This window comes from Gossypium hirsutum, chromosome A12 (genome assembly GCF_007990345.1).
Source record: "Gossypium hirsutum isolate 1008001.06 chromosome A12, Gossypium_hirsutum_v2.1, whole genome shotgun sequence".
NCBI lineage: Eukaryota > Viridiplantae > Streptophyta > Magnoliopsida > Malvales > Malvaceae > Gossypium > Gossypium hirsutum.
The window spans coordinates 88024737-88096825 of record NC_053435.1 but is presented as its reverse complement, the minus strand read 5'-3'; the positions used below and the strand labels follow the sequence as shown (position 1 = coordinate 88096825).

The 72089-nt window shown below is 34.5% G+C and overlaps 2 protein-coding genes, 1 non-coding gene and 1 pseudogene across 13 annotated transcripts; 2 read left to right on the top strand and 2 right to left on the bottom strand.

The window, feature by feature from the left end:
- Positions 1–23656: 23656 nt before the first annotated feature.
- Positions 23657–42096, top strand: LOC107934716 (homeobox-DDT domain protein RLT2). Of its 11 annotated transcripts, none has more exons than XM_041082994.1 (19): positions 23657–23806; positions 24303–24541; positions 24636–25079; positions 25713–25798; positions 26284–26754; positions 26838–26927; positions 27006–27170; positions 27256–27478; positions 27914–28014; positions 34075–34161; positions 34297–34449; positions 34542–34697; positions 36329–36535; positions 36647–37315; positions 37402–37956; positions 38088–38753; positions 39058–39162; positions 39731–39994; positions 41028–42096. In XM_041082994.1, exons 2-19 carry the CDS (start codon positions 24403–24405, stop codon positions 41769–41771), a joined length of 5325 nt encoding a protein of 1774 aa, XP_040938928.1. In that variant the 5' UTR covers positions 23657–23806; positions 24303–24402; the 3' UTR covers positions 41772–42096. The 11 variants fall into 11 exon arrangements, 6 of the variants coding, with proteins under 6 accessions (XP_040938928.1, XP_040938930.1, XP_040938927.1 ...); XR_005906257.1 differs by lacking the exon at positions 41028–42096 and adding an exon at positions 39313–39543 and having other exon boundaries at positions 23703–23806; positions 24409–24541; positions 39644–39903; XR_005906259.1 differs by lacking the exon at positions 41028–42096 and adding an exon at positions 39313–39543 and having other exon boundaries at positions 23704–23806; positions 24409–24541; positions 38088–38708; positions 39644–39903.
- A 1010-nt stretch (positions 42097–43106) lies between these two features.
- On the bottom strand, positions 43107–47960 carry LOC107934701 (transcription activator GLK1-like; annotated as a pseudogene).
- An 847-nt stretch (positions 47961–48807) lies between these two features.
- Positions 48808–51498, top strand: LOC107934705 (uncharacterized mitochondrial protein AtMg00860-like). The gene is made up of 2 exons (XM_016867193.1): positions 48808–48891; positions 51025–51498. The coding sequence occupies exons 1-2, from the start codon at positions 48808–48810 to the stop codon at positions 51496–51498; spliced, it is 558 nt and encodes a 185-aa protein (XP_016722682.1).
- Positions 51499–53467: 1969 nt separating this feature from the next.
- On the bottom strand, positions 53468–53574 carry LOC121212041 (small nucleolar RNA R71). Its single transcript, XR_005907252.1, has one exon. It is a non-coding gene; the product is annotated as a small nucleolar RNA R71 (small nucleolar RNA).
- Positions 53575–72089: the final 18515 nt, after the last annotated feature.

The following is a 72089-nucleotide window of genomic DNA, read 5'->3' as shown; positions in this document are numbered from 1 at the left end:
ATAGCTTTCCGTAATTTACTCACAATTCAATATCATTAAACTATATTCAACTATACACTTATCAATCATATTCCATTTTAATTCATTTCAATAACAGTCAATTTCATTTATATCATATCAACTTACTATCCCTGATAGCTTTCAGTATATACATACGATTCATATATCTCAAATCACATTTCAATTCATCAAGTGGCATCATATATCATCAATTCGAACTCCAATCATTTCATGAACCTTTGGTTCATATTTTCAATTTCATATCTAAATTTTCAATTCTCAATTCAATTTCTCGTTTCATTTCAATAGCTTGATCAATCAAATTTAATCGATTTATCTTTCACTTATTTACCCATATTAACAAACCCAGACTTTGACGAATACACGGATTCCAACCCAAACACACCAGTACGGCACATTGTGCCTAAAACGGTACATAGTACCTGATCAGTATGCGACACATAAAGTGCCTAAAACGACACACGAGGTGCCTGATACGACACACGAGGTGCCTGATACGACACACGAGGTGCCTGATACACGACACATAAAGTGCCTGATCGATAAAGCCGGCAAATCCCGTACACTTCCAGATCCTATGGCATGCCAATTATATTCGACTCAGCCCGACTAGTTAATAGGGTATTTCATTCACTTTCTCAATTGAATAATTCTTTCATCAATATACCATTCTGATAATCACATATATTCACCCATTTTCACAATCCATACAATTTCATTCAATTCAACAATATATTTCAATTATTCACGTTAATTCATAATTCAATACAATTCAATTTACTTTTCAATATCAAATATTCAAATATCACAATCTCATATATTCATATCAATTTCCTCATATTTCCAATCAATATATTTTTCAATATAATATTCATTCAATATTCAAATTTCTACATAAATCATATATATTATATAATTCAATCAATATAAATTCAATCAAAATAATTTCAATCAATATAAATTCAATAAATTCATCGCATACCAAAATCAATCCGTTCCAATTGTAAAACATCATAATTCTAACACTAAAAATTGCCATATGTATATAAATATAACAAATAATAACTAAGTTCGGATTATAGAAATACAAACTGTAATTTTCGAGCTAACTCCTGTTGACTTTGTCTTGTCCTTTCTTAGCCGAGATTTCCGGTACCACATTGACTACGAAATTAATACAATTCATAATCATTAATATATTACTAATTCATATCTTGAGTTACAGAATTCTAAATTAAGATCCGCTAATTTTTCCTAAAACTAGACTCATAAATCTTCTTATAATAAAATTTTCAGAATTTTTGGTTTAGCCATTAAGTACAGTTTATTCTTTAAATTCACCCATATTCTGCTGTCTGACAGTTTCGTCCCTTCTTCACTAAAAATTAATTATCTCACAGTACAGAACTTGGATAATATTCCCATTGATTTCTCTTGAAAATAGACTCATTAGGGATTCTAAACATATAACTTTAAGCCTCTAATTATTTTTCTTTAATTTCTGGTGATTTTCCAAATTCAGAACAGGGGAGCCCGAATTCATTCTGACCTTGTCTCACAAAATTCATTATATCTCATAATTTACAATCCAATTGCTTATATCGTTTCTTCTATAAGAAACTAGACTCAATAATATTTAATTCCATATTTTATTCATCCTCTAATTCAATTTTTACAATTTTTGGTGATTTTTCAAACTTAGACTACTGCTGTTGTCCAAAATAGTCTTAGTACAAAATGTTGATTTACTTTAATTTCAATTTAATTCTAACTAAATTCACTTACTTTTCTATCTTAATTCATACTTTATTTTTACTCAATTTTTAACCAAACTTAGACATAATTATCTATTTTTCATCATAAAACCATAATTTCGAAATTCTTTCAATTTAGTCCTTAAAGCATAAAACTTATGAATCACTTTACAATTCAATCCTTGTATCATTTTTAACTTGAATTTCTATCAATTTAGCCCTTAATTCATCATTTTATTTAACATGGACAATATCTAGAAATCTAATAACTATCAAAATATCAACTTAATTTCATCAAAACTTTGTTCTAAAACTTCTAAAACATCAAAATTAAGTAAAAAAGGCTTGATTGACTTACCTATTAAAGCTTAAAGCTTCAAACCTTCAATTTTCCCTTTTCTCCCCTTCTTTCTTTCTTTTTCTCCCCTGCTCTCTGTTTCGTTTCATTCTGTTTCTGTTTCTATTTCCTTTCATTTGCTTCTTTAGTTTATATATATAATATAATATAATATAATATAATATAATATAATTAAAACATAAAGTATCTTTATTATAGAATAATATAATAATATAGTAATATACTAAACATAAAAAAAATCTTAGATTTTCTTCACGATAAACTGCCTCAATTTATACTTTTTGTATAATTGCCCTTTTAGTCCTTTTATTTTCTTTTAATATATAATTCAACTTTCACACTTTATTCAATTTGGTCATTTTACTTAATTACTCTTAATTAAATTAAATTCACTTAATTAAACTCTAATTAACCACTCATTTTACTTCGTAAATATTTTTAATAAATATTTATGAATCCATTTTTCAGAAACGGAGACCCGAAAATACACTTTTTCGGTAACGGTAAAATTCGAGTCATTACATATTGCCTATGCCTTTGCTGTTTCCTTTCTTTTCTTCTGCTCTGTTTTCTCCTTTTGTTCCGTTGTATTGCTTTGTTTCCCTTTCTTGCTTTCTTTTGCAGGTGCACAAGGGGTCAACGAGGCTGGAGCTGCCATTTTAGTGCAAGCAGTACCAGGGGTGGTGGTTTTCGGGTGACGAGCGCGCTGATCCAGCATGAGGAAGCAGCGGCACACAAGGAAACCCTAGAATTAGAGTTTGGGTTAATTTTGGGTCACTGGGCCTTTAGTTTATTTTATTATTTTTTCTGGGCTGTATTTTTAGTTGGTCTTCTTTTGTTTTTGTGTCTGATTTGAGCTTGTTGGGCCTGGGTAAATTTGAGTTCTTACAACTTGTTTTAACTTAATTATGATAAATATATATTTTTATGATGAATAACAACATTCTAACAAGAATTCATTAAATGAACGATTGATAGAGTTTTTTATGATACTTCGTATTTGAGCGAGTATTTACAAATTTAACTTCACCAAAAGTTTATAAATTATTAACCCAAAACTTTAACTTTGACAAAAAAAAAAGAGTTTTCTTAAACGAATTTTTGTTAAGAAAATCGGGCTGTCACAAAGTTAATTCTTTCTGCTCTTATTGTGTTTTTATTTTCCTTATATTTCAATCCATTCTTTCCTTTCTTTAGATTTATAAACTTTGATAAATTAGAATAGAAGGGGAAGAAGGAAAAGGAGATTTGAGCTAAGGGGTATTGAGCCGCCGACGCCTCCTCCTTAGGGCTAGTTTAGCAATGTTTTTAAAAAATGCTTTTAAAAAGTTTGGTTTAAAATTGGAGTGTTTAGTCAAAAAGTGCTTTTGAGAAATAAAATATTCATTTTAGACATGTTATTATCAAGTATGTTAATATTTTGATATATGAAATATAAATTTTAAATATTTTTAAGTAATAAATATTAATTATTTATAAAATTTAATTAGAATATATAAATTATATTTTAAATATTTAAATATAACTATTAAATATTTGTAACTATTATTTTAAAAAATATTTTTTATTTTTAATTAATGATTTTAACATGTTTTTAATTAAACATTAAGAAAAAAAATAGAAAGTACTATGTTATTGAAGGGGTGAAAAAGTAATTAAACATTAAAAGTATTTTTAGGAGAGGAAAAGCTAAAAATTTTAGCTTCTCCTTCGCCAAAAATTTCAACCAAAAATAGTTTGTTTAGCACAACTTTTCTTCCAAAAGTGCTTTTGGAGCCAGAAAGGCCTTAGTGACATTGAAGATAAGTTCCCCTTAATTTTTTGTTTTAAATTTAATTACAATATTGGGTATTTGCTGAATACCGAAAACAGATTTAGTTGTTATAATTACTTGAAAATTTGATTTTCTTTACAAAGAAGAAACCTTTGCTAGAGATTCTGAATGTCTTTAAATTTGGTGTTTTTAGTTGAATTAAATCATTTGATTTTTTTTATGTAGCAACTAACTTATTATTTTTGTGTAATGTGTACTAAATCCATTACTTGTTGAATTCATATTCTATACATTAATGGTAGAATTTTGTAAATTTTGAATCTGATTCTTAATGTCATAGCAGAAAATAAAAGTGAAAGCAACAACGCATCTAACCATTTTTTAGTTTTTCTTTACATATGTTTTGAATTTTGAGAATTTTGAGAATTTATATACAAAATATTCTTCGTCGAAATCTTTTTTTAAATTGACTTATGTTTTGAAAATGAAAATGGGAATCGCCACCAATCTTTTTTTATGACATGTGGTCAGATCACATCATAATTTGACCATTTTAATAAAAAGTTTGATTTACTAAAACAACAATTTCTAGTCTACAAAATTCAAAAAATGGGTTCGGAAGTCAGTTACGCATGAGGAAGGATTAGCACCTTCGTGATGCCCAAAATTGATACATAGTTGATTACTTAATGTCTTTAGTGTCGAAAATTGAAGATTTGAAAAGAATTTAAAATATGATCCCTTATTAATTTTCACGAAAAAGGCTTATTTCAAGCTAATCGAGATGGAAGGATCATGTCCCGTAAATTAGGACACAATGCTTTAAATCCTCGAGAACGAGAATAAACACCGATTGATCATTACTTAAATCTCATTTTTTATTTTAAAGTAAATATTTGACTATCTCGGTTTTAGAAGGAAACCGTATTCCGTAAGTTAGGAACACGACTTTTTTTATTTCAAAATAATGAACATTTGCCTCGGTTTAAAAATTTTCCTTTTTAATGCGTCGCGCGAAAAAAAGAACATAACACGTAAGATGACATGCATTTAATTTATTCAGGCATGGTATAAAAACGAAAAAATATGTTTAAATATAGCGTATGATATAATGATAATGAAGTAATGTGAAGTAGCTACATGGGTAGAACACTAGAATGATAAATAATAAATAAAGGAATGTTATAATAAAATCAATATAATTATAACAATAATAAGAATATTAATTCATGGCATTAGTAATAAAATACATAAAGTAATAAAAATAAAAGAAATAAAAATGTAGTAAAAATAAGATAAAAATAATATAATAACAATAATAATAAATGAGTAAAAATGTACAAATAGAAAAATGTAACAATCTTATTTTTAAATATAAAAAAGAAAATAATAAATAAATGGATAAATAAATAAATAATAATAATAAGAATGATGATAAGAATAAAAATAATACAAACAATAAGTGCGTAAATAAAGAAAATATAAACATTATAATCTTTAAATATATAAAAAGGGTAAAAGATAATAAATATATATAAATAAATAAAATAATATATATAAGATCTATAAAAGGTTAAAATTAAATAAATAAGGGTTAAGTCGCAATTTAGATAAAATTAAGGGATAGGTTATAAAATAGAAAAAAGAAAGGGCAGAATGAAAGGCTAAAATAAAATAAGCGAAAAAGGACGGGGAATACATGGGAAATTATTCCCTGTCCTACAAACACACCTTTTCATGATGGGCTGAAACGAAACAAAATCCAAATCATAGGGTAAAAATTAAAAAAGGAAAAAAAAAAGAAACAAGACTAAATTGAAACAGGCCATAAAAGTAGAAGGACTAAAGGCACAAATAGACCCCCTTTAAAAAATACGCGGATCCTAAGGCAAGTCAGGTTGGTTTCCGGGTCATGCTTTAAAATGACGTCGTTTTGGTATATGATACTTAAGCCCAAAACGACGTTGTATAAGCTGTTATATAAATAAAATAAAAGAAAAAAACACTTCTAATCCAATTTTTTTTTTAAAAAATTCTTTCTCTTATTTTTTTCTCTGAAGGGTTCTTCAGATCCGGCCATAGGGTCGCCGTGGACCGCCGCAGCCACCGGTCACTGTCGCCGATGGCCGAAAATCACCCAAAAAATATTTTAAAACCCTTTTTTTACATAGAACTCCGATTTGGAGTCAAAAACACTGCACTAAAGCCAAAAACCCCCCAAAACAGGAAAACCCTTTGGTTTTCGACACCCTCCACCGCGGCTTTGGCCGAAATCCCGAGGACTCGACGGCCTTTGGGACCGAAAAAGACACCAACGGTGGCGCGGAGATGAAACGACAGGTATGATTTGTTTTTCTTTTTTCTTTTTTTTTTACTTCGAGAATAAAAATAAAAAACTAAAAATAAAAAGGTTACCTTTTTAAACTTGATCTTTATTTTTTCGTTCGATTTCTATTTTTTTTTAAAAAACTCCTCCCCTTACAATCTGTTCTTTTTAGGCTTTTATAACCGATTTTACATATATATATTTTTATTTTTTCTACTGTTTTATACTGTTGTTGCGTGTTGTTTCTTCTTTGCAGGGGTGGCAGAAGAGCAGCGATGGCAGGCTTTGAGGTGCAAGCGTGCTGACGTGGCACGATGAGCGGCGGAAAAGGGCTAGGGTTTCTATTTATTTTCTGAAACAGTTTAGGCTATTGGGTTTGAGGCTTTTAGGGTTTTCATTGTTTTTGGGCCATATGGGCTTGATGTAATTTGGGTCTGATATGGCCTCTGGACCATATTTGTTTTTTTATTTATTTATTTTGGTTTGGTTTCTGTTTAGTTGGGCCCAAACAAAATTGGGTTTCTACAGCTGCCCTCTTTACTCGTTATCGTGTAACAAGAATGGAGCAATGACTTTAAGAAGGACCAATATTATCTGGTCTTGCCGAATCTCGTCTTTTTTGTGCTTCTATTTTTCAAGTGGTTTCATCCTATCCCACCGCAACTTCAAGGGTGTAGGAATTATAGTTTCAATTTACTCTACTGCAACTTCAAGGAGATAAGATCCGTATCTTCAACCTACTCCGCTGCAACTTCAAGAAGATAAAGTTTGTAGCTTGTAGCTTTAGTATATTCCACTGTAACTTCAGGGAGATAAGACTTGCTATAGTAGATCTAATCCGACCCACTACAACTTTAGAGGTATAAGATTTGTCTCTTTAATCTACTCTACTGTAACTTCAAGAAGATAAGATTTGTAACTCGTAGCTTTAATCTATTTCACTGCAACTTTAGAGAAATAAGATTTGCTATCTTCAATCTGCTCCACTACAATATCAGGGAGATAAGATTTGTAACTTGTAGCTTTAATCTGTTCCACTGCAACTTCAGAGGAATAAGATTCATTATCTTCAATCTGTTCCACTGCAACTTCAGAAAAATAAGATTCACTATCTTTAATCTGCTCCACTGCAACTTCAAGAAGATAAGAATTGTAACTTGTAGCTTTAATCTGTTCTACTGCAACTTCAGGGAAATAAGATTTGCTATCTTCAATATGCTTCACTGCAACTTCAGAGAGATAAGATTTACTATTTTCAATCTGCTCCACTGCAACTTCAGGGAGATAAGATTTGTTATCTTCAATCTGCTCCACCGCAACTTTAGGAAGATAACATTTGTAGCTTGTAGCTTTAGTCTATTCCACTGCAACTTCAGGGAGATAAGACTTGTTATGGTAGATTTAATCCAACCTACTGCAACTTCAGAAGTATAGGACTTATCGTTTCATTCTACTTCGCTGTAACTTTAGGGAGAAAAAATTTGTAATTTGTAGCTTTAATCTGTTCCGCTACAACTTTGGGGAAATAAGATTTGCTATTTTCAATCTGCTCCATTACAACTTCACGGAGATAAGATTTGTATCTTCAATCTACTCCACTGCAACTTCAGAGAGATCAGATTTGTAAGTTTAATCTGCTCCACTGCAACTTCAGAGAGATCAGATTTGTAATTTTAATCTGCTCTACTGCAACTTCAGAGAGATCAGATTTGTAATTTTAATCTGCTCCACTGCAACTTCAGAGAGATAAGATTTGTAACTCCAATCTATTACACTATAACTTCAGGGAGATAATATTTGTAACTTGTAGTTTTAATTTGTTCCATTATAACTTTAGGGAAATAATATTCGTATATTCAATCTGCTCCACTTTGTAACTTGTAGCTTTAATCTATTCCACTGCATTTCAGGGAAATAAAATTTGGTATCTTCAATCTGCTCCACTACAACTTCAGGGAGATAAGATTTATAACTTGTAGCTTAAATCTATTCCACTATAACTTTAGGGAAATAAAATTAATTCTTTAATCTGCTCCACTGCAACTTCAGGGAGATAAGATTTATAACTTGTAGCTTTAATCTATTCCACTGTAACTTTAGGGAAATAAAATTAATTCTTTAATCTGCTCCATTGCAACTTCAGGGAGATAAGATTTGCTATCTTCAATCTGCTCTCTTTTCCACTATAACTTTAGGGAGATAAAATTCGTCTCGGTAACCTCAATCTATCCCACTGTAATTTCAGGGGTATAGGATTTAAGGTTTCTCTGATCTATTACACAATTTTCTAGAGAACATAATCTGTAAAATCCATTTCATGGGTCTATTTATGCCTAATGATTAGGATGTAATGATCAGAATGAATCAAATACTACTAATTAGATGTGTATGCATGATATTTGCATGAATGCATAATCTTATTTTTCGAGAATGATCCCTTTTTAATGCTTAGGTTGACATTTCATCAAGGTTTTACCCTGCCTTCTTGCCCAGCTGGTCACAATTTAAGCTATTCTTTCCCAAACGTTTCCAACTCCTAAATTTGGTTAGTTCTGATTAATGGTCCTATTTCAGGTCCTCGTACTATTTAGAAAACCTTTCAGAGTAATATGCAGAACTCCTTTTACTTAAATATTATTAGTCCATTAATCGTTATTTCAATGTAAAAATGCTTAAAAAAGATTGTAACAATAGAAAAAATTGAAATTTATTAGGAGTAAAGCTTGAAATGAATAATTAATCAAAATAGCAAATGTTGCAAAAATATAAAATAAGTAAAATAAAATTAAGTGCCCCAAATATCGCAGCATAAGCTTCTTTGCACAAACTTTATAAGGACTATTTTGAGCCTGATATGTGTTTAGGAGATCTAGAGTACTTCGTTGATGCCCCAAGATGTAACGTTCTTTCTTCTGAGAAGACCTTACCATCACATGTTCAATTTTCAATCAAAATTTGAGCTACCTTTTTCCGGGTTTTCAACTCAAAACCCATTTGGTCTCAAGGCGCCATTTGCGGGTTTTCACCTTGGCATTTTCTTTTTTTTTTTTAGATGAAGTATTTCTTGATTGAGTCTAAATTCAAAGGATTAGGCAGATTTTTAACATTCATCTCAGTCAAAATCAGTGCTCCTCTAGAAAAGACCTTCTTTGCCACATAAGATCCTTTCCAGTTTAGAATCCACTTTCCTCTGAAGTCCTTTTGTATGAGAAGGATCTTTTTTAATACCAGGTCTCCTTATCGAATTCTTTGGGGCGAACATTTTTGTCATAAGCTCGCATCATTGGTTTTTGGTACATCTGACCATGGCAGATAGTTTTCAACCTCTTTTCTTCAATCAAGTTCAACTGATTATATTGAGATTAGATTCATTCTGTTTTATCTAACTTCAACTCTGACAAAACTCGAAGGGAAGGAATCTCGACTTCAATGAGCAAAATCGCATCCATTTTATAGACCAATAAGAAAGGCGTTGCCCCGGTGAAAGTCTTGACAGATGTTCGATAAGCATAGAGGGCAGATGGTAACTTCTCATGCCAATTTTTATAAGTCTCAGTCATTTTTCTTACGATTTTCTTAATGTTATTATTGGTTGCCTCCACTGCACAATTTATTTTTGGGCAATATCGTCCTGTTGTTAAGTTCAATGCGTTGTCAGATATAATCCTTTCTGATATTCCATACCGACATATGATCTCTTTCTTTAAGAATTTTTCGACTGTCGACTTCGTGACATTGGCGTAAGAAGTGGCCTCTACCAACTTGGTGAAGTAGGGGTGAGCGTTCGATCGAATCGAATCGAATCGAATGAAAAAAAATTTGAGTTAATCGAGTTGACGAATCATATTTTATCGTCCTAATTTGATTTAAAATTTTCTCGAATCGAGTCAAATGAGATGAAATCTGAATCGAATCGAATCGAATATATTTGTTCGAGTTAAATTTTAAAAAATAATTTTGGGTCCTTGTAATCACTGCCACCCATCGTAAAAAAATTTGTCCACCTTAATCAAAATTTTTATTAACTTTCATCACCTCATAATTTATTTATTAAACTTTTATATACGGGTTAGCTTCTTTGCTTGCTTAGTTGTTTCAATTATTTTTAAATTCCTGTCATTATATATTTTGGAATTAAAAATATATTAAATGTAAAAATGTGATTTTTTAATAAAAGTTATTTTAAAGATAAAATGTGAAATTAATACCAATTTAAAATTTTAACATGAATATTTAATGGCATAATTAATAATTCAATTTTAATATAAATATTCAATATGACTAAACAATTCAATAATATAAATAACATAAAATGTGAAATTTAATTTAATAATATAAATAAAGATATAAATAAAATTACTACTATTTATGTTTAGTGATTTTTTTGGATAATTTTTATTTTTTATTTGAGAGAAAAGGGTGAGAAGTAAAAGTTTAAGGGGAAAATAAAAAGTTTTGGGGATTAAAAGTTTGAGGGGAAGTAAGTAAATAGGGGGAGTAAAATTTTGGAGGGAAAATATTTAAAAAAATTAAGGGTGTGGGTTTGGGCAGATGGGATGAGAAGGAAGTAAAAATTTTAGGGGGAAAGTGGGAGGAAGTAAAAATTTTGGGGGAAAATAAAAAGTTTTGAGGGTTTTTGGGAGTAAAATTTTGAGAAAAAGTAAATGGGATAGTAAAATTTTGGTGGGAAATGGATTATGGGTAAATTGGGGGGTTAGGATGGAAGGGGAGTAAAAGTTTTGGGAGAAAGTGGGAATGAGTAAAAGTTTTGAGGGAAAAGTAAAAAGGTTTGGAAGTTTGGGGTAAAAATGTAAAATATTATAGTTTGATATTCGAATTATTCGAATTATTCGAATTATTTGAGTTATTCTAATTCGAAAACTCAACTCGATTCGAACTTGAAATTCGAAAAAAAATTAGAGTTGACTCGAATAACTCGATTAACTCGATTCGTTTAACTCAAAATTCGAATTTTTTTTCGATTTTTTTCGAGTCGAATCGAGTTTTACTCACCCCTATGGTGAAGTAAATAATAACTAGAAAGATGAATCGATGCCCATTGGAAGCTTTTGGTGAGATCGGCCCAATGACATCCATGCCCCACATAGAGAAAGGCTATGGAGAAGTTATAACATGAGGAGGTGAATGAGGCACTCGAATTTTGTCCCCATAAATTTGGCACTTATGGCATCTCTTGGCATAACTGATATAGTCCCCTTCAATGATGGACTAATAATATCTGAATACCATGATTTGTCTGGCCATTGTAAAACCATTAGCATGTGTTCCGCAAACACCCTTATGGACCTCTTCTAAGATTTTATTGGCCTCAACAGCGTCCACACATCTTAGTAGCACCTGATCTTTTCCTCTTTTATATAGGATCTCCCCGTCTAAGATATAGTCATTGGCCAATCTTCTTAGTGGCCTTTTATCATTCTCGGTTGCTTGGTCAGGGTATTCATAATTCTTCACATATCACAATATATCGTGGTAACAAGGGTGATCATCCTTTTCTTTTTTCTCAATGTTGTAACAATGAGCCGTAGCCTCATAAATACTTATCTCAATAGGTTTTACATCATCTTGTTTATTCACTTTGATCATGGAAGCTAAAGTAGCAAAGGCATCAGTTATCTAATTTTTAACTCCTCAATTAACTCAAGAACCAACCTTCAATAATTGATCAATTTGGGGTTTCTCGTCTCCAATTCACCTTTGAGTTGATAGATTACTAACGCAGAATCCTAATATACCTTTACTACTTTGATCTTTCGTTCTATGGCTTCACGGATACTTATTATGCCTGCTTCCTATTCTGCCATATTGTTCGTGCAATTAATCTAATTTACTAGTAAAGAGATAATGATATCCTTTTGGGGATACCAAGACAGCCCCGATTCTGTTACCCACGACATTTTAGCTCCGTCAAAATTTAGTTTCCAAGAATGTTTTTCTTGAGTGCTTTCTTCAGTAGTCGTAACATACATTAGATCATTGTTTAGGAAATAGAAATTTAAAGGTTCATAATCTTCTGGAGCTTTGCTGGCTAGAAAATCTATTATTGCACTCCGTTTTACTACCTTCTGGTTTACACAGACTATATCAAATTCAGAAAGCAGAATTTGCTATCGGGTCATCCTTCCATTCAAAGCAGTCGACTCCATCATATGTTTGAGAGGGTATATTTTTTAGATAAGCCAAGTTGTGTGGTACAACATGTACCATCTGAATATTCGGATTGTCTAGATCAATGCGCAACACTACTTCTCGATTGGCGAATATTTTATCTCACATTCAGTGAATTTCTTACTAAGATAATATCTTGCTCTTTTTTTTCTTCCTGACTCATCAAGTTGAAGCACACATCCTATGGAATTCCTTAATACTGCCAAGTACAGTATCAACAACTTATCTGGACTAGGAGGCATCAATACTGGGACGTTGGACTCGTAATGTTTAACCTTGTCAAAAAAATTTTAGCACTCCTCTTCCCATACACCTGAATTTTGTTTTTTGGGGAGACAGAATATGGGGTCGCATTTCTCGGTTAATTGAGAAATGAACATGGCGGTGTAATTTAATTTCCCTAAGAAAACCCAGACCTCTTTTTGAGAGCAGGGCGGAGGCAACTCCTGTGTAGCTTTGACTTCATCCAGGTCAATCTGGATCCTATTTTCACTGACTATAAATCCTAGCAATTTCCCCGACCTAACCCCGAAGGTATATTTTGTTGGATTAAGCTTTAGCTGAAATTTTCTTAACCTCAAAAACAATTTCCTTAGAACTTGTATATGCTCATTTTCTATTGGAGACTTTGCAATCATATTGTCGACATAAAATGTTATTTCTTTGTGCATTATATCATGAAATAAAGTCGCCATTGCTCTTTGATACGTCGCTTCCGCATTTTTAAGTCCGTATGGCATCACTTTATAGCAAAATGTTCCCCACATGGTTACGAATGTCATCTTTTCCATATCTTTAGGATGCATCTTAATCTGGTTGTATCTGAATAAATGATCCATGAAGGAGAATAATGAATAACCTGCCGTGTTGCCCACTAAGGTGTCAATGTAAGGCAATAGGAAATTGTCTTTTAGGCTCGAATGTCATCTTTTCCATATCTTTAGGATGCATTTTAATCTGGTTGTATCTGAATAAATGATCCATGAAGGAGAATAATGAATAACCTGCCGTGTTGCCCACTAAGGTGTCAATGTAAGGCAATAGGAAATTGTCTTTTAGGCTGGCTTTGTATAAATCTCTATAATTTACACACATTCGTACTTTTCCATCTTTTTTAAGGACAGAGACAATATTGGCTACCTATTATAAATATTTAACCATTTGTAGGAAACTAGCATCAAATTGCTTCTTGATATCTTCTTTTATTTTTAACAGGACGTCAGGCCTTATCTTTCGGAGTTTCTGTTGAACTGGCTTGCATTCTTATTTTATGAGGAGTTAGTGCACCACGATATCAGTACTTAACCAAAGTATATCTTGATACAACCATGCGAAGACATTTTTAAATTCTTGGAGTAACTCAATGAGGTCTCGCTTTGTCTCTACGGTGATGTAAACTCTGATATTTGCCTCTTTATTTTCTTGTTCGCCTCCTAAGTTCACAATTTCTACTGACTCTTTTTGAGGTAGAATCTGTTTCTCATCTTTCTTTATCATCCTTAGAAAATTAGGAGACAATTTACAATCTCGCTCATCTTCAAAGTCCTTAGGTTCCTCTAGACATATATCTTGCTTAAAAGGGAATTCTAAGTCAGTAGCAGCGTCACTCATATCATTGATATTTGAAAATCTGTTATAGGAACGAAGGAAGATCCAAAGAACAAATAGATTTAAAAATAATTATTTGTGTGGTATGAGTGTGAATGAAATAGAAAAATAGAAGAATATTTGCTAGTGGGACACAAAGATGCATTGTTTTTATTGAAATAAAAATAGTGGACATGTGCCTTTTTCAGAAAAGGATTATTATTGCTCACAGGCTTAGAGCAATAGGTGTGTTCTGAATATTAATCTGAAATGGTCCTAAAAACTACAGGAATCTCCTCCACAGTCCAGTTGTTCAGAACACTTCCGAGGATGTAGGAACAAATTCCTAATAGGTTTTGTTTTTAGTTCCCTTTTCAACTCTTTGTTATCCATCAAGCTCTGTACTAGAGTTCTAAACTCGACGCACTTTTGGATTTTATGAAACTTATTGTATGCAATGAAATGCAATGTTAATGAATGGAAAAGATGCATGCAAAAAGGCATTGATTCTAGTTCAATTCCATTAAAACAACTTTACTAGAAGATAAATTTCTTTACATAAAGCGGATACATATACGACCTCGCCTTCACACTCAAAACCTTAACTTTCCAAAGAAACAAAGTTAATTCTCGGCCTTAATTCAACTCCGATTCATATTTTAGGCTTTGGCCAAAATCCCGGGGACTCGACAGCCTTTGGGACCAGAGGAGGCACCAACGGTGGCGCGGAGATGAAATGATAGGTATGATTTTCTTTATTATTTATTATTTATTTTTTTACTTCGAAAATAAAAAAATAAAAAATACTAAAAAATAAAAAAAATACTACCTTTTTAAACTTGATCTTTATTTTTTCGTTCGATTTCTGTTTTTTTTAAAAAACTCATCCCTTTACAATCTGTTCTTTTTAGGCTTTTATAACTTATTTTACATATATATTTTTTGTTTTTTCTACTATTTTGTACTGTTATTTCTTCTTTGCAGGGATGGCAGAGGGTGACGATGGCAGAGAAGCAGCAATGGCAGACCTTGGGGCGCAAGCGTGCTGACATGGACTTTGGACCATTTTTTTATTTATTTTTTATTTTTATTTTGGTTTGGTTTCTGTTTGGTTATGCCTGAACAAAATTGGGCTTCTACATTCTTAATTTTTAATTTTTTTTAAAGATATATTTTAGGAAATTTTGGATGATAATGTTATTTTATAATTTTTTTGTCCAAATTAACGGTTCTAAATGGGAAGTCAAAAGAAGTTGATTAAGATCTGTGTCTTATACATTTATTATAGAAATTTCAACTTCAAATATGTTAAGCAATATGACCTAAACACAAAAATGCGTCAAAACTAGCCATCAATGTGAAACTTGTAACTTTCTCTTTATTTTTGAATTTATTCCTGAGTATTTTTAGTTGCTATTAGATAAGAGTTGATAAGATACTCAATAAGACGTGATTAAGAAAAAAAATATTCTTTAACATGCAAGTGCAAGGACCAAAAACTTAAGCTCATAAGAGATAGGTGCATTGATACCATGAAGAGAAAAGGTAAAGAAGAGGAAAAGATTTGCTGTGAATAATTTTCCATAACTTTTTCTATTAATGACCACGGTTTTTTTTTATACAAAGTATATCCTACAGAATTTGCTCTGTTACATCAAATATAATTAACTTAGATTGATTCAAAACAAAACAACTACTAAAATCTAGGAACAACAAAACAAAGTAACATAAAAATAAAGTATGGATTATGTAATTTGGTATGCATTCTTACCACTTGGATCAACTTTAGGTTTAGTCCATTCAATCTTATAGTTGCATGTATTGACATTTTTTTCTCAAATTTGTTTTACATGCAAATGCCATATTAAATATTTTATTGAAACTAAATACGCGAAAAACATTAAAGATAATTATAAACGTACAGCCCAAATTCTGCCCGGGCCCAATAAAATAAAATCAACCTAACTACCTACCCAAAACCAAAAACCATTAACCCAAACAAATCAAACCCAAACCCAATTTCAGCCTAACCCTAGCCCAATACTTATCAGAAAACAAAAAAGAAAAAACCCTAGCCTAGCTAGTCACCCCCCCTATGGCCGACTGCCCTCTGTCACCACCTACTCCACTGCCACAGTCGCATCACCACTGCCCACGCCACTTGCACCTGCAAAGTAGATGAAGAAAGGACAGTAATAATAAAAAAAATCATGTAAAATGGCTTTAAAAAGCCAAGCAAAAATCAATTTGTGGAGTCGGCAAGTTGAAAAATAAAAAATCATTCGTTTTTAAAACACAAAGCAAAGCAGAGATCCTAGTAATACCAAAAGCAGGAAAATAGCCCAAATCGGGAAATCGAAATCTAAAAGTCAAAGGTGATTTATTATTATTATTATTATTATTATTTCTATTTATTTTTTTCTTTTCTATTTTCGAATCTATTTACCCACATGTATACATATATTATAAACACATAAAAAATACAAAAAAATAAAAAAAAACATACCTTTTTGATTTTTCAGCCACCGTGTGCGGTGGCCGGCACTGCGGCGACTGGTCGGAACCCTCATTGGCCTAAGGTTTCTATAGAGAAAAAATAAAGAGATGAAAGTTTTTTTTAAAAAAAACAAATGCTGAAATGAATTTTTTTTTTTAGAAAATTTGCTTAAATAGAGGGCTAAAACGACGTCGTTTTGGCCTGGGTCCTTAAACCGCAAAACGGCGTCGTTTTGATCCGACCCGCTCCACTCAGGATCTGCGCGTTTTTTATTGGAAGGGCTAATTGCGCTTTTAGCCCTTCCGCTTTTCTGCTACTTCGCAATTAAGTTTTTATGGATTTTTAATTTTGCCCCGAATTTATGCTTGGATTTCAATCGGGTCCCTTGTCATGCTGCGCGTTTTGGAGGGAGAGTTTATTGCCCGATCTAGTCCTTCTTTCTTGTTTGCGCATGCAATTTAGTCCTTTTCTCTTTTATTTACTCCGGATTTGCCCCAAAACTTTTGTTTCAAGTTCGATTTAATCCCTTTTAGTCATTTTTGCTATTTTATTATCCAAATTATTATTATTATTATTATTACCATTATATTTGCTGCTATTATTAGTATTATTATTTTTATTACTACCATTATTATCATTACATTTTTCATGTCTTATTCCTTTTCTATTATTATTTATTACATTGTATATTATTATTATTAGATTATCATGTTATTATTTCTTTCTCTTTTATTGTGATCTTATTATTATTACCGCTATTACTATTTTTATTTTTATTTATTTTACTACTAGTGTCGTTATTGTACTATTCTTATTGCCATTTTTTATATTTCTCATTTTTTACTACATTATTATTATTATTATTATTTTTACTATCTAATATATTATTATTACCTTTTATTATTATTACTATTGTATTATTACTATTATTATTATATTTTCCTTTTTACCGTCACTATATTATTTTTATCTTTACTACTATTATTATTATCAATATTATCATTATTACAATCGTTGTCGTTATCATTGTATTTTTTTTATTTTGTCATGTTTTATATATATATTTTATATACTTATGTATTTGCTTATTTCATTTTCTTTATGCATTTGTTTTATATTTTTTTATTACTAGCCTTGCTTTTATTTCATATTTTTATAATTGCTCATATTATTGTTATTGATATTGTCGCACCTATTATCATGCTATTATACGTATTAGTACCATAATTTGCTTTTATATTTCACTATAAATCACGTCGTATTTTTTCTCGATACATTAAAATAATTCTTTCATAAAAGCAATATTCCATATTTAGAAACTCGAGAAAATCGTGCCCTAACTTACTGGGTTTCGATTTTTCTCGTTTAATCTAAATAATGGAATATTCTTTTAAAATTGTAATACGAATTTTAAATAAAATGCTTACTCTCGGAAATACGAGGTGTTGTGTCCTAACTTACTGGATATAACATCTTGTTATCTCGAGATGAGAATTTTTGCAAATAAAGGCAATATTCGGTATTTGGAAATTCGAGAAAACGTGCCCTAACTTACTGAGTTTCGACTTTTCTCGTATACTCTAAACAATCGAATACCCTTTTAATACGTTAAAATACACAAATTTTAAATAAAAGGCAAGCTCATTCTCAAAAGGCTCAAGATGTAGTGCCCTAACTTACTGGGTATGACATTTTATTACTTTGAGATGAGAAGGTCTTTAACATCCGTTTCAATTTATTCAATCATTTTTTAAATTAGCATTAATACAAAGAGGGATCGTATTTCAAATTCTTTTAAGTTTTCAAATCTTCGACAGTAAGACACTAATTAATTAACTAGGTACCAATTTTGGGCGTATCGAGGGTGCTAATCGTTCCTCTTGCGTAACCGACTCCCGAACCTATTTTCTTGATTTGCGTGGACCAAAATTGTTGTTTAAATAAATCAAACCATTTATTAAAAACAACCACTTTTACGAGGTGAACCGATCACACCTCATCAAAAAAGATTGGTGGCGACTCTCATTTTTTCATTTTCATTTTCAAAATCCAAGTTGATTCTCATTTCTCAAAAATGGTTTCGATAATAAGAACACAGTATTTACAATGCAAAAATACAAAAGATCAAATCAACTAAAATGAATCTAAAACATATCAAAATAGTGAGCAAACTAATCAAATATATCTATTTTCCCTAAGGGAGTTTGGCTCTCAGGCATATTTCCATAGCATTCTCTGTACATACTTTCTTCCAACTCATACGGGCTATTTTGCGCGCATCAGCGAACCCTCCCCATAAGAAGTTTCTTCGATTAAATCTATCTTATACACCACTCCTTTAGGAATTTTAAAAATAGACATAAAATACATAGGAAGAGGAGAGACAAGTCGAGCAGCAAAAGAAAGGTGCCAACTTTCGACAACATTTAGCAATAATAGGCTCCCAAACCTCCTCCTTCTTTGGATTTATACCCAACGGAATACCAAGATAACAAACCAGGAACGTACCGATTTCATAGCCCCATAACTCAGCCACTTCCCTTATAAAACTCTCCTCCATACCAATAGCAAACAGCTTGGATTTCTTGTAGTTTATATGAAGACCTGAAAAGATCTCAAAATGATGTAATATGTTTTTCATGACAGTCCACTCACCGTTTAAGAAGAGGATGGCATCGGTGTGTCAACTCAAGACCGTCAAAATTAACATCAAGCTCGACAGATTTGCTGATTAATAGATTAAGAACTTCCGCTACAATAGTGAAAGAGGTTCATATCAAAACAGAAACACTAGTAGTCAAACACTCCGATATCCATCCTCTCTAATTTGATCCAAATCCCACCGCAACCATAACACTATCTATGAAGCCCTCGAATTCTTTTTCGAATTCGAGCTTCATAATACTACCTCCAACGTTCTTTTTTTCACCAATGAATGAATGATTTCATTTGTTAAAAGCACTCCATCCAAGATATAACGAATGTCGATTGAGTGTCCCCAACCACCTGGAGCCTCTTCATAAGCTTAATTTTCTAAAGAGAGTTAATAACACCGATTGGTCTAAAATCCCCAAGCGCCAGCGGACTCTCAACTTCTCCTTCATATACAAATCCTTAAAAAGGCTTCAATCTCACCTTTGAGAACAAGACCAACCTTGAGAATAATACTCGAAACTTAAATAATGGTGTCAAATAATAATAAAGGTAAAACTATCTAATTAGTCATTAAACTATGAACATTTTCAATTTGATCACTAAACTATACCATCGTGCTATTAAGTTGGAAATGGTTGGATGACATGGCTGTTATAAACTCCATAAATGATCACTCAACTATGAGAGGATTTCTGTTTTAGTCACCCAACTATAATGTTTTTTAGCTTTGTCACTAAAGTTCTTGAAATTAGATTTTTGTCATCCTATTATTAAGTTGATAACAAAAGTTTGACGTGACCTTTTTATTGGTCTAATAAAAAAATTTGCCTTTCAATAATATACTTTCTATTAATTTAGTCTTAATTCTAAAGAAATCTAATAAATTTAGTCATCAATATTTACAAAATTTATGAACTTAATCATAATTATTATAGCCTTTTCTTTTCTCTTTGCCTATTCTTTTATGCTCTTAGCTAGTGTTATTTAATATAGGAAAACTCAACGTTTTTAGTTTTTCGGCCTAAAAAGATCATAAATCGTCAAATAAAAAAGTGGTTCTTTGGTGCCAAAAAAATTAAATTTTACTAGCATCAAATAAAAAAATATTAAAAACCTTTCTAGTTCCAAATACTAGTAAAAATATTTAAGATTAAATTTATTGATTGTTTATAATTAGAAATAAATTAATAGAACATATAAATATAAAAGAGAAAAATTGTTATTATGCTTGTTGTCGTAACCATTTTTGAAAAAATGGGAATCGACTTAAGTTTTGGACACGAAAATGAAAAATGGGAGTCACCACCAATCCTTTTTGATGAGGTGTGATCGGATCACCTTAAATTAATCATTTTAATAAAAGTTAAGATTTACTAAAACAATAATTTTTTTGGTCTACGAAAATCAGAAAATGAGTTCGGGAGCCGGTTACGCACGAGAAAGGGTTAGCACCCTCGCTATGCCCAAAATTGGTACCTAGTTGATTAATTAGTGTCTTAATTGTCGAAAATTGAGAACTTGAAAGACTTTGAAATACGATCCCCATTTTGTAAAATAAACATTAAAATGTTAAAGACATTCTCGTCTCGAGGCAACGATACGTCATATCCAGTGAGTTAGGATACGGCATCTCGAACTTTTGAGAATGAGCTTGCCTTTTATTTAAAATCGATGTATTTTAACTTCTTTTAAAAGGATATTCGGTTAGTTAGGGTGAAAGAGGAAAATCGAAACCCAGTAAGTTAAGGCACGTTTCCTCGAATTTCCGAACACCGAACATTGCCTTTATTTGCAAAAGATCTTATTTCGAGGTATCAAAATGTCATACCCGGTAAGTTAGGGCACCACACTTCGAAGCTCCGAAAATAAGCATTTTTTAGACTCATATTATGATTTAAAAGAATATTCCGTTTATTTAGGTTGAATGAGACAAATCGAGACCCAGTAAGTTAGGGCACGATTGTCTCGAATTACTAAATACGGAATATTTACTTTTATGAGAAAATTATTAATGTTTCGAGTAAAATCGTGATTTATAGTAAACATAAAAGCAAATTAATATGAATAATAACATAATGACGGGTGCGATAGTGTCAAAAGCAATAATATGAACAGTTGTAAAAGATGATATAATGACGAGGCTAAGTAAATGTAAACACATATGTGAGAGAGAAAAGAAAAAAATGAAATGATCGAACGCGCAAGCAAATAAATAAATAAATAATGGTAACATAAAATGATAATGAAAACAATAATAATGATATTATATGTACTAAAGTATATGCATGATAATAAAAGTAAGAAGAAACATAGAAACATATATATACATAATAATAATATTACAAGGTACATATGCATAATATAGAATGCATACGCAATATAAAATTACATAGTATATATATATATTAATAGTACTAATGCAACCAATGAATGACTTAAGGCTTGAAAGAATTTACGAAGGTATAAATAGGTGATGAAACGATAATACCGTGGGTAATGATATATATAAGCGAAATATGTATGCAAAAATGTGTATATATTATTAGTTAGTGTAAAAGCAATAGCGTATAGATAATTATATAAAAATGTTATAAAAATAATAATATCATAGTGATGGTAATGGAAGGAATAATAATAATAGTAATAATACAGAGATAATGATAATAATAAAGAAACATTGTATAAATATATATTGAAATTAAATATGTGATAATATTAAATGTATATACATAATATGTACGTGAAATATATATGTATAATACTTAAAAGGAACAAATACATGTAATAATGCTAATACACATATGCGTAGTACAATGTATATATACATTAAATGAATACATATATATAATATACAAATACATTAATGCAACAATAATATTAAGCTTTATAACATATGTATATAAGCATTAAATAAAAGTAAGATGTTTAATAAGTAAAAATATAACATTAATAAAGTATAATATTATGATTAATATTACAATTAAATGAGAAATATGAGGGAAAAAGGACGAAATTGGGTTAAAAACGGAATTTTAGAGGCGAATTTTAAAATCATCGAAGGGGGAGGGGACTGATTCAAACGCGCGAGCAAATGGGAGGGACCAAAGGAGCAAATAGTCCAATTTTACCAAACGACGCCGTTTAGATGTCTCTCCTTCAGACAGCCAGGGGATTAAATTAAAATAGAATTAAAATTACGGGGCCAAATTTAAAAACGTGAAAAGACCTAATTAAAACCAATAAAAATGCGGAAGGACTGCATGCGCAATTGTCCCAAATAGAAAAAACACGCGGATCCTCTGTCAGTCGGGTCGGGTGTTAGGGTCGGCGCCTAAAAGGCATCGTTTTGGCATGTGGGAGCAAGGCCCAAAATGGCGTCGTTTCTAAATGCTTATAAAAGCTAAAATTTTTCTAAAAATTTCATTTTACACCGTTCTTTTTTAAAAAAAAACTGAGAGCTCCTCTCTACTCTCCGGTTAGGGGGGAAATCGGGACCTCAACCGCCGTCGTGTAGACCGTCGTGCCGGCCACCGTACACGGTGGCCGGAAATCGCTCCTTAGGTAAAATTTCTTTCCTATATTTATATATTTAAGGTGTGTTTGTTTTGTTTTTTTTTTTGCTTATGTGATGTATTTATGTATATGTAAATATAGAGTATATTCGGCCATGAAATATAAATTGAAGAGAAAAAGGAAAAAAAGGTCACCTTAACCTTCGATTTTGACTTCTGGGATTTTAGTGTTTGGTTCAATTCTATTTTCTCTTTGATGTCACTAGAGTTGCTGTTTTTTAGGGGATTGAATGCTTGATTTGTATATATTAAGAGTTGCCGAGAGAGTTACAATGGTTTTGAACTTGGCCTTTTATAGCCATTTCTTTACAACTTGCTGTTTTTGACTAATCTGTCTCTTCTTCTTTTATTGCTGCAGGCAAACGGTGATGGAGCAGAGGCCACTTGCATTGGCGATGTGACCGGGGCGGTGGATTAGGTGGTTTAGGCTAGGGTTTTTTTAATTTTTGTTTTGATTTCGGGCTGATGTTAGGCACTAGGCCTATTTGGGGTTTGGGTAGGTTTTGTTGGGTTTTAGGCTTAGTGGATTTAGGGGTTTTGGGCCCAAAATTGGGCTTGTACACCTGTAAAAAAAGACTGAGTCAAACTTTTTTAATAACTTAACGGTACAAAGACTAAAAATCTAAATTTGAAAACTTTAGTAACTAAATAAAAAAATTAGTTGGATGTGCAAAACAGAAAAACTCTCATAGTTGAGTGACTATTTATGTAGTTTATAATGGTCAGTCATCTAGCTGTTTCAGACTTAACGGTACAGTGACTAAAAAATGATTCTAAATAATTTAATGATTAAATTGAAAATTTTCATAGTTCAGGGACCAAACTAGAAAGATGTGAAAAGTTGAGTGATTAATTAGAGAGTTGACCTTAATGAGAAACATGGAAAACAGCGTTGTAACTTGTAAGAGAGAGAAACTGAACACCGTATCGTTGAAGTTAGTCTCCCATATTTCAAATTGAAAAACACAAAGACAAAAATTGATCTGGTCTGACAAATACGCTTCTCTTCCTCTTTCATTCCCATTAATTTATAACCTACAACAACAATGGGATCGATTGGGATGACAGAGAGGGTGAGTTTTGTTCTTGGATATTGCATTCTTCCTCGTTTTTCATTCTCTCAGTATCATTATTATAGTCTTTCTGTTCCACATCCTTTCCTCCTTTTGTTTTCATTACTGCTACTACTACTATTAATTTTTAATATTTCTCAACCATCTTTCATCTCTATTCTTCTTTTTCCTTTATTTAAGCTCTCGTCTATCTACCATTACTATTTTCATCACGACACCACTAAGGCTATTATCTTTTAAGTATTTCTTTTGGAAATCTAACCGCACATCTTAATCACACACTCACCACTACCACTTTGATTCTTTATTCTGAGAGAGACAGACAAGTAACTTCTCCTTATATTTTTTTTTCTTTCTTTCTTTAGATAGAGAAAGACTTTGTTTGTGGTACTAATTAATGCCTAATAGTTTAGTAAAGTAAATTCATTTTTTATTTTCGTCAATCCCTAGTTTAAAGGGTGAATCCCCCGTGTTTTCCTCTTCTTTGATTTTCTAGCTGTTGAAGCTCTTTCATGCTCTCATTCTCAATGTTATAGAGAGTGAAATTCTGTTTCACCTTCGTTAAATATCTTGGGATTTTTTTCTCACCTTGAAAAATGGAGACTGGTGGTATTAGCGGCGGAGATGGAGGTAGTTCTGAAGGCGAGAAGAAGAAGCCTCAGGAAGGAGAAACAAAAGTCAAACGGAAAATGAAGACCGCTTCTCAGCTTGAAGTTCTAGAGAAAACATATGCCAGTTTGTTTTACTTTCTCACTCATTTCTGTCTCGATGTTTTTTTTTCTTTTTTGTGGTTAATATGTTGTAAATTTGCTCATTTATGCTTTTTCAGCGGAAATGTACCCGTCCGAAGCTACGCGGGCGGAATTATCGGTGCAATTGGGGCTTTCTGATAGACAGTTGCAGATGTGGTTCTGCCACCGCCGGCTAAAGGATAGGAAGGCGGCGCCGTTAAAGCGTCAAAGGAAGTATTCCACGTCGTCAGCTCACCTTGTTGGAGTTGCGGGAGAAGAAATGGGAGGTTCTGAGGCGGGAAATGAACATGGATCAGGAGGGTCCAGTTTGTTGGGGCATGGGCTGGACCTGAAAAGGGTGGTTCCAAGAGCTGGAATGACTATTCCAAGGTATTACGAGATGACTCATTCGATGGCAGAGCTTGAGCTTCGGGCTATAAAATTTGCGGAATTACAGCTGGGTGAGCCTATAAGGGATGATGGTCCAATGTTTGGGATGGAGTTTGATCCTTTGCCACCTGGTGCATTTGGCGCACCAATAGGCAAGTAACTAAAATTGCTCTCCTCTTGCTCAAAAACTGTGAATCTAATTGTTGAAATTAAGCCTAACTTTTTGACATGGATCTTCTACTCAAGCTAATTTTAGAGTTTTTTTTTTTGGTAGGATTTCAACTTGCTTAAACGTCTAGCATCTTGGACTAGGTTTCTGTAACATGTTAATAGTTACCAGCGGAGGTGGATTGCTTCAGGTTAGGAATTCTGAAGAGAAGGTTAAAACTTTCATTGGTTAGGTCAATTGTTGGTCTCAACTCTTACCGGTAAAAGCAGTAATGCATGTGTGAAAATAGAGGAAAGAGTAGATAGAACCCTAAGGAGTTCAATAAGGAATGGTTTCTATCAACAACACTTAAAGCATGGTCTAATCTGCATGCGTATTGAGTCACAAATGTACATTTTCTATTGAAGAGTTTAGATTGGTTAACTTTTAAGCTTCAGTGGTTTGATTTTCTATTCTTCCTGAATTGGTTCTATTTTCCTCTCAAATCGTGACATAAAATTATTAGCCATGTACTTAATGATCATCATACTTTCTTTGGTTTTTTGTGTTTAACTGTTGTCTTTTGACTTCAAGTCAACCAGCATTCTACCCATTAAATGTTTATATCTTTTGCTAGGAGCATCAACAGCAGTGCAGCAGAAACAACCTGGGGGGCCTTTTGAGACCAAAATATATGATCGACGGGATACAAAAACAGTCAAGGTTAGATTTTGTTCTTCTCACATCCAAGATGGGTAGGGAACCGTGAATATCCCAATTACTTTCTCCTTCATAATGGTTGCTTTTGCAATGCCTTGCCTCTCTAGGTTTTGTTAGTTTTACTGGCACTAAGGAAAACTATAAATTGGACTACCTATTAACTATAACTAGACTTTGGGCAATCTGCGCACACAAAACTTTTCTGTATCTCATAATTTGACTTTGGGCAAGTCTCAGATTGTCTTGGGTTCTTTCATATGTTGAATATTATATTCCTGTTAAATACTTGATTTATTAAATAAGTTCAATTGATATAATAGAAAAGAATTCTGTTGATTCATTCATCTTCTTGATTTAACCTGCTGCTTCTTCATTAATCTGATTATGTGATTTGGCAAGCTTCACCTGTATATCATTCTAGAACTCTTTTACATTATTCAAAATGAAGTGTATTGACAAGAAATTAACAGAACCTATTGCATCCTCAGGGTTCGGTGAGGGCTGTTTGTGAATATCAGTTTCTCCTAGAGCAGCCCACTGTTAGAACTGAAACATATGGAAGATTTCCCCTATCCTTCAACTACGGTTTACCCACTGATGGAAGATTTCCCCTATCCTTCAACTACGGTTTACCCACTGATGGTCCAAATGCCAGAGTCTCATCATTGTCTGCTGGGTGTTCATCTTTGCTTGGGAATGAACAAGTACAACCTGGATATGGTTTTCCAGGTCAGATACCAAATTTGAATCTTTTGCCTCAACAAAGCAGGCCAGGGCATCTCTTACCTACTGCTTCAGGAGAATATGATTATGTTTCACGAATAAACTCTTCAACAAATACTGCTCTCGATGCTAATATTGGTTCTCACCCAATTTCTGCACTGGGGAGTCCATTTGTGTCATCTGACAGGAGGGTCTGTCTTGATGATGATGTTTTGCGCAAAGAGAGGAAGCGCAAGGTGTACTGTTATTTGTAATGAAGTACCCTCATGGCTATTAATCGTAGAATGTTAAATCATGAATCTTCATCTATGTTTTGTAGGGTGAAGAAGATAGAATTACACGTGAAATTGAAGCCCATGAGAAAAGAATTAGAAGGGAGCTTGAAAAACAGGATATGTTGAAGCGAAAGGTTTGGGTTACTAGTGTGCCTTTTTCTTGGTCTGTGAGGTTTATGAGTTATGCATTAATACTTCTTTTGTATGTAAAGAGAGAAGAGCAAATAAGAAAAGAAATGCGGAGACATGAACATGAAAAGCGGAAGGAAGAGGAGAGGCTGCTACGTGAAAAGCATCGGGAGGAGGAGAGATACCAGAGAGAGCAGAGGCGTGAACTAGAGCGTAGGGAGAAGTTCTTGATGAAAGAATCTATTAGAGTAAGCCTTGGAGCATTTTGTTTTAAGTATTTTCAAACTCTAGCATATGAGTTTAGGGCATAATTATATCTCTATATGTACTAAGGCTGAGAGATTACGAATAAAAGAAGAACTGCGTAAAGAAAAGGAGGCAGCCAGGCTTAGAGCTACTAATGAGAGAGCTATTGCTCGTAAACTAGCTAAAGAATCGATGGAACCTGTAGAGGATGAATACTTGGAACTCATGGAGATAGCTACATCAAGCAAAGGGCTGTCTTCAACACTGCCACTCGGCTTTGAAGCCTTGCAAAATCTTGATATATTTAGAGGTAGTTATTTTTGGATATTCCTTTGCCACATTCTACCGTCTTTTAAACTCTTTGGTTCTGTCGGTTTAGTGAAGGTTACTTTGATCTTTAGTGGAAGTACTTGACTATTTATTTGATCCATGATTCTTTCAGTTAATTCATTTTATATTCTTCTGACTGGTATGATTCCCTCATTGAACTAAGAATCTCTTTTGATGAATGCTTGTGGGTCTTGGTTCTGTCTGTATCGTCTGAATTGTTAAAGCTAAAAAGGTGTCATTTTTTTTTGTATGTTACTAGTCTAAATTGCATACCTTTGTTTATTGTCCAAGTTTGAACATCTGAACCATCAATCTTGTGGGACTATGCCTTGACTGCCCACTGGTATTTTTTGCTTACCTGGTGTGAGTTTTCAGCTTGGCAACTGTTTTATATATTTCCTTTTTCTTGTTTTAGACAAGCTGTGTGAGTTTCCGCCCAAAACAGTGCAATTGAAGAGACCTTTCTCAATTCAACCGTGGAATGGTTCTGAGGAGAATGTAGGGAATCTTCTCATGGTGAGCTTGTGTAGTTGTTTTCTTAGAGGATATTTTCGCGGCATTTTGTTTTCCTGATAAGGAGATGATCTTTAATTGACTGAAGCCTAATAGCACATTAGAAAGTGCACATATTACATTGAGACTGTCATTCAGAAGTTACAATCATATAGTTTCCTGTTTGATTTAATCAATCTGTCACGTAATATGTTTACTGATTATTGATTGAAGTAAGCAAAATCTTAAAGGTTCTTTTGTTAAATTTTGCATCTTGTTTACTGTTTTTTGTTTTCATTTTTTTTAACATGCCTGGTTGCAACAATTCTGTTAAAAACAGGCTATTTCAATTATATTTTTCACAAGAAATTACATAAATATTTATAGACATAGTGAGCCTAACTTAGGAAACTTTACACTAGGAAACATACTAATTCTAGGGATGCTGTACCTAAAAACAGCCTTAAAGTTAGGGGTAATATTTACAGAATCCTATTTGATACACTCAAATATTCCTTAATTAGGAAACTGAAATCTGACACTCCCCCTCAAGCTGGGAAGTGGATATCATCCATTCTCAGCTTGCTTACTAATTTCTGAAATAACTTCCCAGACAATCCTTTGGTAAGTATGTCTGCTAGTTGACCATCAGTGGACACAAACGGAGTGCAAATTAAGCCACTGTCCAGTTTTTCCTTTATAAAATGTTTGTCAACCTCAACGTGCTTCGTTTGATCATGTTGAACTGGATTATGTGCAATATTGATAGCAGACTTATTATCGCAATACAACTTCATTGGACCTTCCCACTCGATCTTCAAATCTTCCAAAATAATTTTTAGCCATAACAACTCACAAACTCCAAGAGCCATCGCCCTAAATTCAGCTTCTGCACTAGATCTAGCCACAACATTTTGTTTTTTACTCCTCCAAGTCACAAGGTTGCCTCCTAGGAAAGTACAATAGCCCGAGGTTGATCTTCTATCAACCATAGATCCTGCATAATTTGCATTAGCATAGGCTTCAAGGGTTAAATTCTGCCCCTTTTTAAATAAGATTCCTTTGCCTAGTGTGCCCTTTAAGTACTGTAGAATATGATATACGGCTCTAAGATGTGATTCTTTGGGATTGTGCATAAACTGACTTACAACACCTACTGCATAGGTAATATCTGGTCTGGTATGAGACAAGTAAATGAGCTTCCCCACAAGTCTTTGATATGACCTTTTATCAACTGCTGCATCTTCTAGTGCATTTCCAAGTCTGTGGTTCACCTCTATGGGTGTCTCTGCTGGTTTACAGCCCAACTTGCTCGTCTCTGTCAACAAATCAACTATGTATTTTTACTGAGATATGAATATTCCTTTCCGAGAGTGTGCCACTTCAATACCAAGGAAATATTTTAACTTACCGAGCTCTTTGACTTCAAATTCTATTACTAGGCATTTCTTTAAATTCTCTATTCTTTCTAGATCATCACCAATCACTATAATGTCATCAACATAGACTAATAAAGCAGTCACTCCCCTTGAAGATGAGTGTTTTACAAATAGAGTGTGATCTCCTTGACTCTGTTTATACCCAACTTGAGCATTATTTTGGTAAATCTTCCAAATCAAGCCCTCGGGGACTGTTTTAGACCGTACAAAGCCTTTTTTAGTCTGCAAACTACTTGTCCTGTATTTGGACCGAATCCTGGAGGAACATCCATATAGACTTCCTCCTCAAGATCACCGTGTAAAAAGGCATTTTTGATGTCAAATTGCTATAATTTCCAGCCTTGGCTGGCAGCTAGTGACAACAACACTCTTACAGTGTTCATCTTTGCTACAGGGGCAAATGTCTCAAGGTAGTCTATTCCATACATTTGAGTGTACCCTTTAGCAACCAATCTTGCTTTGTACCTCTCCAAAGAACCATCTGACTTATATTTCACTGTGTACACCCAGTGACATCCCACTGGTTTCTTTCTTCTCGGTAATTGCACTAAGTCCCATGTCTTATTTTTTTGAAGAGCTTCCATTTCAACTTTCATGGCATTTTTCCAATTCTCATCTTCTAATGCCTCGGATACAGTTTTGGGAATGGAGATAGAATTTAGGTTGGTAAGAAAGGTTTTGTGGTTATGGGACAAGTTTTTGTAAGACATGAATAGGTACAAGGGATGTTTTGTACAGGTTCTAGTCCCCTTTCTAATAGCAATGGGAAAATCATCTAAATTTGCAGTATTAGAATTCAAAGTAGGTTCAGCAATTACCTTAGGTCGTATAGGAGAAGAAGATGATTGAACTTGCACCGGTGCCTTCTTCCTTGAGTAAACCAGTAAAGGACGAGTAGTGTCCTGAATTCCTCTTGGTGATTTGGGTGTATTAGGCTCTGTTTCAGGTTGTATAGGGGCCATTGTTCCAAGTCGGGCAGGTTGGTTAGTAGGCAAGGATTGAGTAGGAGTGTTTGGTTGCTGGACAGGAGCTGGAATGTGAGTGTTTTGCTGCTGTACAGGAGCTGGAATGTGGGTGTTTTGTTGCTGGACAGGAGCTGGAATGTCAAGAAGAAAGAATTCTTTGTCCTTATCTTCTGTGAATAAGATCTCCCCCCGAAGATAAGGACGAGTAAAGAAATGCTCTTGTTCTGCAAAAGTAACATCTGCTGTTACAATTTTTTTTTTGTGGCTGGATGATAGCATTTGTACCCCTTTTGAGTGGAAGAATAACCGAGAAAGACACACTTGATAGCTCATGGATCAAATTTTCCTCTATTTTGAGAATGAACATGTACAAAAGCAACACAGCCAAATATTTTGGGAGTAAGGTTACTTGAAGTATTAAAATCAGGAAAGAATTTTGCTAGAACTTGCATAGGACTTTGAGATTCAAGGACTTTTGTAGGCAATCTATTTATCAAATGAGTAGCAGTTAAAACAGCCTCCTCCCAATATTGTTTAGGGACATTTTTTTGGAACAAAAGGGCTCTTGTAATAGCTAAAATGTGACCATTTTTTCTTTCGGCAACACCATTTTTTTGGGGTGTACTAACACAAGATGACTCATGTATAATGCCTCTTTCTTGGAAATATGTTGAGAGAAATTGATTGAAATAATCCTTGGCATTGTCTGACCTAAACCTTTTTATTTCAGCTCCAAATTGTGTTTTGATCATGTTGTAAAAGGTTGGAAAGATAGACCTTACATCAGATTTTTGTTTTAAAAGAAATATCCAAGATACACGAGTACAATCATCAATAAAGGATACAAACCACCGAGCCCCAGAAATATTTGAAATAGTGGATGGCCCCCAAACATCACTATGAATAAGAGTAAAAGGAGTGAAAGTTCTTTTATTGCTTACTGGAAAAGAGGTATGTTTATGTTTTGTAAGTTCACAGATATCACAATGAAATTTTTCAACAACCAATCCTTTGAACAATGAAGGAAACATAATTTTAAGGACTCTAAACGATGGATGACCAAGGCGAAGGTGATAGAGCCAAATTTGGTCTTTATTGGTTTTAATAGATTCGGATATGAAAGATGAAGGTGAGGAATTCAGAGCACTAACTTCTTCACTGGATTTTTCAAGATAGCATAGGCTATTTACTTCCTTAGCATGTCCAATCATCCTCCTCGTATTCTGTTCCTGAAAAAGACATCGATTGTGATAGAAAACCACTTTACAGTTAGAGTCTTTGGTCATTCTTTGAATGGATAAAAGATTGGTAAATAGTTTTGGAACATGAAGGAAATTTTTAAGAGTAAGGGTTTTGTTTATAACAATATCACCCTGACCAACCATTTTGATCACAGAACCATCGGCTACTGTTATTTTTCTACTACTAGGGCAAGGTGTATATGAAACAAATTTTTGTGAGGAGTGGGTCATGTGGTCCGTAGCTCCTGAGTCAATGACCCAAGAACTTTTGGTGACTGTATCTGAGATTTTAGAATCTTGAGAAGAGGATATACCTGAAAAAGCCAAACTACAAGTACCTGTTAAAGAAGTTTTTTTCAATGATCCCAGCAAATTTTTTAACTTCTCAATTTCTTCTTTATTGAATTCAACAGGTGATTCTTGAGAATTATTTTTTTCATCCAGCTGTCTTGCTGTATATGCTCGTCCTTGTCCCTTTGGTTGTCCACCTTTTTCTGAAAAATTTTTATTTGTTGTTTGTGGCTTCCCATGGAGTTTCTAGCATCTTTCTTTAATGTGACGGGCCTTTTTACAGTAGGTGCACCATACGGAATCCCTGTTAATAGGCTTTGTACGTTGTCTGTCTATTTTCTTCACTATTTGGCTGCTCCAGGCCAAATCTCCTCTCACTTACAGCTTTTGTAACCAGGCTGAACTATCCACTTGACTGTTCTCAACTATAACTCCTCTTCTTCCTTCCTCAGCACGAACAATTGCAATTGTCTCATTTAGTGATGGTAGTTCCTCTTTTCCAAGTACTTGAACTCTTACTGCATCAAACTCAACATTTAGTCCAGCAAGAAAATCATAAATTCGATCCTTTTCAACGAACCTTTTCAGGAGTGCTGCATCTTCACTGCACTTCATCTGAATGCACTGGTAATGATCCATCTCTTGCCATAAACTTTGTAACAGATTAGAATACTCCGTGATTGATCGACTTCCTTGCTTGGTAGATGAAATCTTAGTCTTGATTTCATAGATTTGAGCAGCATCTCGAACTTTAGAATAAGTTTGTTTCACAGCTACCCATATTTCTTTGGATTTGTTAAGAAACATGCATGTATCACTGATTTCTGGCATCATAGAGTTCCATAACCAAGACATTACCATAGAGTCTTGTTCATCCCAAGCATCAAACTTAGGATCTCCTTCTTTAGGTCCAGTTCCGAGTAAGTGACTCAGTTTTCCTCTTCCCTTCAAGAACGTACGAACCAGTTGAGACCATTTCAGGTAATTTTTCCCATTTAGCCTATAGGCTACTTGGATGTTCTGAAACTCACTTGTTGGGTTTGAGTTGTTCACTGAAACTTCTGAGACATCCCCAATGTTACTGATCTTGACAGTTTCAGTCATGTTTCGTTTGAACAAATTTTACAAGCTTGAGGGCTGGTTGGAATCAGGAAAAAAATCGCCAGAAAAAGAAAAAAAATCCCAGAAATCGGGCTAAAAAAGCTCTGATACCATGTTAAAAACAGACTATTTCAATTATATTTTTCACAAGAAATTACATAAATATTTATAGACATAGTGAGCCTAACTTAGGAAACTTTACACTAGGAAACATACTTATTCCAGGGATGCTATACCTAAAAACAGCCTTAAAGTTAGGGATAAAATATTTACAGAATCCTATTTGATACACTCAAATATTCCTTAATTAGGAAACTGAAATCTGACAATTCAATTCAAAAAAAAAAAAAAACCTGAAAAGATAGACAAAGTTTTCAGAGTTATTGGAAGCAAAAAAGAAAGCGTTTCCATCTGTTTCGGATACAAAATTTACAAGTAGGACCCTGTTATCTGCTGTGAACAGTACCCTGTTATATGAGCAGTGTCATCTTTTATTGTCAAAAATAACACATAGTGACTAAGTTATTGATGATGAATGTCTTACTCAAACCAGCCATTCCATTCCATTTTCTTGCCCTATCTTTTAACAACTGCTATGTTTCCTTTTATCAGAAATTGAGAAAAAAAGGAAAATAGAACTCTTGAAAATAAAAACATGAAAAATTGGCCAAGTTACCAAATGATGCCTTGTCTGAAGTGGTTAATTTTCTGGTTTCTACCCTGAATTTCCAATCTTTTATGTTATTGTGAAGTCCATCTAAGGGCAATCTTTTATATCATATGCATTTATAAGCATTATCATTTATCATTTTCTCTATATGTGTAATCATGTTAAGGGTTGTGTTTCCTTCCCCTTGGTGGTTTGCCGAATCTCTCTATACTATTGTTGATTGAAGATGAAAATTTGTTGATGGTTATTGGCTGTGTTATGTTTTCTTATGTTCTGTTTGAAATTCTGTGCATGCATCACATCTTTTTAGCTGCCAATTTATCATGTATGGCTATGTATTGTATTTATCAAGGTTTGAATTGTGACAAATATTTTAGGTCTGGAGGTTCTTAATTACCTTTGCAGATGTTCTTGGACTTTGGCCTTTTACTCTGGATGAGCTTGTCCAAGCTTTTCATGACTATGTAAGTTGTCTTTTTCCCCTACCATTCTCCTTCGAAAAGAGATTTTTGTATTGATTTAATTCTACTAGGAGCTATGATCCTTGTTAGCATATTTTCTTTGATATGGATCTGCACTTTTTCTCTTGGATGTTTCAGGATCCAAGGTTGTTGGGTGAGATACATGTTGCTCTTCTTAGATCTATTATCAAAGATATTGAGGATGTTGCACGAACACCTTCAACTGGGGCAGGAGCAAGTCAAAACAGTGCTGCTAACCCTGGAGGTGGGCATCCACAGATTGTTGAAGGGGTGAGCTATAAGCTATTAATAGTTTATGGTTAGGGTCATTTCTTACTGATAAACTTTCTCCATTACTTTCCTGTGTTACACCCTATATTTAGGCATACGCTTGGGGCTTTGACATACGCAGCTGGCAACGCCACTTAAATGTGTTGACATGGCCCGAAATCTTGCGGCAGTTTGCTCTGTCTGCTGGATTTGGGCCACAGCTGAAGAAAAGAAATATTCAGCAGGCATATCTTTGTGATGGAAATGAGGTGCTTTTCTTTGTCTGTTGGTTATGTGGTCCTTTATCTTTTTAGTTGAAGAGTCATCTGTGCTTTCATGTTTAATATTATTATTATTTTTTTTCCTTTTTGATTAAATGAGAGTCATATTCATCCAAAGAAGCTGGCTAGTCTGCTACAAAGAGTAGCAGCTGCACTAAGCAGCAAGCTGTTCATGACATCAGGAAGTGAACAATAAGAACTGCAAGCTATTCTTTTGGTCTTAACTAAAGTTGTGATGACTTGTCTGGTTATATAGTTGTGACTTTTGAATGTAATGGTTGCCATTTTGCTTATATAATGAGTACTGCTTGTGTATTTTACTTGATAAGAATATTATGCACGGTTGAATTTTTTGAGCGAGCTATCCTAGTTTTCAGCCTTCAATAGGAGAATCTTGGGTGCGATTTGTTTAGGCTATTTCTACTTTTTTAGCCTTGACTGATCAAGTTGGGAATGCTACTGAGAAGTTCTGAATTACATCGAAAGTTTGCTTCTCCATGGAGTTCTGGAAGCTCAATGCTGTAGAAGATCTTACAATGCTTTTAGTTATATCACTCCTTAGCTGAATGGATGATTGGTCAAGAAAGCCGATGATAAAACCAAATTTTTATTGTCACTCAACTATTGTTGGATTGGACTGGGTTGGTTAGTGTGAACTATTAGTGAACAGAAAAGGTTAAAGATGCGGTATTTCTTGCTTGGTGCATGTAGGAACTTGTTTGCCTGTATATTCAACTGAAAGAGTTCTCATCTGATTCTTATGTAGTAGGGATATCTTTCTTTTGAGTACAACTATTGTATGTAATATGTTTGAGCGAAGCATGCTCTTATGGGGAGCTCTCTTTCCAGTATATTATTATTTTTACTTACTTTCTCTCTTTATGCTTATTTCTAATGCACCATACATTTCTATTCTTTATTTCCTCCTGTTTTAGTTGTTTCTTTTCACTTTGGAAAGTATTCATATTTGTTTGAATTCAGCATTTAATACGATTTTCTTCAAATACATCATTTCCTTTTATGACTATTTTTAAGATAAGGTCTATTGAATCAGTTTGAAAAAAATCCAGCCTGCGGGCATATCAATTTCTTTCTTTTTTTCGGTTACTAGAAGAAAGTCTTACTCTTCAGGGCAGATAGCAGAAAGAGTTTTTACTAATTCTGAAACAGTTATATTTCAGCATGCTATTTCGGAGGAGCTCCCCTCTCAGTATATTATTGTTAATTTTTTCTTATTTTCCTCTTATGCTTATTTCGAATGCAATATGGATTGTCTAATCTTTATTTCCTTCTGTTTTAGACATCTACATTCATACAACATTCATATGTGTCTGAGTTGATTGGTATTGAGCATGATTTTCTGCAAATTTTTTTGTTTCTTTCAGTGATGAATATTTTTAAGGTAAGGTCTAGTTGAAGCAGTTAGAATAAAATCCAACCCTTAAGCATATCAGTTATCTTGTTACCAAAAAAGATGTCTTACTCTTGGGGGTGTAATTTATGAGAGTACATCTGTGGTGGTAATACCTAAAACTATGATGGCCAATCAACAAGCTTCAAATTTGTCTTCTTTAGTTTTCAGGCATACAATTGTTAATCTATCTTGTGTGTCCATGTAGGGTAATAATGGTGAAGACATAATTACTAATTTTCGAAATGGAGCAGCAGCAAATGCCATTGCTATAATGCAAGAAAGGGGTTTCTCCAATCCACGCAGATCTAGACATCGGTTGACACCCGGAACTGTTAAATTTGCTGCATTTCATATTCTTTCTCTTGAGGGTAGCAAAGGCCTAACAGTATTGGAAGTAGCAGAGAAGATCCAAGTAAGCTAAGTTGGTGCCTCTGCAGTTCTTCATTGCTGCTCTAGATTAAACTCCTTTAATCTCTTTTCTCTTGTATTCATTTTTTCCGTATTTTTGGTCTGTTAATTTAAGAAATCGGGTCTGAGAGATCTTACAACAAACAAGGCCCAGGAAGCTTCTATTGCTGCTGCTTTTTCGAGGGATACAAAACTCTTTGACAGAACAGCTCCTTCAACATACTGTGTGCGTTCTCCATATAGGAAGGACCCAGCTGATGCTGAGGCAATTCTTTCTACAGCAAGGGAAGGAATTCGAGTTTTTAAAAGTGAAATTTTAGGTGTAGATGCTGAGGTTGCTGAAAGAGATGAAGATTCTGAAAGTGATATACCAGAGGATCCTGTGGCTGATGATCTGGGTGCTGAAATAAATGCGAAGAAAGAGATCCACAATTCTGAAGAAAGAAGCAGTTCTGTTAGAGAAACTATCTCAGGAAAGGAGGAGAGTGCTATTATGGAAACCCCACAAGTTGAAGTTGGGAATGCATGCAAGGGTTTATCATCTCCACATTCTGGAGGTTTTGATAAGGTAAAGCAAATTGATGCTTCTACTGAGCAATCAGCGGATGCTGCTAGCTCTGGTCAAGAAGATATGGAAATTGATGAAAGCAGCCCTGGTGAACTATGGGTTCAAGGACTTATGGAAGGGGACTACTCTGATTTAAGTGTTGAGGAACGCCTTAATGCACTTGTTGCTTTGATTTCCATTGCAATTGAAGGAAACTTTATTCGCATTGTTCTCAAGGTGAGCTTTACATTTTATCTGTTCTTCAACTTATAAAATCTGTTTATTACTTTTCTTCATGTATTCTAAATTGAAATTGCTTTCAGGAACGCCTAGAAGCCGCAAATGCTTTAAAGAAGCAAATTTGGACGGAGGCACAACTTGATAAACGTCGTATAAAAGAAGACTTTGTATTGAGGACATATTATTCATATATGGGGAATCCAGTGAAGAATAGACTTGTGATGTCTTCAGCTGAATGTAGGGAAAGCCCACAGATCATTGGTGACAAAAAAGATCATGATTCCTCTGTTTATCATGTTGTGCAGCAAGAATGCTTAAACAATCCACAAAATGATCAGAATTGTCTTAATAACATGGCTACGGAAGGGAACCTGCCAGTGCAAGATTTCTCTTTTGCACCAGATAATCTCCAATATCAGCAACCAGGTTATGCACTTGACAGATCTCGTTCACTGCTAAAATCTTATATTGGTCACAAGGCAGAAGAGATGTATGCATACAGATCATTACCTCTTGGTCAAGATCGTAGAAGAAATAGATACTGGCAATTTACTACTACATCTTGTAACGATCCTGGTTGTGGTAGGATCTTCATTGAGTTACTTGATGGTCATTGGAGACTCATTGATACTGAAGAAGTAAATTTCCATCTCAAACAGCTTTTAAATTCTGACACTGCTGTATATGTTTTTTGATGCATGTTTTGTCGCCTTACATATGTTAGTTGCTTTTGTGTGTTCAATTGCCTCTTTTTCCTCTATGCATGCAGGGTTTTGACGCTCTGTTGTCATTTTTGGATGTGCGTGGGATCAGGGAATCCCTCTTGCATGCAATGTTGCTGAAGATTGAGATGTCCTTTAAGGAAGCTGTTGCACGGAATAAGCTGCATGTCAATGAGAGGCAGAAAGGAGACACTGCTAAGGAAAAAGCTAATGAAATGGCTTCAGGCCTTGATTGGAGTGTCTATTCTGAAAGTCCTAGTAGCATTTTATGTGGGTCTGATTCTGATATGTCAGAGACATCATCTTTTTCAATTGAGCTTGGCAGGGATGAAAATGAGAAAAATAATGCCCTGAAGAGATATCAAGATTTTGAGAAATGGATGTGGAAGGAGTGTTTTAGTTCATTGACATTTTCTGTCATGAAAGATGGGGAGAGAATGTGCAAAGAGCTTCTGGGTGTATGCGATTCTTGCTTCAATGTTTATTTTGTTAAAGACAATCACTGCCCTTCTTGCCATACGACCTATATTGCCTCTGAGAGTGCATTTTCTGAACATGTGGCTCAGTGTGCACAGAAAATGCAAATGGGTGCTGAACTTGCTTTGGATGGTTCAGTGTTTTCTCCTCTGAGAATCAGATTGATTAAACTTCAATTAGCTTTGCTTGAGGTCTGTGCCTTCTCATTTGGACCTCTCCTTAGATTTGAGAGAAAGGTAGTGAAGAGGGATTTTTTGGTTAGTTAAAATCATAAATATGGGTTTATGACCTAGTCATTCTTGTAGCTTGAGCTCATTGACAAAATGAAAAGGCAAGTATAGGGTGACAAGTGGTCTAAGGAGTCCCTTCTAGTTTCTGAGCTTTTACTTCCTTTATTATAGAATGTCGTGCTCTTTTTGGGCAGTTTATTTGATTCATAAATGACGAACCTCTGATTGCAGTTATAACCATAAGCCATGACAATATCTTTTAGGTATTTATTATCCAATATTTTTGCGGCTTAGCATTGTCCTCTTGCAGGTTTCTATTCCATTCGAAGCTCTTCAATCCACTTGGACTGAGGACTACCGAAATTCTTGGGGTATGAAGCTGGACTCTTCAACAACAGCTGAAGAGCTTCTTCAGGTTTGTGTGCCAGGCGCATTTACTGTGTTAATCATCTCTTAACTTTAAAAGTTTCCTCACTGTTATTGGTTCATAACCAAGAAAGAAGAGTACCCATCATCTAACTGTTGCTCTGCATGGCATTACTTTCTCTTGTTCGACATGGATAAGGAATAAATTCTTGGTATTGAGAAGATTCAAAAGGAAATGATAAGATTGGACATGAAAGTGAAAGGGAAGAGAAGAAGGCAATAACGGGATAAAAGGAACATTGAGCTAGGAGAAATTAGAAGAGAAGAGGAGAATGTGGGATTTGAAGCCTTACAATTGTTGTTTCTTTTATTTGATACAAGCTCACCAGGTGTGAAAACCTAAGCATAATGGAAAAGGTGTAGGATCTTGGTAATTGTTTTCTATTCTACTTAAATGGCTTCTGTCATGCAAGCTTTAGTTCCATATCATTTAGTAATAATGTGTTATTCTAATCTTTTTGCAAACACAGGCTGAATCAACAGGGTGCTTCTTGTTTCTTTCCTAATCTTTTGTTTTTGTTAAGAAGTTGGGTTACTTACTCTTGTGCCCATTTTAGATCTTAACACTGCTGGAAAGTTCCATCAGGAGGGATTATTTATCCGCAAAATTTGAGACTACAAGTGAAGTACTGTCTTCATCTAACCTGTCAGAACATCAAGTTGATTATTCTTCCAATCTTGAGGCTGTTCCTGTACTTCCATGGATTCCAAAAACAACAGCTGCTGTGGCTCTGAGGCTTATGGAATTCAATGCGGCTATCTCCTACACACTTACCCAGGGGGCAGAGACTAAGAGGGACAGGGGAGCTGAAGAATTTATGGTAAGCACTGCCTTTTGCATCGTGATTAATTCATGAATATATAAAGCAGAAAATAATATCCTCAATAAATAGAAGAATGATGAGATTTGGATTCCTTTTAGTGTGGATTAGCATACTGAAAATGCTATTTTATAAGTATACAATTTTCTTTTGGTACAAGGAAAAGCAATATGGCACAAACTTGAAATTTCCACCAGAAAGGACACCCAAGCATTTGGCTCAAGGCTGGTGCATGTGTTTGAGTTGGGTCCGAATCACTTCCCGTCTTTCCATCTATATATTCATTTTTTCTCAAATCAACAAAATATAAAAGAATTTCTACCTAATACTCATTTCCTTTCGACATGAGTTAAGTTTTTTACTAGTCCTATATTTGATGCCCTCATTCATGCGCTGAGATCCTACAGACATCGGCTTTTTAAATAATAATAAGATATAATAATCAGAAAGGGACAGTAAATGTAATTTCTTTCATTTTCTTGTGAATGGATAAAAAAACTGGATGGGACTGGTTGAATTGGGAAACTGTATTCTGTCTGGTCTAGTTAGTATCCAGCTTTTCAGTGAACTAGTTAAACCCAACATAATTAGTAATTGAACCAGTTTTAGGTTCACTTTTAATAATTGATAAGACTTGAACTCTTAGACTTTTTTTTAATCAAATACTGTATCATTAAACCAACTGTTTTTTTGTTAAATATTTACTATATTTAATACGTATTCAATTATTAAAATAATGTATTTTGTATTTAAGTAATTTTTTCAACTGGATTGGCTGGTTGAACTGAAATCGGCAACTTCACCTATTCAACCTCCTGTCTGGGTTTTACTTGCTGGGTTTGGGGTTCTGTCCTGCTATATACTTAGCTTCTTACCGTGAGTACCACATTTAACCTCCAAGAGTTGGGCATTTGTTGGATGTATCTTGAAGAGTTGTCAGTTATATTTGAAATAGTATATGGTACAATTGTTTTTTGTTTTTCTTATGACGCTTGAAACTAATTATTCTCAATTTACTCTGTTTTCTTTTAAGGAGCTTCCCCCTTCTAAGTATACTTTTGTGAAGAACCACCAAGATGATGAGACAATGCAGACTCCAAATCAAGTAAAGTATCTACAAAAAGCAAGCTGGGATAATGTAGGGATAGGATTTTCTGGTTCTGGCCGTGGGGAAGTTCGTAGGAGGGGATTCGGAGTCATATGTGGTGGAAGATATCAGAGGCGGCCTGCTAATTCTAGATCTGGATCTAGAGAGAGGATTACAACTGCAAAGAGTGGGAGATTAAGGCCAGTAGTGGAATGGAAATCACGGTCACATCGGCAGGGAGGGCGTAACCATGGTCGATTAAACAGCAGAAGGCCAAAAGTGGCAAATAGAATGGTTGAGAGTGCTGGTGAGAGAGAGAGCCAGAAGGAAATAATGGGGAAATCATCCAGAAGTTGTGGAATGAATGCTTGGAATGGAGATGAAGTAGCCTTATTAGAAACAGGGACTGCTGGTAATGGTAGAAGCTCTGAAAGCTCAGGATACAAGGATGAAATAAGAGATGAATGTGATTATGAGGAAGTAGATGAGTATGGTGGTGGTTTCAATGGCAAAGATGATGATGGGGAGGGAAGTGATTACGATATAGACCGTGGTGAGGAGGATGAGATTGAAGAAAGAAATTTGAATGGAGGGTATATAAAGGAGAATTCAGATGAGGGGGTGAGGGATGCAGCAGATGATCTACCATACGGATATTCAACAGAAGGATGTTCAGGGTTCAGTGAGTGAAGAACTTTGTTGAAATGCTTAAGAGGACGGTTTCTGAGAGGTAAACAGTGGTTTATGTGTTCACTGACCAACAAGAATATAATGGTTCTAGATAGGGAGGAAATTTTAACCATGTAAAGCACCTCCTCCGTGCTTGCTATAATACAATACAATTGCCAAGGAATAGCATCTAAAATTAGCAGAGATAAGCAGTATTTGCTTCTCCACTAACCAGCCTCTGTTTCTTATGAGAATCAGAACTTTGCCTGGTTAATGACACTGTTATCGTAAATTTGGGAAAAAAATACTGTAGTTGCAACTTAAATGCATTATTTTCATTTTAGTACTGATTTTTTGCCATCAAATTATACAAAAAAAAATTGTAGTTTTTTTCTTTTTCGGCATCATTTAGCCCCAACTTTTAATTTCTGTCAAATTGTTGCAAAGATAATGACGGGATTATTGATGTTGATAATGGTATTCACATGATAATTCATATGTAACATCAATAATTAATTAATTTTTAAAATTAAAAATATTAAAATTTTAAAAAGTGTTTTTTAAAAATTCAAAAAATATTAAAAATATAATTGAAAAAATAGGTAAAATTTTCAAGTCAAAAGAACAAAGGTTCAAACATGATTCACCCCTGATTTTCTATCGTCACCATCGTCTAGCCTCACAAATTTAAAGGTATTTATGGGTTGAGTTCAGATTGGGTCTAATCAAAATTCTAAGCATATTTATTAAGTTTGGGTTTGTCTAAGCCCGGCTCAGATAAAATCATAAAATTATAAAAAATAAGATTCAACCATACATCAAATATGAACAAATGGTATTATAATTATAAAAATTCAAATATTTTTTTTTTATAATTTTTCACTATTTTAATTTTTTAATAATTTTTATAATAATATTTTTTATAGTTTTGAATTAATTTAAAATAAATTTGAACCAAAAGTTATCTAGATTTAAATGAACCTGGACAACCTTTGTCTAAGTACATTCTAAATGTGCATATATATATATATATTATAGTTTTATAATTCTTTAAGATTTTTCATATTTAATTTTTATAATATTTTTTGATAATTTTGTACTTATCTAGAATGGTTAAGAAGAATTAAATATGCTTGTCAACTACACTGAGACCACTTTGACATTGGTTTATTAAATATTTCCCTCCTATAATTTACATTTGGAACTATTTGTTGAAAAGTCTATAGTAGATTTATTATCGACACTCAATAAATATTATTTCATATGTTTCGCTAATAAATACATACATAAATGGTGCATGTAACAAAGTGTTTGTTTCCACTTAATTTAATTAAAAAAATAAATAAATGGTGCATGTAACAAAGTGTTTGTTTCCACTTAATTTAATTAAAAAAATAAAGAGTTAGTAGGAGGAAAACCTTTCAAGTAATGGCTATATTCTAAGCATGGAAAAAGGAATATTATATATATATATAGGAATAGAAAGGAAAGACTTGTACTTCAAACCTAACATATGGTTAATTTCGTCAAATTAAGGTGTTGAAAATGACGTTGCATGCAATGCAAGGGATACATATATCAAGCGGAAGAGGGTGGTATGTTGGGGAGTCCTGGACGTTGCAACTCTCCCAAAACAGTATCGCTAGCTGGCGGCTTCAGTCCCTGAGGAAGTGGTTGCCATGGTTTCGATAGAACATCTCCTATAGCTGCATTTATGCTCTCTTTCGACTGTTGCACAACCCACACTGCTTAATTATTCCATAATATTACAAACCATTATAATGCTATTACTTGTATATGATACCATCATTTGCATTTCTATTTAATGTAGGTCTATAGAGTTTTTTAATTTTGCAAACTGCTGATGAGTTCTTTGTTGCCTGCCTTCTCTTTTTTCTTCTTTTTCTATCTTAATCTACTGTATTTTAGATTCTATTATGTTCTTTTATCCCTTCAATAAAGCTTTCTTTGAATGAGACCAAAAAAAAAAAAAAAAACAAGATTTGGAAATTAATAACATTTTTTTATTTTTAATAAATCTTTTATTCGCCCTATTATTTGAGTAAAAATTAATACTGTTTCTCCATTTTTTCTATTTATAACTTTGTATTTTTTATAGCCATAGTAAACATATAGTATTTGCTTTTAAAACATTTGAATTATATAAGCATACTGATTTATTTGGTCCTTTCACTTAAAAAAGAAAAAGTTATTTTAATCTTCAATTTAATTTTTCACCTCTTTTAGCTTTTTAATTTGTGCTGTTTGTCAAATTAGCCCAAAGTAGATGTAAAAATTAATATTTGTTAACTTTGTTAACGTATCATGCACATCGATGCCACATCAACAATTATTTTTTTAATATTTCTAAAAAATATATTTTTAAAAAATTAAAAATTATTTAAAATTATAAAAATTTTAGTTATTTACTAACGTGATATACACGTGGATTGTCATGTGGATGTTACGTTAGCAAAGTTAACAAACGTGAACTTTTCCATTTATTTTAGGGTGATTTGACAAACAATACATGTTTAAGGGTTTAAAGAGACGAAAAATTAAATGAAAGACTAAAATAATTTTTTTTTGTAAAATTGGAGAACCAATAAGTCGTTATACCAATTATCTATAATCTTATAATATATATAAAAGTACGAGTTTGATACATTTTTGAAGTGACGAGAATATCTTTTATTGTTAATTATATCACTAAATTAATATTAGAATAATAATTTATTAGTATTATTATGTGATAACAATAAAATTAATATTAATTAATAGAGTGGTATATTAATGTGAAATTAATTAATTTGATCATATCTTTTAAAAGTTATACTTAAAAAATATTATTTTATTAATTAATAAAATTATTGAATATAATTGGATAAATTAAAAATAAAAAATCAGTTTTTAATTAAATAAATATAACTTTTATATATAATATGATTTTATTTTAAATATGATAATAATTAATAATGTTAAAATTAATTTTTATAATTAATAAAAAATAATATGTGAAATTAATATTATATATATAAAAAGATAATATAAACATATTAATAATATAATTTATAATTTATAAATTTATTTATTTATTCTTAATTTATATGTCAAAAATAAAAAATAAAATAAATTTATTTTATAATTAAATTAAATATTATTTTTTTATAAATACTAATTGTATCTAATAAAATTGGTTTGATTCAATACAAATTCTGACTCAACAAATAGTATCACTCATATCTATTTAAGAAATTAAGATAAAAAAAATTGATCAATCAAAAATTAACATTTTGTATTATCTATGTTTCTGATATTTTGAAATCAATAATATAATTATAATTATTTTTTTATTAATAATATTATTTTAAATCTTGAATATAAAATTACATTCGTAACAAATTATGAATATAAAATAATTATAATTTAATCATAATTATTTAGTTAATTTTATTATTATCAATAGTTATTAGCACTTAATTAGACTTTTGATCTATATTAAGTTACACTTATTTTAGATTAATTGTTTTTTAATTAGTGTTATAGTTATATACCAATTAAAATTAATATTTAGCACTACAAATATATACATTAACAAGACATTTTATTCAAAAAATCTTTAAAGAATTATTGAGAAAAAAAAACATATTTTAGAGTCATTTAATAGGTTGTTTCCATCACCAAAAAAAGGTACAATTTTTATTATTACTTAAGATGTTTAGTTATTATTATTTGATATTTGATGATTTTAATAATGTTCACATAATTGTAAATTTTGTTTAGGACTGTGTTGTGAAATATTATGTGTAATAAAATACTAAAGTAATGGTGGAAGCTACTAACCGGGTGGAAGTCCATGAGAGGGTGGGGACTGATAGGACGTGAATGCCGGGGTCTGCCTTGTACATGGTGCCATGATGCGGTTGAATGCCCGGGACCGGTGCTGCAGCAAATCTCTGCATGCAATGCAAACCACCAAATCAATTTATTTCCAGATGCCAATCCAAAACGCTGGCTAGCAAGTCCTTTTCTTTTTCTTTTTCTTTTTCATCATTCTAAGAAACAAACAGGCCAAGAAGCCTCCAAATTAAACAGCAAGGATTGAGTGGCTGTTTACCCTTGTTGCTAGTGGCAGTGGTTGTGGAAAGCAAGGTATTCCTGGACTTATTCCATTTGTTACCTACGGTAAGAGATTACCAAAGATGAAAATAATTACTTATAAGACACATTTGGCTGCACTAGATTATTACCGGTTAATTCAACATTAATTTAATTAGAAAATAAATTTTTTTTATATTTAAAATAAATTATATTATTAATTTATTTTAAATCATAAATTTCGTATTTTTGAAACATATTTATTTTATAAATTTATATTTTCTACACTTAGGATAAGATTTTTAGTATAAATAAACAGCCTCATTAAACTTTTTTACAATATTAGCAATATTCATCTGTTATACTTTAATTAGGTGTAGGGAAAAAGGAGCTTACACGTTTGTGGTGGTGGTGCCAATACGAGGGGCCTGCTCGCGGAGGTTCCCACGTAGGCCGCGGTGGTGGCGGCGGGGGGGCTAGATGTTTAGGCCTTAAGTGGATTAGGGATTGGTCCACGGTGGGATGACCCCATACATGCAAAGGCCTAAAGTGGTGGTGCAAGGGTGACGACGGTGGCATAGGCGGAAAACCCATAGTGGGTGCAAGCCAAGGATTCATGTCTCTCTTGCCTCCACCTGCTGCAGTGGTGGCAGCACCACAGATTTGGCTCTTTTGGGTCCAGCTTGCTGCCGTCGCCGCCTCACGAGCTAGCAAATGCTTCCGATGAGATCTATATTTCTACACAGCAAAACGTAGTTTATTCATCAATTCAAACCAAGCAAACCCCTCTCTTTATCAGAACTTCATTTACCATTAAACAAATTAGCAGCTTGTACAGGCTGCAAATGTAAGTAAATTTATATATAAAAAAAGGGATGAAGCTGGGAAAAGCGGTAGTAAGTGAAGGGGTAATGAAATTACTTGAAGATGGCTGGCAATATTGTTATGGCGAGTGAGACATTGGATTCCCATAAGCTCTAAAATTCTTGAAGGCACCGCCTTATCCAGCCCCAGCTGCTCTACTGCTTGCACGAGCCTCCTGTGCAGCTCTGGCGTTCAATCCACCTTCACAAATTTCAACTCATAACCACCACTTCCCAACAATTAAAATCAGCCACCCAACAATCCAACACTTAGAAACTGGGAAAAAAATTAAATCGCAAAACATAACTGCCTCTCTCTTGTAGATAATTCACATACTTCCATCTTTACTGCCCCTGGAAGTCTGTGAATGGTCCATAATTAAGAAAGAGGAGGAGGCTGCTGCCATTGATATCAAAGAAAACCTTAGAAACTACGAACTACTCTAATCTCTGGTTCAAGTAATTGAGCAATTATACCTTCTCTTTTCGTTTCCCTTGATTGTTATTCTTTGCTTGTGCTGGTGATTTTCTTCCCTTATCAGCATCTTTTGAAGTTGTTTTAACTGCTCTACCTTCCTCTCTTTTGCTAACAATCTCCTCGCCTTTGCTTCTGCTCCAACCTAACGCTGAACCTGAACATGAACCCGGATCCGAAACCTTACCTTCTTCCTCTTTCCTTTGATTATAACCGTCACCCGTTTCTTCTACCGATGCGTTCATCTCCGGGTCCTCACCGCCAGGGGCGGGTAATTCCGCGAGAATTTCAGGGTCCATCTCCAAATCCGGCAACACATAACCGTCGACAAATAGATCCTCAAAATCAATACTCTCGAGTAAATTCCCATGGTAGAAGTCAGTGAACTCTTCCGAGCTAATATTGAATTTGAAATTCTCCATCGCTCCTTTGTTCTCATCCTCAGTTGTGTTCCTCAAAGGTGACACAGCTAGCATTAATTCAATTCAATCACTCTCTTTCCCCCTCAAATATTCACCAAAACTACAAAGAAATAGTTATTAAATTCCAAAGGTACGTATATGTATTACATGTCTTCTATGCAGATATACACTGTATTTCTAAGAAAATTGATACAGGCTTAAAAGGCCAAGTATTAGATGAAGTATCTGTAGAAATGGGAATATTTTTTTCTGGAACCTGAACTGAGATGGGGAGATGTTTTAAGTAGTTGCCGAGGCTTCCTGCTGCTTCTTGTTTACGCGGAAAGCCAATATTTACTTGATGACCAAAACAAAATGTGAAGTTTTCAATTTAGTACGAAAATCATATATTCATTAAAAAATTTAGTGTTTGGTATATTGGTATTATATTTTTTTATTTTATAAGTAGTTTTAAAAAATTAACATCTATATATATTTAAATATTTTATTATACTTTTATAATACATTTATTAACCCCTAGAGTCTAAAAACTCGAGAATGTACTAAAAATTTTCTTTTATAAAATTAAGTAAAACAATTGATAAAGTACATTATAAATATTAAAATATATTTTAAATTTAAATAAATTATAAAAATAATTATTTTTATTTAACTCAAATTATATTTTAATTATTTATATTCGAAATGTTACTTTTTATTTTATCCAACAAAGATTGAATAGGAGGTTTTCTAGCTTAAAGAACATTTTTTTACCGAAACCAGGTAAAGAAGTAGTCCTAAAAGTTGTTTCCCAAGCATTCATTGTTTCCTACATAAGTGTCTTCTTATTCCCCTTGAATACATGTGACGCCCTTTAGAAAATGATAAAACTCTTTTTTGCACAGCACTGGAAATAACAAGCAAAGGAAATTTCACTGGGCTTCAAGGAAGAATCTTTGTGTTCCTAAAGATTTGATAGTATGACTTTTCGAAACCTTAATTGTTCTGATATAACATTGTTTGGCAAACAGGGTTAGAGGTTCATTTCGAATCTTGATTTTCTTCCATCCAGATCGTTCAAAGCTAAATATTTTCCTAATTGTGTATTTCTTGATACAAACGGAAGTAATAGCCCTTCTTTTAATTGGAAGAGTGTATTGCAACTAAACAATTACTGGCTAAGGGAACCCGATGGAGCCTAGGTGACGGTCACATTATCAATGTCTTCAAGGACCCATGGATTTGAGATGATAACAATTTCTACATTAACTCAAATACCTATACTAGGAATGGAAGATATAAAGGTGAGAGAGTTATTCTTTGCAAATGGACACTCTTGGGAAAAAAACTTGGTTGACGGCTTAATGGCTCCTTATGATGTACAAAGATTCTTTAAAATTTTGATTACTCTCCACAAGCCCCCAAATGGCCAAATTTGGCGCTTTAATATAATGGAGTTTACTCCATACAATCGGGATACAAGGTCGCACTAAACATGTATCTTAGAAGCCTCGATCTTGGTGTAAAGGGTCCTTGGCAACATCTTTGGAGCAGTTCGCTGCCACCAAAAATAGAAGATTTTGCTTGAAGATGTTTGCGAAACTTTATCCCATGCAAAGCGCAACTATTGGAGAAAGAAGTCAATTTACTACCTAACTGTAATCATTTCTACGAGATAGAGAACCTAGAGCATTTTTTTTTTGTGTTAAAAAGCTTGAGAGATTTGGTCTATAGTTGGAATCTAGGTTAGGCAGTCTACGGACCCTGCTTTCATTGAATATCTGTTGGACATAGAATATGTTAAGATAATGGAAAGGGTGTTTATTATCTTATGGAGTCTTTGGTTCCTTAGGAACCTGTTTTGTTGGGAGTATAAAGAAGTAATGTCTTCTCATATTGTGTGTTTTGTTTGATGTATTGTTTGATTCTTTCTTACAGGATTGGACTTATTCTAGGCGTCTGTTTGATAACATGTAGCACTGATCTGTCGCAATTCGTTCTAGCAGATTTTATCATTTTATGTACTTAAGGAGTTTGTATAAAAGCAATTTAGTTATATTTTTATTTAGTTTTTTTTTCATTTTTAGTTCGCAAATAATAAAAAAGTGTGATTTGAGCTATTTATATGACCTTAGGAGCCAAAATAGACCTAAGAGAAGGCTAATGTATTCGGTGAGTGTGCAGAACATCATTTGGAGACATAGGAACACGAGACTAGCTGCAATGTTGCAACATGGAGCGTCGATGTCGCAACATAGTGAGGAGAGCACCCTAAAAGATCAAATTGCCTTCAGTGTTGTAACATAGGCAGAGGGTGTCGCGACATAGACCAAAGTATGTCGCGGCACTGCCTTGACGAGGAGAATTAATGAGCCAAAGGTGTTTTGGTTCGCACAACAAAATTTAAAGAAAAAAACTTCAACCAAATTAGGTCAATAGACGACAACCAACCCTAAATCTATAAATAGACATTTCTGAATAAAATCGTGATTCGAACCCAAGTTATTCTTGGAGAAGGTGAAAACTTGACCAATAGGTCACAACTTGGGGTTTTGCAGACTAATTTGTTTAATATAGAACTTGATAAATGCCAAAAGTAACATATTTTAATTTCGCTCTTAATGCATTTTTGGATGATTATTTGATGTAAAATGATAAATTTTATGTTTCTAATCCTTTAAATTCATGTTTTTATACACAGGACAACATTTGGGAGCAAAAGGAGCAAAAAAGGAGCGAAAGCCATGTGCCCAGCCCGTGTCGATTTCACATTTTACACTCCAAACAGTGTGAAAACATGATTTTTAAGTTTTTTTTGGGCGTTCTAAGACCTATATATGAAAAAAATAAGAAAAGAAGAGAGCCGCCAGAGAATATTGAAGAAAACAACTCGGAAAACACCATTGAAGCTGACTCAAAAGTAGATTTTCATTAAGATTGAAGATTTCCTTTTGATTTTGAAGTTTATTATTAGTTTCTTTGTTTCTTGTGGTTACACTGTTTTTGAGATGTTTTTATTTGTGATTATGGGCTAATTTTCTAAATACCTAGGGGAGATGAACCCTATGATGAATTCTATCTTTTGACTTATGTTTTACGCAATAAATACTTGGATCTTGTTCTTAATTATGTGTGCTTAATTCTTGGTCTAGTATTTCTATATTATTAATCCATGTTTGATGTGCTTAAATCAGAGGAGGAATGAACCCTGTGTAGATGATTTGTTTGACCAGTTAAAGGGAGCTTTGGTATTTTTGAAGATTGATTTGAGATCTGGGTATTATCAGTTGAAAGTAAAAGAAAGTGATGTGCCGAAGACTACATTTCGTACTCGATATGTTCATTATGAGTTCTTAGTGATGCCGTTTAGGTTAACTAATGCCCCAACTACTTTCATGGACCTGATGAATCGTATTTTCCAATCGTACTTGGATTAGTTTGTGGTGGTCTTCATTGATGATATATTGGTCTATTCGAAGACAGAGTCAGAGCATGATCAACATCTTAGAATAGTGCTACAGATTCTGCGGGAAAAACAGTTGTACGAAAAGTTGAGTAAATGTGAATTCTGGTTATCTGAGGTAGTGTTTTTAGGACATGTGGTATTTGCTGAAGGGATTAGAGTTGATCCGAAGAAGATTGAGCCGATTGTTCAATGGAAGACACCAAGGAATGTATTTGAGGTACATAGCTTCCTGGGATTAGCTGGATACTACAGGAGATTTGTTAATAGATTTTCGAAAATAGCATTGCCGATGACAAAACTACTACAAAAGAATGTTCCTTTCTTTTGGGATGATCAATGCCAGAGGAGTTTTGAGACATTGAAGCAAATGTTAATCGAGGCACCAGTTCTGACCTTACCAGAGTCAGGAAAGGACTTTTTTGTGTACAGTGATGATAAACCATAAATGTAACATATTTTAATTCTATGCTTGGCATATTTTTGGATGATTTATGATGAGAATTAGTGAATTTGATGCTCTTAATCCCTTAAATTCATGTTTCTATACTTAGGAGAGCATTTGGGAGCAAAAGGAACGAAAAAGGGGCCAAAATTGGAGTTTTCAGGATCCACACGGCCTGGGCATTTTCCACACGGGCTGGGCACACGCCCAGGTGATCCACACGGGCAAGCCACGCACCCATGTGCCAGATCGTATTGATATCACTCCCTGTTTCCCAAACATGTAAAAATGCCAATTTTTAGGGTTTATGAGCATTCAAAAGTCTATAAATACATACTAGAAGAAGCCCTAGGTAGGACGTAGAGTAGAACGTAGAAATTACTCGAAGAACGCCAACGGATTCAGCTTAGAAGCTGGATCTCCTTCAAGACTGAAGATCTCCATTCAATTTCTCTCGAAGTTTTTGGGTTTCTTTATGTTTTTTGTTTTCCTATTTTTGAGATGTTTTCTTCACACAGTATGAACTAAATTCCCTAAATACCTAGGGAAGATGAAACTTAAGATGGATCTTATTATTTGATTTGCTTTGAATTACATGATAAATATTTGTTCTTGATCTTAATTATGTGTTCTTATTTCATGTTTTTAATGTTTTCAGGATATTAATTCATGATTGATGTGCTTATTCAATGGAGCAAAAGTCCCTGTATAAGAGTAGATCTTGTATAATTGACTGGAGTTACATGCAACCCTAGAAATAGGGCGACATAAATCTACCGGATTAAAGTCAAATATAATAGGGAAATCCATAGATCGGGTTAATGCGACGATAAGAATTTTAATTAGAAAGAAATTTCAATTAATCAACCTAGAGTCAGTTATTTTTACTCTCGAAAGAGATATTAATATAATTTAGGGATTTCTACGGATCAAGTCAAATGAATAAATCGTTTAATTCAGATTTAGAATAATAAGTAAAGTCTAGGTGGATTCTTTCCTGGATGTTGTCTCTCTCATAAGTTTTCTTCGATTATTTTCCCAATTCGCTCTCTGTCACTTAGTAATTAGTTTAGTTAAGATTAGATTTTAAAACAAATCCTTCAATTTATAGGCTAGATAATAAAAAGATAGTAATTACTAGTACTTTTAGCCCTCGTGGATACGATATTCCCAAGTCACAGTAACTATACTACCATTTGATAGGTGCGCTTGCTTTTGTCATATTTTAGTTAGTTTGTAACATCATCAAGTTTTTAGCGCCGTTGCCGGTGACTAAAATATTATGAACACTTAATTTTTATTACTTTAGCCATTTTTATTTTTTATTGCATTTTATTTTTGTTTTTAATTTAATTTACTAACTTTTCTTTTATTTTCTTTTGGCAGGTTCCTTTAGTTTATGACTAGAAGAAACCCGTCAAGACCTCTAGTATTCGACAGTGAGATTGAAAGTACAACTCGCAAAAATTGTAGAGAAGCGAGGTAGAGTCGACAGAGTACACTAGAAGAGTAAGAGGACGTTATCATTGAGGAGATGGTAGAAAATCAAAATAATCAGTTACCTCCAGTGGTTGCTGTAAATCCTGTAAATCTGAATCCTGCTCCTCATACTATGTACGATTATGCCAAGCCCATTTTAACTGGGGTTGAATCGAGTATTGTTAGACCTGCTGTTGCTGGAAATAAATTTGAACTGAAACCTAACACTATTCAAATGATCCAATAGTTTGTTCAGTTTGATGGTTTGCAGGACGAAGATCCAAATACTCATTTGGCCAATTTCCTAGAATTCTGTAACACTTTCAAGATAAATGGCATTTTTCGTGATGTCATTCGCCTACGATTATTCCCCTTCTTGTTGAGAAATAAGGCTAAACAGTGGTTGAACTCCCTACCATGAGTTTCTATCACTACATGGGAGCAAATAACCGAGAAATTTTTGTTAAAGTATTTTTCACCGGCTAAGACAGCCACGCTTAGAAATGATATCTCATCCTTCGTACAAATGGATTTGGAAACCCTATATGATGTATGGGAGAGATATAAGGACTTATTGAGAAGGTGTTCTCACCATGGGTTACCTCTATGGCTACAGGTTCAAACTTTTTACAGCGGTTTGAACCCCTCAACTAGGCAATTGATCGATGCATATGCTAGTGGGACTCTGAATAATAAAACACCTGAGGAGGCTTATGAGTTTATAGATGAGATGTCACTAAATAATTATTAGTGGCAAGTCATGAGAACGAAGCCCCAAAAAACAGCCGGTGTTTTTAACGTAGACGCGGTCACCATGTTAGCAAACCAGGTAGAACTATTAAGTAAGAAACTTGATGGTTTGTATGGCTCTACGCAGGTATATCCGGTGATGCAGTATAATACAAATGGAGGAGGGATGAATAATCTAGAATGCCTAGCCTACGACCCTAGCACAACGAACGAACAAGTCAACTATATGGGTAACAATTCTAGACCTCGGAATAATCCCTATAGTAATACTTACAATGTAGGTTGGAGGAACCATCCCAAATTCTCTTAGGGTGGTCAAGGAAATCAGAGACCACAACCCCTTCTAGGCTTTCAACAACAATCTTACCAGCAAGAGAAAAAGCCGAACCTTAAGGAGATATTGACGGAGTTTATTTCGGTGTCAGAAACTCACTTCCAAAACATTGAAACAACACTTAAAAATCAGAAAATGTCGATTCAAGGGCTCGAGAATCAAATAGGTCAGCTTGCTAAGCTGATCTCAGGAAGACCACAAGGTAGCTTGCCTAGCAACACCGAAACTAACCCAAGAGAGTAGCTCTATGCGATTACTGTTTGAGATGAAGAAGGGTTAGTTGAGTCCAAACCAGAACCAAGGCAAGAAAGTGTGGTAAGTAAAGGTAAAGTTGATGAAAGCCACAGTAAACAAAAACCGATAAGTAAGGGGTATACACCTCGTGTGCCATATCCGAACGCGACAAAGAAAGACCGCACAAATGAACAATTCGGTAAATTTCTTAAACTTTTGAAAAAGTTGCATATTAACTTACCGTTTATTGAAGCTCTTTCGCAGATGCCCAACTCAGTTAAATTTTTAAAGGAGTTTTTGGAAAACAAACGGAAGTTAGATGATTTGTCGCATGTGGAGCTAAACGCAGTGTGCTCAGCTATCTTACAAAATAAACTACCCAACAAATTGAAGGATTCAGAGAGTTTTACTATTCCTTGTTTAATTGGTATTTTAAATGAAAATAATGCTTTAGTTGATTTAGGGGCAAGTATTAATGTCATATTCCCAGTTGACTTTGTTGTCCTAGGCATGGATAAGGATAGTGATGTCCCTTTAATTTTAGGACACCCCTTTTTAGCAACTGCTAGAACTATCATTGATATTGGAACAGGTGAACTCACACTTCGTGTAGGTGATGATACGATCACGCTCCAAGCTCGTGCTTCGATTAAGACATCAAGTAATAAAGAAGATTCTCTAAATCCTGTTAATAAGACTAATCATGGGATTCAACCCTCTTTACAGGAAACTCTTTCAAAAAGTACAAATGAACCATGTTCTAGTTCATGCACCAACAATGGAACCATCCATGAAAGCCGAATGCTATAGATAGATGAACTAGACGAATGGCGGACTTATGTTAAAGAGGAACAGAAGCAACACCATGTCGAGCTTAAGGATAGAACCAATCAATTCAAGGTTGGGGACCAGGTACTGTTAGATAAAATGGATGTTCGAGTTGTCACTTCAAAGCCTAATGCAAACGGAGCAACTCCCTTTACGGTACTAAATGTCTTCCTATATGGTACAGTTGAGGTAACTCATTCAAAATTTGGTACTTTTAAGGTAAATAGTACTCGAATTAAACCTTATTTTGATGCTAGAACTGATAGTAGGAGAGAGGAGTTTCAACTCCTCAGACCACTATGACCATGCGAATGAGAGGTAAGTTGAGCTTAGACTCTAAATAAGCGCTTCTCGGGAGGCAACTCGAGCACTAACCCTACTAATTAGTTTATTTTTACTTCTTTTCATGTTTAAATGCAGGTTTTTTGACCCACACGGCCTGGACACACTAGTGTATACTTGGCCATATGGAAACAGGGCTAAAATTTTCCCAAAAATTGACAGAGACACGGCCTTAAATGAAACTACATAGGCGTGCGACACGGCCGTGTGGACCACACGGCCTGGACACATAGGCGTGTCCTAGGTCATGTGAAGACTGGGCTTTTTTATTTTCTCCCTCAACGAACACGGGTTGAAAACAAGCCACACGGACATATGACACGGCCATGTGGCCCAATAGGGACCCTTACACAACCGTGTCACCCCATAAAAGAAACCCTAACCCCTTTTCTCTTTTATTATTTTGTCTTTTTATTTTATCTTATTTCTATTCCTATTTTTATTTTATTTTTATTTTTATTTATCTTTTATGTTTCTTATTATCTTTTAAAGACTTGTATATTATATTTTGAACTATATTTTAGTTAATATGGTTGTTCCTAATCGAGTAATCCTTTAAACTTCTGCACCAGTTATGTTTATTTTCTTAATAGCTTGCTCAGAATCATGCACTACATTTAGCTTTCTCTAGAATTTTGGTAGTCCCTAATTTGAGGACTTCATCCAAAATTCAGGGCAGTTTCACTTCTCTCTCTCTTATGATATTCTACTTATACTATCATTATATATATTCATACATTGAGGCCAATGTATATCTTAAGTGTGGGGAGGTTATTTATATGATTATTAGAAAATCCCTAAATTATGTCTTGTTTTTAAGTAATTTTCTCATATTTCTATTAGAATGATTTTTTTATTGATTTATGATTTTTATTGATATGTTTTGGATTAAGTCATATGTAATTGTGTATTGATTGTTTAAACTTTAAGACATTAGAGAATCAAGCATGATAAGTTGATTTTTCAGAATTAAAAATTTCTAGGTTGTTTCCCTAAATTGAGGTATAATCTTGAAGTTTGAAATTTATAGGATTGACATCAAAAGCCATAAATTTTTGTGAGAATTTGAGCCTTTAGAGCACATATTTTTCTCGCTCACTTTTATTATAGGTTATGAGTGTGTCAATATTGATTTGTTATTCTAGAACTTGCTTCGATTATACATGTCGAGACCACACCTTTGATTTGATATAATGAGATGATAAAGACACTTAGGCTTTAACCCACTTGTCCCATAAAAAGCCTACCTTCATAATTAACCCTTAGTGAACCCCTTTCGAGCCTAAAACACCATTCTTAATTTACCCTTAATATTAACCCATAACTCATTCTTTTTGATTCATTGAGAATTTTTCCTATTTTATTAACTCCCTTTTTGTCCAGATTTGATTTGAATTGATGCCTGACTATGTTCTTTTGTTCAGTTAGTAAATTATTTCTTATTATTCAAAAAAAAGAAAAAAAATGCATATTATTGCTTATTATCTCTATTGTTTGAAAAAAAAATACACATTGTTTACTACTTAATTCTATGAGGCTTGAGCTTGAACAGTCTAATTTTTGAAGAGAAGCTCGTTTTTATTCATGATTAGTTATCCATTGATGTAATTATTCAACATTAGTCTATTTTTTCAATTTAATCTCGATTCTAACCTTCTTTTTCAGCCTTTACTCACACCCCTAACCAAAGCCCCATTACAACCCTTTAAAGACCTTTTGATTTGTGTATCATCTCAAATTACAGTGGTGGAGATTTGATTTTCATGCAAGCCTATGGTAATGACTTTTCATAATTGACTACTGAGTGCTTATTTCTGAACCTTAAACACTTTGAGTGATTTGAGTGAATCTTTAGTGAGGATGTCAACTCTTGTTGGTTTTGAATTAAAAGTAATTACTTAGATAAAGGGAAATACCTATGTTTTCATGTTAAAATACACGACTTGGATTGTTTGAGACTTTAATGTTCTTTTAGTTGAATTTTCAAGCATGATTATTTGTGAATTATTTCAAAACACTATTGATGAGTATTATAAGTTGAAAGAATTAATTTTAATTGTGAGTTGAGGATTTTGCTTAAGGACAAGCAAATGCTTAAATGTGGGGATATTTGATAAACCATAAATGTGACATATTTTAATTCCATGCTTGGCATATTTTTGGATGATTTATGATGAGAATTAGTGAATTTGATGCTCCTAATCCCTTAAATTCATATTTCTATACTTAGGAGAGCATTTGAGAGCAAAAGGAGCAAAAAAGGGGCCAAAATCGAAGTTTTCAGGATCCACATGTCCTGGGTATTTTCCACACAGGCTGGGCACACGCCTATGTTATCCACACGGGCAAGCCACATGCCCATGTGCCAGCCCGTGTCGATATCACTTCCTGTTTCCCAAACACACGAAAAAAGCCAATTTTTAGGGTTTCTGAGCATTCAAAAGTCTATAAATACATACTAGAAGAAGACCTAGGCAGGAAGCAAAGTAGAAAGCAGAAATTACATGAAGAACGCCAACGGATTCAGCTTGAAAGTAGGATCTCTTTCAACACCGAAGATCTCTATTTAATTTCTCTCGAAGTTTTTGGGTTTCTTTATGTTTTGTGGTTTTCCTATTTTTGAGATGTTTTCCTCACACAGTATGAACTAAATTCCCTAAATATCTAGGGAAGATGAAACTTAAGACGAATCTTATTATTTCATTTGTTCTGAATTACATGATAAATATTTGTTCTTGATATCAATTATGTGTTCTTATTTCATGTTTTTAATGTTTTCAGGATATTAATTCATGATTGATGTGCTTATTCAGTGGAACAAAATTCCCTGTATAAGAGTAGATCTTGCATAATTGAGTGGAGTTGCATGCAACCGTAGAAATAGGGCGACATAAATCTAATAGGGAAATCTATAGATCGAGTTAATACGGCAATAGGGGTTTTAATTAGAAAGAGATTTCAATTAATCAACCTAGAGTCGGTTATTTGTACTCCCGAAAGAGATATTAATATAATTTATGGTGTAATAGCCCAAATTTAACCGGGCCTTAAATAAATAAATAAATAAATAAATAAATGTTTGTTTATATAACAGTCCATATAAAGTTCAGTTTACAATAGCCCAAACACAAGCCTAAGTACCTCAGACCCGTTATACCCAAACAGACCGGTTACTACCCAGCAGGCCTAAAACTACCCAGCAAACCCTATTACACCCGTAACCCAAAATACCTAAACCCAAACACCGGTTACAACCTGTAACCCAGCAGCCCAAATACCAATAACCTCATAAGCCTACTACTGCCCTATACCCATTTACATCCGAAGCCCAAATCTAAAACAACCCAAAAGGCTCAAAGGACTTATGGGAAGCAGGTAACCCTAGGGTTTCCTAAACACTGTGGGGCCGCAAGAGGTTCTAAAGGGTTCAGGGAGCATCTGTTTAGTCCCCGAAATCGAGGCCGCCATTAATGCGCTATCCCAAGGGCCTTCAATGCTCACCAGTGCCCCGGTCACCGGTCGTCCCTCTATTCGGCCCCAAATCGCGTCACAAGCAACACGACCATCACTGAGATCTTCGGGTACCTGCAAAATGAAAAAGGAAACACAACAGATACGAAAAAGCAGAGCAAGAAAAAGGAAACTAAATCAAAGGAATCTCAGCAGAACATGGTCAAAGATACGGTGGATACAGTAGACAAGAAATGGAAAGAAATTGAAGATTTCTTTCCCAGTTTATGTAATAACGCAGTGGCTATAAAAGCCCGAATCAAAACAATGTAAAGAGAGCTTTTTTGACAGAAATAAAATATATACAGATATTACCCACAGAAGAAACAAGAAACAGTTTATTTTAGAAGGTGATTATTTATCTTATGTTTCGCTTCTTTTCTTTTTCCTTAGGTGAATATACGAATTGTTTCTTTAAAAACAAGTAACGTTTAAAAGAAAAGAGGTTACCTGTGGAAGGACGAAGGTTTTTAAATCTTCAGACCACCACATACGGCGGTGCGTGAGGCGCGTGTGCAAGCACTGCACTGTAGCCGGAGGCCAGAGCCGGGGACCTTACTCTTCCCTTCTGCAGAGCGTTTTAGGCCCCTTTTTTTTAAGACCGGCGTAAAAATGATTTTTAAGCTGTAAATTTGGCTTATATAGCCTCAATGAAATGACATCGTTTTAATTTAATCTAATAAGCTCAAAACGGTGTCGTTCTAAAGCACAGGACCCGCGCGTTGACCCGATTACCCGGGAAGGATCCGCGTGTTTTTGAGGATTGGGTTAATCACTCAACAGTCCTTCCACCTTTTTTTGTTTATAATTATGTTTTATTTTATTTATGATCTAGCTCTAATATTTTGTTTCAGTTTTGATTTAGTCCCTGCCATAGCTATTTTAAGTCCAGAGTTAAAACGCTGCCATTTTGGGAATAAGGCGTTTTGCCCAATGAGTCCCTTTTGTTTTACGTATGTTTTAATTAGGACCTTAATTCAGCTTTATTTTTTTAAAAAATTCGCCCCTGTAATTTTATTGAATTTCAAAACTAACCCTATATATTTATTTCTATTATATATATAAATAAATTTATTATTATTATTATTTGTTTTATTTTTAACCTTATTTTTATATTATATATTATATAATTATTTTATTATGTATTATTTATATTGTTTATATTTATTATATATTACTTTTCACGAAATATTATTATTTTACATTATTATTTATATATTATTGTTATTATATTTTTACTTGTATAATATATTTATTAATTATATATATTATATATTATTTTTACATATATACTTTCATATTATATTATAATTATTTTATATTATATTATTTTTATACTATTATATATTTTTTATCTATATAATATTATCATTAAAGGTTTTAACTTGTATTATATACTTATTTTTATTTATATGTTAATAATTACTTTACTTATATTCTAGTATTATACATTTTGAAGATATTATAATATTATAATACGTATATTTCATCATTAATTACTTATTTTATATTATTCTAAACTTATATTTATATATATTATATAATTATTTTATTATAAATATAAATTTTTTTACATATTTGGTATTTTATACATTATTTTTCTAAACCAATATATATTTTTATTTTATATATAATTATTATTCTTTTATAATTTTTTGTTATTATATATTATATATTGTATATTAAATACTATTTTAAAATTATTATTAAATATCATATTTTATTGTATTATATGTATATCTTGTTAACAATTACTCACTTTATTTTATATTTTTATATATACTAACTCTTTTATATTTTTATATTGTATATATCATTTAAGTATTAAATGTTATTTTATAATTATTATTTGATGTTATATTTTATGAATGTGTATATTGATACTATATTACCCTTTTTTATATATATATATTAAATTGTATATCATGCATTTTTTAATTATTACTTTGTATGTTTTGCTTATTCATCTTCAATATATGCTATGTATATCTTTGTACGTATGTTGTTAAGATTTGCTATATTTATTATTATTTTTATATGTATGTATCTAATGCATGATCTTTAAATTATTGCTATCATTTTGTTTAAATGCATGTTTTATTTACCTATTACGATAATATGTTATCATGCATGATTTATAATGTAATGTGATTCCTCATGCATCAATTTTCCAAGTTTTCGAAAAATATAAAGGCAATGCTTGGCGTTTGGAAATTTCGAGAAAAATAGCGCCCTAACTTATTGGGTTGCAACTTTTCTCGTTGAGTTCGAATAGTTAAGCACCCTTCTAAGTTTTAAAAGTTTTCAAAGTGCAAGCGACTTTCTTGGAATTTCAAGGCGATATGTCCTAACTTACTGGATATGGTGCTTTGTTGTTTCAAGATAGGGATTTCCAAAAAGGCTAGCTTGGTATCAATATTTTGATACAAGTGAACCTCAATTTTCAAAATCAAAATATTTTAAAGAGGATTGCATATTAAAATTTTTAAATCTCCGACATTAGAGACACTTGATAATCAATTAGGTACCAATTTTTGGGCGTTACGAGGGTGCTAACCCTTCCTCTTGCGTAACCGACTCCCGAATCCGTTTTCTCGACTTTCGTAGACTAAAATTAATGATTTTAAAACAAAATGTTTTAAATGTGATCCAATCACACCTAAAAAGATTGGTGGCGACTCCCGTTTTCGTTTCTCTTAAAGTCGATTCCCATTTTCCAAAACTCGATTTAAAGATGGTCTCGACAGCTTGGCGACTCCACTGGGGACTAATAAGAGAGTCAAGCTGTGTAATTGATTATCTCTTGTCTTAATATCAGAAATTAAAAATTTTAAAATTTAATCCTCTTTGCATTACATGTGTTTGTATTATTACATGTGTTGCTATATTCTGATACGCATTGCATTTGCACGACTTTTGTGGTCATACCCTTAAGTGGGAGTGAGAAACTACGCCTTCGTGAGGTTTTCGCCTTCGTGCAGGATAGTGGATCACTTTCGGGATACATCCGTACCTGTGGTTTCGTGAGATTTTCATCTCTGTGTAGCCATAGGGAAATGTATTCCCCTGAACTGAACTCAGTTCAAATGAGCCTATAATGGGTGAGAATCGAGGAATCTGCTGGTTCGGGTACCTCAAACTTTAGAAACAACCTCATATTGAAAAATCGTAAGAGCCCAACTTAGTTAGAGTTAAAATTTAGATATTACCCTTATAGACTATCGTTGAGATTTATTGATATCATGTGATACTGACTATTTCTTTTCTTTTGTTTGCATGTCATTTTGCATTTACAAAGGTATTAATTCACGGTCAGTTTCTAAGTTAGGAAGTTTTATTATGGAGAATGGACTTCTTGATAGAGTGGAGGGCAACGCTAACATCCATAGATGGTCTGAGCAAACTCAACTAGAAAAAGGGGATAGTATAGCTGTGGGGTATATGTCGGAGCTGCCAGACTACACTCGCATCAGTGTCACACAGAATAATCTGTAGGAGCTTAAGGAGATTTGGGATCAGTGGGGCAATGAGACTAAACAGTCATTCTACGGTAATTACAGAGATTTACCTCACTTACTTGATATTCAGATTGATGAGCATCTGTTTCGAGCTCTCGCTCAGATTTGGAACCCTCCATACAGTTGTTTTACCTTTGGGGAGGTGGATTTAGTGCCTACTGTGGAGGAGTACACCGCCTTACTTCGGTGTCCTAGATTTCAGTATGATAGGATTTATTCTCGAGCTGCTTGTGTCCCAGCCTTTGGTAAGAAGCTGATGGCCATTACGGGGATGAGTGAGCAGTGGATCATGGCTAGAATCAAGGAAAAGGGTAAGAGTAAATGTATTCCGCGGGGGGCTCTGAAAGAACTGATCCAGACGCATCCAGACGAGGCGAAGAGGGTAGACATTTTTGTCTTAAGCTTATACAGATTGATGGTTTTCCCTAGGGCCTTGGGATATGTAGACGAGGCGACCACGGATCTCTTTTATCGTCTTAGTAGACAGGTCACTTCTGTTCCTGCAATCTTGGCAGAGACATTTAGGTCCTTGAATACATGTAGGAGGGCCAGTGCAGGCAGGTTTGTTGGTTGTGCTCAGTTACTTTTAGCTTGGTTCTACAGTCACTTCTGATTAATAGACAACGTGGTTTGTCGGGTCTTCTTCGAGGATTACTCACCGTTGAAAGATATAGTAGCCTTATCTAGGAAAGTGGATGTGCCGGAAGAGAATTGGATAGCGCTACTTCAGAACCTTCAGTCAAAAGATGTTGAGTGGAGGGCTCCGTGGATGATTCCTGGTGAGATTCTTTACCAATGCGACAGTTTTGATTGGGTTCCTCTGTTGGGAATTTGGGGTGCCATTGGTTATGCCCCTTTACTTGTGTTGAGGCAGCTTGGATTGAGGCAGTTCGTACCAGCAACTCATGGGCTAGCTTAAAGTGAGTTCGTGTATAGAGGAGTTGACTACAAGAGGAAAGTCAGTGAGATCTCCAGTGCTTGGAATAAGACTTGTCGATTAAAGGGAGTAGCTATTAGCCCTGCTACGACTCTGGAGTATGTTGAATGGAGAGGAAAAAGGATTAATGATAACATCCCTAAGCCAAGCGTGGAAGGAGCTCGATCGATAGAGAAATATTTACAAGTGATGCCCTCGAAGTTAGAAATTATGAAGCAAGAGTTCGAGAGAAAGAACTTGGAGCTCGAAAAGAGGATAGTGAAGCTTAAAGAAGAAAAGATGTACTTGAGCTTAGATGTCGATGTTCAAAGGATGGAGGTCGAGAAAGAGAGAAAAGAAAAGAGGAAGATTGAGGAAGATCGAGATGATCTAAAGGAGCATTACAAAAAGGCACAAGTATCCTTGAGGAGAGCGAGAGTAAGAGGGTCTTCAGATCAGTTGCAGAAAGAGGTCCAAGAGGAAAAAGCTAGAGCCGAGTATTGGGAGAGGAAGTTCCAAGAGATAGGGTCGCAGAATTTGGCATTAGAGGAAGAGAATAAAGGGTTGAAGACCAAGGTAACTGAGCTTGGAAGATCCCTTCGTTGGCATCGAAACCATGATCCTACGATCGAGTTAAAAGAGCTAAGAAGTAAGGTTGAAGATTTGGAAGGGGCATTACATGATGGTGAACTTCGGATTGAGCAGCTCGAGGCGCGAGAAGATTATCTAAAGGGAGAGCTTTAGCAGTCTAGAGGACAGGTCAGAGAAAGAGATCACGTCTTTGGTGAAGCCTTAGCCCAGATTCGAGAGGTTGCTGAATATGTTCGAGACTTAGCAGTACGAGCTGATGCTTTGAGTATGATGTATGAGTCAGTGTCTGATAAAGGTCGAGAGTTAGCCCTTTTGTTAGATAAAGTTAGAACTTTGGGCATTAGGGTAAAGGTGTATGTGTAATCCATTTATATGTAAAGATATTCTTTTTCTAAATAAAGTTTTCTAAATGAGATTGAATCGAGATCGATGCCTTTTTGCATTCATGCATTTGTATTACACCATATCATATGCATTCAAAGTTATAGAAAGATCCTAATTAGTTAAAGTTTACTTCCAGAGAGGTAGAAAAGAAAATCTAGAAATCACACATCCTTACGGCACTCGCACTAAAACTAAGAGTATGGATCAAAGGTTCGAACAATTGCAAAAAGGATATGCAAGACCAATTGTAAGAACAGTTGGCCAAAATACAGAATGACATGAGGGAGCAAATGCTAGAGGCTCAGAGGAATATGATGGTTGAAATGGCTCAGCTGTTAAGGGCCACTGATAAAGGAAAAGCTCCCATGGCAATCACTGAAGAGGAGAATGAGGGTCCTCCTTCGGGTTTTACTCCGCCTCATGTGCCATTGCAAACCGAGGCACCTCCTAGAAGGCCATCTGTCACTGTGAGAACTCAACATGGGCCGGTTGATGCTGGAATCCCTGTGAATTTCCCATCTGGGTCAGGAAATAATTTGGTTGATAGCCCGATCAACCCTATCACTCCTGATCTGGATCTGATGGAGAAGGAAAGAATGGCAACCGAATCCTCAAAACAGTTGGATGATCATTGCAAGTGGTTGGAGGAGAAGTTTAGGGTTTTGGAAGGCGTTGGCAATCATCACGAGATTGATGCCAAAGACTTAAGTTTGGTCCCAGACTTGGTACTTCCTCACAAATTCAAGATGCCGGAGTTTGAAAAGTACAACGGGACTACTTGCCCAGAGGCACACATAACAATGTTTTGTAGGAGAATGACTGAGTATGTGAACAATTATCAACTATTGATCCATTGTTTTCAAAATAGCTTAATAGGAGCAGCGGCTAGGTGGTACAATCAGTTGAGCCGTGCAAGAATCGGTTCATAGAGAGATCTTGCACAAGCCTTCATGCAACAATACAACCATGTGACTGATATGACGCCAGACAGGATCACGCTTCAAAACATGGAGAAAAAGCCTAATGAAAGTTTTAAGCAATACGCACAATGATTGAGGGAGGTGGCAATGCAAGTACAGCCACCACTATTAGAAAAGGAGACCACCATGTTATTTATCAACACTTTAAAGACGCCATTCATCACTCACATAATTGGAAGCACCACGAAAAGTTTCGCGGATATAGTTTTGGCAGGAGAGATGATTGAGAACGCCATAAGGGACGGTAAAATTGAGGGGGAAACGACTAAAAGATCAACCCCAAGGAGAAAGGACAACGAGGTGAACAACATGAATAGCCTCAACTCGAGGACAATCACAGTTGGTCAACCCAAAGCAGCTGCGGTTGAGTAACAAAGTACTCGAAGACAAGAATCGGGCGCAAGACAGAATTCGGGAAGGATGCAATTCACGCCTATCCCTGTGACGTATCGTGAGCTTTATCAAAGCTTATCCGATGCACATGCCATTGCCCATTTCACTTAAAACCACTACAGCCACCGTACCCCAAATGGTATGATGCAAATGCTAAATGCGAATATCACGCGGGAATACTGGGGCATTCGATTGAAAACTGCACCGGATTCAAAAAGGTCGTGGAGAGGCTTATCAAGATAGGCATTGTGAAATTCGATAGTACCCCTAATACTGAAAACCCATTACCAGATCATGGCAATCAAGGAGTGAATGCCATTGATGAAACTAGGGAAGGAAGAATCAAAGAAGATATTGTTGAGGTGAAGACACCCATGAAAGTAATATGGGAGGAGATGGTGAAGAGAGGATGTTGACCTCTGGAAAAGGTAGAGAAAGAATGGGGAACTGTTGTGAATTCCATGGAAATGTGGGTTATATGATCCAAGATTGTGAAGAGTTCAAGGCCAGGGTACAAGGCCTTATGGTTAACAAAGAGCTACAGATTTTTGAGGGTAGCTCTTACAAAAAACAAATATGTGTGCTGGAAAATGAACGACAAGGAACCAACCGACCAAGAATTATTATTTCTTTGCCAGGAAATAATGAAGTGGGGGCGCAAATCAGGCCCAAGGTCATCATCCATAAACCCAATCCTTTCCCTTACAAGAAGACAAAAGGGTGCCATGGAGTTATGATTGCAGTGTAACACTACCTGAGGGGGAGAGTATAGCCAATGCGTCTAGGGGCGTGCAAAATGAAGGTTCCCATGCACGGAGTGGGAAACGTTATGATACAGGGGGCGTCAGTGTGGAGCCCACAAGGACAAAATGTGTCGAGGTCGAGAAGGAGAAAGAGACTGAAGTACCCATCAATGAGCCGGTAAAGGAGGAGGAGGCTAAGGAGTTCTTAAAGTTCCTTAAGCATAGCGAGTATAGTGTGGTCGAACAGTTGCGTAAGCAGCCAGCGCGCATATCAGTATTGGCCCTACTTCTGAGTTCTGAGGTGCATCGGGATGCATTAATGAAAGTGCTCAATGAAACATATATCACACATGACATATTTGTTAACAAGTTGGACCGGTTGGTAAATAACATCAGTGCCGACAATTTCATTTACTTCAATGATGATGAAATTCCGCCTGGGGGCATAGGGTCAACCAAAGCCTTGCACATTACTACTCGGTACAAGGGATACACGCTTCCAAGTGTACTCGTTGATAACGGGTTTGCTTTGAACGTCCTTCCATTATCCACATTGAACAGATTACCCATTGACAGTTCGCATATGAAAACATGTCACAATGTGGTAAGAGCCTTCGATGGAATCGAAAGGAAAGTGATGGGACGAATTGACATCCCTTTGGAAATTGGACCAAATACATATGATTGATTTCTTGGTGATGGATATCAAGCCCTCCTATAATTATTTATTTGGGAGACCATGGATACACTCGGCAGGAGCAGTGCCCTCTTCATTGCACCAAAAATTAAAGTTAGTGACAGATGGACGGTTAATAACCATCAATGCGGAGGAGGACATTATAGCAGCAGTCACTAGCAAGGCCCCTTATGTCGAGGTGAATGAAGAGGCTATTGAGTGTTCTTTCCGCTCTTTAGAAATCATCAATGCAACCTTCATTTTGGAAGGAAGTGAGGTGCCGGCACCTAAAATGTCTAGAGCCACAAGGATGGCCTTGCAAATAATGATGGGGAAGGGAGCATTGTCAGGAAAAGGACTAGGGAGACAGTTGCAAGGAGGGGTTCAAATCCCAAGACTGATGGAGAAGAAAGATCGCTTTGGTTTGGGCTTCAAGCCGGACCATAAGCACAAGAGGCAAGAGATTGAGAGGCGCCAAGCGAGAAGAAAGACGCATTTGAACGGAGGAGAAGTGGAGTGGGAACCGATGACATTCTCGCCTATATTCAAATCCTTTAAGTCAGGAGGGTTGCTGGTAGAAGAAAGTCATCAAATTAATGCTGTACACAATGAGGGATTGGAGCAAGGAAGCCTCGAGGGCATTTGCCTTTACGAATCGGGGAGCTCTCTGAACAATTGGACTGCGGAGGACCTTCCTGTAGTCTTTAGGAATTTTTCAGAGTAATTCTCGAAACATGTTTGTTACTCTAGGGCCTAGGAGTAGTAAGATATCATTTGTGAAAATAGGCTTATGTTCATCTATTATTATTTTAATAAAACATAACTATGTTATCAATTTGGACGAATATGGTTTCATTTTTATCAACCAATATTCCTTAAATTTTGGAAATTCTTATTCTTTTATTCATAGCACATAAACAATCATTCTTAGATTCATTCATTCTTTGTATATTCTTTCATACCCTCACAGGTCCCTAGATATCAATGATATGAGCACTAATACTGCAACTCCTGATTTCTCTTGCGAGCGAAACATGTGTTTAGAGGAATCTCAAGATTTTGAAGATGTTCAAGATTGTGATGTGTCTCCTTATTTGTTAAGAATGGTAAAACAGGAGGAAAAATGAATCATGCCACATGAAAAAGAGCCAATAGAGAATATAGCCTTAGAGGAAGGAAAAGAGGTGAAAATTGGCATGATTATTGACGAAGATACAAGGCAAGGGCTGATCGAATTACTACGTGAGTTCAAGGATATCTTCGCATGGTCTTATCAGGATATGCCGAGTTTAAATACTGATGTTGTGGTACATCGTCTCCCAATAAAACAGGATTTTAAGTCAGTCCAACAGAAGTTGCGAAGAATGAGGCCAGATATTGTTCTAAAAATAAAGGATGAAGTCAAGAAATAGTTCGATGCAAGATTCTTGCAAGAAGTGAAGTACTCTGAATGGGTAGCTAACATTGTACCAGTGCCTAAGAAAGATGGGAAGGTACGAATGTGTGTTGATTACAGGGATTTGAATAAAGTTAGCCCAAAAGACAACTTTCCTTTACCGCACATCGACACTTTGGTAGACAACAAGGCAGGATATTCGTTATTTTCCTTTATGGATGGTTCCTCAGGATACAATCAGATAAAGATGCATCCTGAGGACATGGACAAAACCACCTTCATAACATTGTGGGGCACTTTTTGTTACAAGGTAATGCCTTTTGGGTTGAAAAATGCAGGGGCAACCTACCAGCGGGCCATGGTGAACTTGTTTCACGACATGATGCATAGAGACATTGAAGTATATGTTAATGATATGATTGCTAAGTTCCGAACCGAGAAAGAGCATATTGAAGTTTTGAGAAGACTATTCTTGAGGTTGAGGAAATTTCAGTTGAAGCTCAATTCGACAAAGTGCACTTTCGGAGCTAGATCGGAAAAGCTATTGGGTTTCGTAGTCAGTGAAAAAGGAATAGAAGTTGATTCAGACAAAGTCAGAGCAATACGAGAATTGCCTCCACCACAAACTCAAAAAGAAGTTCGAGGATTCCTAGGAAGAGTGAATTACATTGCTCGGTTCATTTCACAACTAACTGAGAAATGTGATCCTATCTTTTGCCTCCTCAGAAAGCATAATTAAGGTACTTGGGATGAGAAGTACCAGAATGCTTTTGAAAAGGTCAAGCAGTATTTTTTGAATGCTCCGGTATTATCTCCACCTAGCCCAGATAAACCGTTGATACTGTACTTGTCAGTGTTCAGTAATTCTATGGGATGTGTGCTCGGTCAGCATGACGAGTCAGGGGAAAAGAAGAAGGCAATTTATTATCTCAGTAAGAAATTCACTGACTGTGAAATGAGATATCCACCAATTGAAAAGTTGTGCTATGCGCTGATTTGGACAACTCGGAGATTAAGATAGTACATGCTATACCATACCACTTGGCTCATCTCAAAGCTTGATCCATTGAAATACTTGATGGAGTCAACAGCTCTAAATGGGAGAATGGCGAGATGGCAAATTTTGCTTTCAGAGTTTGATATAGTCTACATAAGTTAGAAAGCTATAAAAGGAAGTGCGGTAGCAGACTTCTTGGCCAGTAGGGCTCTAGAGGATTATGAGCCATTTAACTTTAATTTTCCAAATGAGGAGTTAACGTGTGTAGCAACGACCGAAGATTCTCCTTCGAAGCTAAATTTTGATGGGGCTTCTAATGCAGTCAGAAATGGAATTGGGGCAGTCTTGGTATCCCTGGATGGCGATCATTACCCGTTCACGTGCAAGTTGGACTTTGATTGCATGAACAATATGGCTGAGTATGAAGCATGCATCATGGTACTTCAAGCAGCCATAGAGCGAGGTATAAAAACCCTAGAAGTATATGGAGATTCTGCGTTTTATAATTTATCAGCTTAGAGGTGAATGGGAGACAAGGGACCCTAAATTGATCAGTTATCGAAAAGTAGTTTTGGGGTTACTTGAGGAGTTTGATGACATCACCTTCAATTATCTCCCACGAGACAAAAATCAGATGGTAGATGCTTTAGAAACCTTGGCCTCAATGATTAAGGCGAATAAAGAGGAAGAGATGAGACCAATTCAAATGAGTGTCTACGAGGGTCCAGCTCATTGTTGCAATATTAAGAAAGAAGAAAAGGATGATAACCCTTGGTATCAGGATATATTATGATATGTGAAAGATCATAAATACCCTGAACAGGCCAATGAAAATGACAAACGAACTTTGAGAAGGTTGGTTTGCGACTATGTCTTGGATGGGGATATCCTATACAAGAGAAGGAAAGACCAAGTACTTTTGAGATGTATTGATGCTGTGGAAGCTAAGCTGATTTTAGAAGAAGTTCATGAAGGTGTATGTGGGATGCATGCAAATGGGTTCACGATGGCAAGGCAAATCATGAGGTTTGGCTATTATTGGGCCACTATGGAAGGGGACTGTATCAACTATACCAAGAAATGCCATAAGTGTCAGATTTATGGGGACAAAATTCATGTACCACCTTCACCTTTGCATGTTATGACCTCTCCATGGCCCTTTTCCATGTGGGGCATGGATGTCATTGGACCAATATCACCGAAAGCTTCGAATGGACATCAGTTTATCTTTGTGGTAATTGACTACTTTACAAAATGGGTAGAGGCTGCTTCTTATGCGAATGTTACTAAGTCAGCTGTGAGTCGATTCCTAAAGAAAGAGATCATTTGTCGGTATGAAATGCCTGAAAGGATCATATCTGACAATGCATTGAACTTGAACAACAAAACAATAGCAGAGGTTTGCGACCAGTTCAAGATCAAGCATCACAATTCTTCTCTTTATCGTCCAAAAATGAATGGGGCAGTGGAGGCCGCCAACAAGAACATTAAGAAAATAGTGGGGAAGATGACTGAGACCTATAGAGATTGGCATGAGAAGTTATCGTTTGCACTCTTGGCCTATCGAACATCTGTTAGAACCTCTACTGGGGCAACCTCATTTTCGTTAGTTTATGGGATGGAAGCAGTGTTACCTATTGAAGTAGAAATACCTTCTCTTCGAATTTTGACGGAGATAAGGTTAGATGAAGCTGAATGGGTTCAATCCCGATATGACCGGTTGAACTTGATTGAGGAAAAGAGGCTAAGAGCCATTCGACATGGTCAGATGTATCAGAAGTGAGTGATGCGAGCTTATAATAAGAAAGTTTGACCAAGAAAGTTCCATGAGGGAGACCTTGTACTGAAAAAGATCCTTCCTATTCAAAAAGACTTTAGGGGAAAATGGATGCCGAATTGGGAGGGGCCGTATGTCGTGAAGAAAGCTTTCTCTAGCGGTGCATTGATCTTAACGGAAATGGATGGGAAAAGTTTACCCAATCCAGTGAACTCAGACTCGGTTAAAAAATACTTTGTCTAAAGGGGAAGCGAATCCAAGGTGAAAACCCGCAAAGGGCGCCTTGAGATTTAAAAAAAAATGGGAGAGGCCAAGGTGAAAACCCGCAAAGGGCACCTTGTGACCAAAGGGGTTTTGAGTTGAAAACCCGAAAGGGTAGCTCAAATTTTGAAGAGTACACAGTGATCTTGCTATATTTGATCCAATAAAGAACGAAGCTTGTTGCATATTGGGGCATCAACAAAGTACTTTGGATCTTTTAAACACATGATGAACTCAAGAAAGACTTCATGGAGCTACTGTATGGACACTCAAGCAACGATATCTTGGGCCTTTAACTTTCATCCTGTTTGCTATCTTTAGATTCTATTTCTTTTTAAAGATAGGCTTTCAGATTAATTTCCTTTATATCTTTTTGATAATTCATTCAAATCCAATTATTCTTAAAAGTTTATTCATCTTCCATTATTCTTTAAGTATGTCGCATTAAAATAATGATGGATGAACTAAATATGTTCACAAAAAAA

What these genes read in the sequence shown, in the direction of transcription:
- LOC107934716 (XM_041082992.1), top strand. Translation starts at nt 23,780, where the DNA reads ATGGGATCGATTGGGATGACAGAGAGG. An exon ending in TCCTTAGATTTGAGAGAAAG is followed by an intron (nt 38,754 to 39,057) that starts GTAGTGAAGAGG and finishes GTCCTCTTGCAG; the next exon opens with GTTTCTATTCCATTCGAAGC. An exon ending in GGGGAGCTGAAGAATTTATG is followed by an intron (nt 39,995 to 41,027) that starts GTAAGCACTGCC and finishes TTTTCTTTTAAG; the next exon opens with GAGCTTCCCCCTTCTAAGTA.
- LOC107934705 (XM_016867193.1), top strand. Translation starts at nt 48,808, where the DNA reads ATGTCTTCAAGGACCCATGGATTTGAGATGATAACAATTTCTACATTA. An exon ending in TAGGAATGGAAGATATAAAG is followed by an intron (nt 48,892 to 51,024) that starts GTGAGAGAGTTA and finishes TACTTGGATTAG; the next exon opens with TTTGTGGTGGTCTTCATTGA.